This window comes from Oryzias latipes, chromosome 9 (genome assembly GCF_002234675.1).
Source record: "Oryzias latipes chromosome 9, ASM223467v1".
Classification (NCBI taxonomy): domain Eukaryota; kingdom Metazoa; phylum Chordata; class Actinopteri; order Beloniformes; family Adrianichthyidae; genus Oryzias; species Oryzias latipes.
In genome coordinates this window covers 21,619,107-21,691,195 of record NC_019867.2, presented here as the reverse complement: position 1 = coordinate 21,691,195, position 72,089 = coordinate 21,619,107, and the positions used below count along the sequence as shown (strand labels likewise).

Genomic DNA, 72,089 nt, shown 5'->3' with positions numbered 1-72,089 from the left:
TATGTACAATATGCACTCAAAAGTCAAAGTTCTCATTTGCAGTTGAAGAATGTGTTATTTCTTGTCACCTTGTAAGTTGAGAAGTCCAAACAGTGCTATTTGGAGCTGAAAACGCTTTTTTGACACTTTTGAATGAAAAAACTGATTTTTATGTACAATATGCACTCAAAAGTGAAGAAAGTGTTATTTCTGTCACCTTGTAAGTGGAGAAGTCCAAACAGTGCTATTTGGAGCTGAAAACGCGTTTTTGACACTTTTGAATGAAAAACAGTTTTTTGTGGCCAAAATGAACTCAAAAGTCAAAGTTCTCATTTGCAGTTGAAGAACGTGTTATTTCTTGTCACCTTGTAAGTGGAGAAGTCCAAACAGTACTGTTTGGAGCTGAAAACGCTTTCTTGACACTTTTGAATGAAAAACTGAATTTTATGTACAATATGCACTTAAAAGTCAAAGTTCTCATTTGCAGTGGAAGAATGTGTTATTTCTTGTCACCTTGTAAGTGGAGAAGTAAAACAGTGCTATTTGAAGCTGAAAACGCTTTTTTTGTAAACTTTGAATGAAAAACTGATTTTTATGTACAATATGCACTCAAAAGTGAAGAAAGTATTTTTTCTTGTCACCTTGTAAGTGGAGAAGTCCAAACAGTGCTGTTTAGAGCTTAAAACGCTTTTTTGACACTTTTGAATAAAAAACTGTTTTTTGTGGCCAAAATGAACTCAAAAGTCAAAGTTATCATTTGCAGTTGAAGAACGTGTTATTTCTTGTCACCTTGTAAGTGGAGAAGTCCAAACAGTGCTGTTTAGAGATTAAAACACTTTTTTGACACTTTTGAATGAAAAACAGTTTTTTGTGGCCAAAATGAACTCAAAAGTCAAAGTTCTCATTTGCAGTTGAAGAACGTGTTATTTCTTGTCACCTTGTAAGTGGAGAAGTCCAAACAGTGCTGTTTGGAGCTGAAAACGCTTTCTTGACACTTTTGAATGAAAAACTGATTTTTATGTACAATATGCACTTAAAAGTCAAAGTTCTCATTTGCAGTGGAAGAATGTGTTATTTCTTGTCACCTTGTAAGTGGAGAAGTAAAAACAGTGCTATTTGAAGCTGAAAACGTTTTTTTGAAACTTTGAATGAAAAACTGATATTTATGTACAATATGCACTCAAAAGTGAAGAAAGTATTTTTTCTTGTCACCTTGTAAGTGGAGAAGTCCAAACAGTGCTGTTTAGAGATTAAAACGCTTTTTTGACACTTTTGAATAAAAAACTGTTTTTTGTGGCCAAAATGAACTCAAAAGTCAAAGTTATCATTTGCAGTTGAAGAACGTGTTATTTCTTGTCACCTTGTAAGTGGAGAAGTCCAAACAGTACTGTTTGGAGCTGAAAACACTTTTTTGACACTTTTGAATGAAAAACTGATTTTTATGTACAATATGCACTCAAACGTGAAGAAAGTGTTATTTCTTGTCACATTGTAAGTTGAGAAGTCAAAACAATGCTTTTTAGAGCTGAAAACGCTTTTTTAACACTTTTGAATGAAAAACGGATTTTTGTGCACATAATGCACTTAAAAGTCAAAGTCCTCATTTTCAGCTAAAGAAAGTGTTATTTGTCACATTGTAAGTGGAGAAGTCCAAACAGTACTGTTTGGAGCTGAAAACGCTTTTTTGACACTTTTGAATGAAAAACTGATTTTTATGTCCAATATGCACTCAAAAGTGAAGAAAGTGTTATTTCCTGTCGCCTTGTAAGTGGAGAAGTCCAAACAGTGCTATATGGAGTTGAAAACGCTTTTTTGACACTTTTGAATGAAAAACTGATTTTTGTGGCCAAAATGAACTCAAAAGTCAAAGTTCTCATTTGCAGTTGAAGAACGTGTTATTTCTTGTCACCTTGTAAGTGGAGAAGTCCAAACAGTGCTGTGTGGAGTTTGAAACGCTTTTTTGACACTTTTGAATAAAGAACTGATTTTTATGTACAATATGCACTCAAAAGTCAAAATTTTCATTTGCAGTTGAAGAACGTGTTATTTCTTGTCACCTTGTAAGTGGAGAAGTCCAAACAGTGCTGTTTGGAGCTGAAAACGCTTTTTTGAAACTTTTGAATGAAAAACTGATTTTTATGTACAATATGCACTCAAAAGTGAGCCAGTTTAGCTCGTGCTGGTTTGCGGTGCCTTCCGTCCATGAAACCCAGGTTCAACTCCAGGCTGCTCCCTGTTCCCTTCTCTACTTCTATGCCGGTCCCAAGCCCAGTTGCTTTGAGAGGGCTGCGTCAGGAAGGGCATCCGGCGTAAAACATTGCCAAGTTTACCATGCAACTCGTTCACTGTGGCGACCCCAGATGGGAAAAGACGAAAGAGAACCAACCATGCACTCAAAAGTGAAGAAAGTGTTAATTCTTGTCACCTTGTAAGTGGAGAAGTTTAAACAGTGCTATTTGGAGCTGAAAACACTTTTTTGACACTTTTGAATGAAAAACTGATTTTTATGTACAATATGCACTCAAAAGTGAAGAAAGTGTTATTTCTTGTCACCATGTAAGTGGAGAAGTCTAAACAGTGCTATTTGGAGCTGAAAACGCTTTTTTGACACTTTTGAATGAAAAACTGATTTTTGTGCACAAAATGCACTCAAAAGTCAAAGTTCTCATTTGCAGTTGAAAAAAGTGTTATTTCTTGTCACACTGTAAGTTGAATAATCAAAACAGTCATATTCAGAACCGAAAAAGCTTTTTTCACACTTTTGACTGACAAAATGGTTTTTGAGTTCAAAACACACTGAAAAGTCAAAGTTCTTATTTTCAGTAGAAGAAAGTATTATTTCTTGTCACACTGTAAGTTCAGAAGTCAAAACAGTGCTATTTAGAGCTGAAAACGCTTTTTTGACAATTTTGACACTTTTGACTGACAGAATGTTTTTTTTCAAAACGCAATCAAAAGTCAAAGTTCTTACTTACAGTTCAAGAAAGTTTTATTTTTTGTCACATTGTCAGTTGAAAAGTCAAAACAGTCTAATTTGGAGCCAAAAACGCTTTTTTGACACTTTTGACTAACAAAATGGTTTTCGAGTTCAAAACGCAATCAAAAGACAAAGTTCTTACTTACAGTTCAAGAAAGTTTTATTTTTTGTCACATTGTCAGTTGAAAAGTCAAAACAGTCTAATTTGGAGCCGAAAACGCTTTTTTGACACTTTTGACTAACAAAATGGTTTTTGACTTCAAAACGCAATCAAAAGACAAAGTTCTTACTTACAGTTCAAGAAAGTTTTATTTTTTGTCACATTGTCAGTTGAAAAGTCAAAACAGTCTAATTTGGAGCCGAAAACGCTTTTTTGACACTTTTGACTAACATAATGGTTTTTGACTTCAAAACGCAATCAAAAGACAAAGTTCTTACTTACAGTTCAAGAAATTTTTATTTTTTGTCACATTGTCAGTTTAAAAGTCAAAACAGTCTAATTTGGAGCTGAAAACGCTTTTTTGACACTTTTGAATGAAAAACTGATTTTTGTGCACAAAATGCACTCAAAAGTCAAAGTTCTCATTTGCAGTTGAAGAAAGTGTTATTTCTTGTCACATTGTAAGTTGAGAAGTCAAAACAGTGCTATTTAGAGCTGAAAATGCTTTTTTGACACTTTTGAATTAAGAACTGATTTTTGTGCACACAATCCACTCAAAACTCTCATGTCCAATGTCATTGCTGTGTTCTTGTGTGAACTGATGGATGAGATCATTATCGGAGGAAACATCAGGTGAAGAATTATGGGGGCATCAAGACAGCTCATCTACATCAAGGTTTGGTTTGCCAACATGATTCTGGAGTGTAAAATTGTAGTTGGAAAGTACAGCAAGCCAGCGATGACTGGCCATGTCCAATTTAGCTGATGTATGTATGTTAATTTGTTGTTTTCAGTGATAACAACAAAACTGGCTCCATATCAAGAAATGTTTCTGTTATGGACCATTTCAATGCCAGAAACTCCAGTTTGTGTGCTGGATACCTTACTTTGCTTGATGAGAGCCCACGGCTTGCACAGGCGATGACCTTCATATGAGCGTCCTGCTCCTGGTACAGAGCAGCAGAGGTTCTGCAGAACTTCGGCCCGCTTTGCCGATAGCATTTTAGCCGGTGCAAAATGCATGAGCCTATTGGCCGCTGAGGCTGCTGTGCTTCACTCGTTTTTGTCTAAGCCGCTAAAAAGGCACAGAGTTTCTTTTTGGTATCCATCCCAAGTAAAAACGAAGTCGTATGGTTTAGATAACACCACAGATAAAGCCTTCTTATCTTTGGATGCCGAAAAAGCGTTTGACAAGGTTGAATGGCCTTATCTTTTTAACGTCTTACATCGATTTGGGTATGGCAAAAACTTCCTAAAATGGGTGCGCTTGCTGTACTTAAATGCTACTGCTGAGGGGGTGACAAACAAAAATGTCTCGCAGCCGATTACGATAAAGAGAGGATGTAGACAAGGTTGCCCTTTGTCGACCCTCCTTTTTACATTGGGAAGGAAAAAAGGAAAAATAAGGATGTAGCAGGAATAACAATCGGGCACGAAGAACACAAAATTGCATTGTATGCAGATGATGTTATCCTATTCATCTCAAACATGAGTAAAACAATTCCAATTATCTTAAAATTAATAGAAAACTTTGGCAAGATCTCTGGTTATACAGTCAATAATACAAAATCATCCATTCTAGTACTTGATGAAAAACAAGCTAGCAATCCTAACTCGCAGGCTTTATCATTTAAACTCGTGGATCATTTTACATATTTAGGTATAGAAATCAGACGTAAACTAAACGATGTTGTTAGGGTTAACTATGAATCTTTGATAAATGAAACTACAGTGTCTGTTGATAGGTGGATGTCCTTACCTCTGTCCTTGATGGGAAGAATTAATGTTATAAAAATGAATATTCTCCCCAAAATGTTGTACGCGTTTCAGAATTTGCCATTGCCCCCACCTGATGATTTCTTTTCAAAAATCAAAAAACAATTTCTTGCATTTATTTGGAAAAATGATAAAGCACGAATTTGGTTATCCATAATGCAACTGCCAGGGTGGGTTAAAATGTCCAAATATAATTTGGTATCATTGGGCTACACAATTAAGATCAATAACATTTTATTTTGAAATTATTGATGCCCCCCAGTGGAAAGAAATGGAATCTGTTGGTCTAGATTTAGCACTGCCATATTATCTTTATTCAGATACGATTTTTAACTTGATTAAGAAAACTACAAATCCAATTGTTAAATACATGATAAAAATCTGGTCTAGTGTATACAAGCATACAATTGATAGTAATAACTTATCTCTGTACACCCCAATTTGGGGAAACCAGTATTTTATCCCAGGGAGGGCAGATATTGTCTTTCAAGACTGGTCTTCGAGAGGATTAAAATCAATACAGGATCTATATTTACCAAATTCAGAATCACTAATGTCCTTTGACGAACTGACATGCAAGTATAACATTGATAGGAAATGTTTCTTTAAATTCCTTCAATTACGGAGTTTTATTAGAGAAAGGCAGGGTAATCAATTAACTAAGCCAAAAAAAAACATCACTTGAAAGAATGCTTTCTAAAAATAGTCGGAATAAAGGTGCCATATCAGAATTTTATGATCTTTTGTTGTCCAACTCTAAGGAAAACTAAGGAAAAAATTTAAGGCCTGGAATGAGGATCTCAAAACAACCTTGTCAAAGGAAGATTGGGAGTTAGCTTGTAGCAAAGTTCACAAACAGATAATCAGTACTCGGTTTAGGGTTCTGCTATAAAAGTGGCTTATGAGAACATATATAACACCAGCGCAACTGAACCGATATAACAGTAATATTCCCGATATCTGTTGTAAGTGTGCTGAAGCTAAAGGGACTCTCTTCCACTGCATGTGGCAATGCCCTGAGATAAGACTTTTTTGGGAGGAGGTTAGAAAAGCAGTGGAGATGATTGTTTCAAAAACTGTTCCAACAAATCCTATTATGTTTATTCTAGGTATATATCCTTCAAATCCCAAGTTTAGTAAAAACGAACAAATTATGATTGACATGTGTTTTTTACAAGCAAAAAGAACCATTGCAATGTTTTGGAGAAGAACCTGTAGGCCCAAATTGACTCAGTGGGTGAAACAGATGCTCGTAGTTTTTCCATTACAAAGGATTACCGTAAATTCCGGACTACAAAGCGCACCCGATTACAAGCCGCACCCACCCATATTCACGTGTTTGACTGCTTTTATACATACACAAGCCGCGTCAGAGTACAAGCCGCGCATGTGTTAGCCGGTATTGTCATCCTGACAGATCACGGCCAGAATCCCAGAGTGAGTGCAATTCATTAGCACATTGTGGGTGGTGCCAGTTTTGCCTCTGGGTCACGTATTTGAGTGTATCGACATCTGTCAAACAGCATGGACCTCTATTCTGTTCACAAGTCCCTCAGTTATGGTGTTTTTATTTCATTTTTTTTTTACTTATTGACAATCTAGGTATCTAACATAAAATTACAAACAGTAACCATATAATCAACATTACATCCCTCAGTTATAATGAGGAAATTTACATCCGCGATTCCACATTTCCCATGAGTCTTAGGGGCTAAAGGCGGGGCCAACGCCCGGCTCGCCATACTGCTGTACGTGTTTAAGAATGAGTATCAGCAGTGCATGGATGGGTGAACGGGAAAAGCTCTCCTTCCGCTTGTGTCGCAGCAGCGTTATGGGAGTAACAGGACTGGTTAGAAAACACACCGGTAAAATAAAGCAGCGGCGACTGAAAAGCGCGCGCCTCAGCGCGATACGCGCGCCTCAGTGCGGCGCGTGCGTCAGAATTCAGAAGCCTCTGCACTCCGCGGACGCCTCTGCGCTCCGCGCTCGCCCCGCGCGCTCCTTGTCTCCCCTTCCTATCTACTCCGACACCTCTGGCCAGGGCAGCTTCAAGGAGGAGCACTTCGTCCCCGTTGCGCCGGTGGATGGAGCAATTCGTTTCTGTGCAAAGCAATCGGACTTAATACTGTACGTTTTGTGTATGAGGGGCGGGTGCGTTGTTACGTGTGGGAGCCATCAGACTGCCATCGGCCCCGCAGCTCAATCAGCAGGAGAAGATGTCTCCAGCTCACACGGAGGCTGTGAGTTTTTCAAAGCAAAATTCCGCTTTTACGGTTTCCTTAGAAACCGTAAATGGAGTGTAAATTCACTCCATGCGCTGTTCTCTCCGTCACGCAGCAAACCGGCTTTTCCAAACCCGTTGGTGAAGGTGGACTTTTTTACGCTGCTTTTAACGATTGCTTTTAACTTGAAAGCTTCATCATAATGTAGCGGCGATCACGTGCACGTTGGGTCTAATGGCCCCAAAGGATTCTGGGATGCGGCCGGGCATGCGTGTTTCGTTTTGTTGAACCATGACTGAAGTGTCTAAGACCTGAAGTCAAGTCCATGCTGTTTGGCTGCTAAGAGGTGTGTTGAATAAAAATGCCTCGTGCTTGGTGTCAGATAGAAAATTCAAACTATTCACTGAGTTCGAAAGTACGTACATGGCGGCCGCCAATTAAATCCATAAATTAGCCGTGTCACTGAATAAGCCGCAAGGCTGTAAACGCAGGAAAAAAGTAGCGGCTTGTAGTCCGGAAATTACGGTACATGTATTAGGAAAGGAAAGTTGGAACTGTTTGGAGAAATGTGGGGTCCTCTAAAAAGTTTTGTGAGGAGTCTTAATTTGGAGAATGGATCTGTGGATGACCAAGACTAACTGAGAATACTCTGTAAACCCTCAGTATTTAAAATAAAAAAAAATGCATTTGTATTTGAAAAATGTATCAAAAGATGGCTTTTCTTTAATTTCCTGATTAGTAGAGGTTGATCTGTTTTTTGTTCTTCTTGTTATTGTTTAATTGTTTTTTCTGTGTTCTATTTTATTTATTCTATTTTAGTTCACATGTACAAATTGGATGTAAAGCTTGTGATTATGTTTGATAATGTACCAAAAATTAAAATAAAAACAATATTACAAAATAAAAAAATGAAGTAGTTCATTTCTCATAACAACGAAACAAGCTACCTATGGCTGCGGTGTAGAGCTGCTCAAAGAGGCTCCGTGTGCTCTTCTGCCAACTAGCGGTCGGAGGGTAAAGTGGAAAACAAGAGTCAGACGCTGAAGGACGCTCATAAATAATTAAATAAATATAGTCCTGACAGCATTTTGAATCGACACAAGTATCGCCAAATGAACTATCGCGATATTTTGCCGGATTGATTTTTTCTTACACCCCTATTATTTAGTGCTGTTACAGTCATTGGATAAAAACTTTTTCAGTGTTTTTGTACATCTAGTTAAATAAATTATTTATGTCTGTCTTAAACAAAATCCCTACAAACAAGCGTCTTTATTTTCTCTTCATGCTTAATGATACTGTAAATCTTGCTCAGTACAGCTGCAAGACACTTTTGTGACTATTTTACTTTAGTAGTTTTTACCTGAATATTTCCAAGCCTTTTTTTAACATTGCTATAGCGTACCTGCTGTCTCTCAACCATTTAGAGAAGATTCTCTTCATTCACACTACATTTTGTCCCTCTTGCGTTTTCTGTTTTGAGCCCCAGATTGTTTTTTCTTTTGCCTTTCCATTTAAAGCGCGCTGTCATCAGATGATCACACAATTCAAATAAATACAATCAGAAGCATGCGAGAGCCCGTTCCAGCACGTCCCCCACGTTCGTGCACGTGGGGGTGGAGATACATGCATGCTGCCGAAGTGAACCGTGTGTTTATAAGGGGAAACAGATCCTACCCAGACCAACCAGCCAGACCAGGGGAGGAGGGGCGAAACCCCCAGGCTGGGAGCGCCCCAGGTGACGGGACCCAAGCAGCCCAGGAGGGGGGAAGGAGGGGACTGCCCACCCACCTAGCCAGGCGCAGAGGCGGCGAGAGGCATACGCAAACCCAGCGTCTGGGCCCCCAGGACACAGGACAGGCGTGCTTGGCCATACCAGGCGGCAGCCATGGGGGCAGCCATGGGGGCAGCCATGGGGGCAGCCATGGGGGCAGCCATGGGGGCCACAGGGCGCCGGACACCAAGACACAGGCCAAAGACGAAGCAAGGGCCCCCCTGTCTCCACAAGCCAGCCCCGGCACCCGACCCAAGCAACCCAGAGATAACCGCACAACCCCCCCCCCCACTACTCTACCCTCTACAACCCTCCTCACCTGCCATATTATCCGACTCCTCCTCCCATTAACCCCTAATGCCCTCCCTACGCACACATGCTTACAATCTTTTTGATGCCCCCAACCCCCTTCGCCACACAAATCATCTGACTAGAAAACGTTTGACCTCCAGGCTTTTCACTAGTCAGAGCCAGTTCTTCTATTACATTAAACCCAATGTGGCGTTCAAGGTCACCCCGAGCTACCAAAATTAGAACCAGCACTGGTTTGTCACGACTTCCACACACAGCATTTTGCGACAGGGTGAAATCAATTCCAATCCATCCTTCATATGGAATTGTAGTTCCATTAGCAGCTGAGAGATCTAATGCTCCTTCTTCAAGCAATTCTTCCACTGGTCTCACTTCAGTGTCTGGAAGGTATGTTTTTTCCAGTGTGCTCCCACAATTGACACTTGTGACCCTGTATCCCACAGCACTGTGGTGTCAACGCCACCAAGGGAGGCTCGGACTAATCATCTCTTCCCTACTTGCTTGGCTGTTTGTTGCTGCTTACCAGTATGGGGTGTTCTCTGGTTGAGCTCCTCCACATGGCTCATCTTTACTTCAGCATGTGATTGAATTTCGATCTTGTTGGTGGAAGCTGCAACATTTTTGGTGCGACAATCAGCTGCCCAATGATCTGTGCTCCCATACTTAACAGTGGTTGCATCTTCCTTCTTGGTTGGTCACTTGGCACTGTTGACACTGTTTGTTTATCCTTGTTTGTGGACGGGGCTTCCAGCTTCGTTGATCGCTCATTTTTACTTTTTGTGGTCTTGGATACTGATTTAAACTTGCAATTTGCGAGGACAGATTCTGAATGGCTTCACATATCTTTGTTGCTTTGGTCAACCTTCTCCATCAGTGTGTCACGTTTCGTTGTTTCAATCTGTTTGCTCTTTTTCTTTGCCTCTTGTGGCAGAATATTTTCATCAAGATGGCTGTTCTCCTCACCCACAGCTGCCACCTTAACCATTCTTGGTTTAAATTTTGTTGAAAGCTTGTTCCTTCTTTCCATTTCCAGGCTATATGCAGCTGTCATTCTTTCCAGAAGTTCCTCATCCGTTACCAGTGGGTTTTGCAGATATGGTTTTAAATCAGCTCGGATGATGTCATCTTGAAGACCAGTAATGATTGTTTGAAGGAACTGATTTTGGATTAATTCTGAACTGTATTTCAATCCAGACTCAGCTCTTTCTGAAGCAAATAGAACTTGCTGTCTTAAATCCATGGCTTTTCTTTGAGTTTCTTTGGATTCTTGCACTGCACAAGTAAGTGAGTGGTAAAGTTCTGTGGCATCTTTTTCAATGTAATGTGTCCGCAATATTTGTCTGAGAGAGTGAAGGGTCAAATCCACTCTGCTCTCCAGGTAGCTTTTCAGTTTTGTTTTGAATGATGGCCTCCACAACTTCTCCTTCATCATATCCCTTTTTCAGAGCTCTTTGAACTTGTCTTTCCAGACTGGCATATCCTAATTTATCTTTTTGGTTTGGATCTCCAATCTGTCCTATAATTTTCAGATCCTTCCTGTAAAATGGGTGGACAAATGTTGTTTTGTTTTTTTTTTCAGTTATGGTAACTGTTTCAGGTATGTTTGACTCTGAGACTGACTCATTTTCTCTAAATGCACTTTTGGATGCAGCGCCATTTTCTGCCACGGGGTGGCGCTGAGACGCCGTTTTCTTTGAATGAAACTCAGAGCTCGTCTTTTTCTTGCAGCTCATCCAGTGGCGGTTCTACACTAACTTACTCCCTGGGCGAGTAACCCCACAGGCACCCCCCCCCCCCCCCGCACACATACAAAATTTGACAACATTCTGTTGTGTTCCCTATCTTCTATTTAGCCATTTTACACAAAAAATGCATGAATTTTCTAGACTCGTATTACAGGTGGGTCAAACTCAGTCACACAGTTAAAAACACGCTTAAGGTTTGGGCCGGTTCATTTACTGAACACACTAAAGCTAAACTTTTAACACAAGTTAAGGAACACAAGTTAAACCTTAAATAACTTGTAATATTTTGCTCTCCATAGAAACATATTCTGTCAAAATTATACAAATATGAACATGCTGCAGAACAAAACAAAGAAAGCCTGGAAATATTAATCAGAAATAACAAATCAAATATTTCCGTTTTTTTTGCTCTTTTATCGTTTTTTAGAGCATTTTTTTTAGAGCTGGACTCCTGCTTCATTTTTAGCAATAATTTCTTAATGTGTGACGTCCTGTGTGTATCTTTGTGAAACATATCAGAGGGATTAGATCTAAAAAAAAACTTATTGTGATTAATATGCTTAGGTCTTATAAAACATTAAAGACTAAATCATAGAACTCATCAGTGGGATTACTCCAAAAATATTTGGCATTTCCCTAAATTTGTGCAACACCAACAGTAGAAACCCTCCAAAAAAACTCAATCCATAAAAAATGGTCTGCGCCCACCACCCCTGTTACGGTTTCTGTTTCTCTGCCCTTGTAATTTGTTTCCTTTTTGTTCTGGCATGTTTTGAGTTTAACTTCCTGTCTTATTTTGTAGGGTTTCCTGTTTCGTTTTTGTTGTGAGTTTTACTTTGGTTCCCCATCCTTCCTGATTGTGTTCACCTGTGTCTCGGTTGTCTGTATGTATATAAGTCTTGTCATTCCCTTCCTCCTGGGCTGGTCCATAGTATGTTAGTCAGTATGTTAGTCTGCTCTCCCCGTTTCGAGTGTTTAGTGTTTCGAGTTTCTAGCCTGCCGTCTGCAGTGGTTTTGGTTTTGTGTCCTCTCTCGCTCTCTGCGCCTGGGTGCTTCCTCCCTTCTCCCCCCGTAACAACCCCTCCCCCTCCCCCTCCCCTTCCCTTTTACACACGCGGCTCCGTCTCTATGACGGGAGGCGCAGCTGCGGCCAGAGTTGATTGTCAGATAGAAAAAGACTCCCAATCACCTGTTAGTGTGATTCAGCCAGCTACCGGCGAGTTGCGCCCCCCTCTCGAGTTTTTTGACTTATGTTCCAAAGACTACCGCAAAGAGGTGTGGCCGCAAGCATCTTGCAGCGGGCGGTGGTCACGTGCGCAACAATTAGCATCTGTAAATCTTTTGGACTGCTGACATAGATTTACTCTCGCATTTTCTCTTTTCTCTTTTTTTTTTTTTTTGTTTCTTTTTATTTCTTATTCCCTTTTGTGTTTATTATTAATAATTAGTATTTTTTAAAGAATGCAACATGTTTGTTCTGTATTCAGAATTCTATTGTACATTATATGTGCATAATTGTTGTATTTTCTTGTTTTGTATGTTGCAATTGTTCAATAAAAAAAATAAATAAATAAATAAATAAATAAATTAAAAAAAAAAAAAAAAAAAACGTGCGCGTCGGGTCTGCTGTGTCGGAGCAAGTAATTGTGGGAAATAATCCCCATTGCCTGCTTTTGTCGAAATTTGGTTGAGCACGGGTGTTTGTTTTGCCTAATTCTTTTTCATGTGCCTGTTTTACGTTGTTTCACTCTGAGTTATTTCATCTTTTTTTTTGCACCATAAGTGTGAAGAGGAAACAGGATTAAGACATTCTTAATAGTCTGATGTGTCAAATTTAAAGTGTTAAGTGTCGGCAGCTGAAGCAATTTCAAATTAAAAACGCAAAGTTGCCTCTTTGAATATAGTAGTACATTGTAACGCATCGGGCACGGCATTTGCCCCCCTATGAAGTACCGCCCACATCGCCCATATCAAAAACCGCCACTGAGCTCATCAATCTTGTCATTAAATGCTTCTAGCAAAGACATTCCCTCATCTTCAAGTGATGTTACTTCTTCACTTTCTATGAACTGCAGGATTTGTCTCCTCAGCTTACGAGGTAAGTCTTTCTCACGCTCGCTGACAGGAACCCCAAGTGATTGACAGGCTTCGTTTAACTCCGGAACAGACGTCATGAGCTTTTCCTCTATTTCGTCATAGACACTCTCCCATGCAGCTGCTATCTTTACACTGGTAGACATGGTCGCAGAGTCTTTATTTTTGCCGTTTTCGTTTTTGCAAGACAACTTCAAACACTTTAGCAGGCTAAGCTAGTAAAGCTGGCATCATGGCGGTCACTCACGTGTCTTTTTGAATGGACCTCGTTGCAGAAAGCACTCCAACCGGGCGGAAACACCAAATTTATGTTGCACCCTTGAAAACAGACAGGACTTCGTCTTCTTTTTGGCAACTTTATTCACCCCGGACTTTGTGTATTTTTATATTTAGTGCTCTCTTCTGAGGCAGCCAGAGCAAGACAAGAAAATGTGATGGCATACACATCAAAGCGATCTCAATTTTGCACATGCGCACATTGCAAACATGGAGACACTGCTGTCTTTTCAAAATAAACGAATATAGTTAATAACTAAAATAAGAAATGTTTTCACATCTTTCATGGACCATGCCTTAATTTAAGTAAATGAATGTGGAATTTTCTGGCTGCAACACTTCCCTCTGAAAATGTTTGTTCAAATTTCTGTAACACATCCATTTTTGCACCTGATTCAGCGAGAGCAGCCTGTATTGCATGTAGCTCTATTCTAGCCTTTAGCTCAGTTTCCTTCCTTTTCTCTTGAACTTCGTGTTCTGCGTCTCTTATTTTTCTTTGGGTGTGCCATTCCGCTTCTTCTCTCTCTATGGCTAGTCTTTCCATAAAAGCAGCAGCCTTTGCCTTTAGTGATGCTTGCTCTTTTGCAGCTTGCAATCTTACAGAAGAAGATGAAGACGATGAAGTTCCACTCTCTGAAGGTGACTTGTGGTGATGCTTACTGCTCCTCTTTGAGGATGTAGATCTGCTATCTGAGGGTTTTATCTCCGTATTGCATTCTTCAGCCATTTGTGAGCGTTTTGTCACCTCTTTCATCCATTCTTCACATTTCCAAAAGAACTGGTTAAATGTTTGGTTTTTAGGTTCAAACCAACTTCTTTGATCTTTTAAATAATCCTTTTGATCCATATGCCTTTGCAAATCCTCATTTAAATCAACAAACTCTTGGTGCAAGTTATGAAAATCAATGCGCAACTTGTTGTTTACAATGTCCACATTTGCATCATCTTCCATTAATAGATCGATTTCCTTTGTCATGCTTGTTAATTGTGCAAGCTTACTTCTGCGTGCTTGAACTTTTCTAGATATATAATCTTCCAAGGCTCTCAGTCATTTTTATAGTCCGTTTTTCACTGTTTGATCCTCCATATTAGGAAAACATAAAAGGCATTTGGCTCTTTGATCCTTGATTGACGGTTCAGAGAAACTGTAGCAGTTACTTACTTCCAGCGATTTCCTGCTCCTTTTCTTGTCCAATGTCAGTATGGTTGTGCAGTACAGCAATAAAGAGCCAAGTTTTTTGACTGTATAGGATGTATAGTTCCAGTGTTAAGTCCTCAGTTTTGACGCTCCTGCAGCTCTCGTCCTTATCCAACGATCCAATAAAAATCCACATTCCAAAAGTAAAAGAGAAAAATCTTTAATTCCTTTTCTTCAGGTTGAAAAATGAACAATAATCCACAGTGAACTTAAGGGAAAAACTGAATAAATATTTATGCAAATTAACGAGAAGAACTTGGCAAAGTCAAAAAACTGTTTGACTCCATTCCAAAATTGAGACTGACATGCATCTGCTGCGTGACCACCAGTGAACCACAGAGTGAAACCCCGGCTCCCCCTACTGGCTGTAAACTGAATAACACACTGACTGCAAAATGGTCATCTCTGGCATTAAAACCCTTTTGCTATCTTAGATGACCCTATCCTTGCATTGACGTGTTATTCTTACCATGACAAAGGTGGATAAAGGTGGAAAGATTTCATGTAATCCATGGACACCGGTGAAGATCACAAATCATTGAAGAAAAAAGGTTCAGCGCACTGTCTAGATGACCCAACTCCCAATGTTAAAGTGCCTAGGATAGCACAAGGGTTATGGCGTCTACACTTGATTTGTGTTAGTTATGCCTGTAACACAATGCCTAAATAGATACCCTCCAGTGTTTTATTGCTTTCTATGTCTTCCAAGTCTGTGATAAAATAAATGAATTAATGTTGAGACTAATTTGTTTATATAAAAAAAGGTAATTTGTATTACTTTCCCCTACAAATGTCACATAGCTAAATATATTAATACTTTATTTTAAAATTTTACTTAATTTCCATGACGTGTAAAAGACAAAAAATGTTTTTGCTGCCCTTTTCCGACTTTGAGCTCCTGCCCCTTTAAAATCCTTTACACATCCATGCTGCTCTGCGTATTTTTTACGTTACAAAAACAATCTTTTTCAAACACCATTTTTTGTCTGCTTCTGATTCACAAGGATTTGAATAAAGAAATACTCAGAAATGCAATTTTGAGCTTACTATTCTTTATATATGTTCTTAATCAAAAAATACCACAAAGAATATGTTAAAAACATCAAAAACACTATTTTCATTGCCAATTTTCATTGTTGTAGCCTTTCCACTTATGAGTGGTGTCAGATAAATGCATCTAGACATTAAAGAAAAACACAATTATAAACAACAAACCACAACAAGAATCAAGTTTCTCATGCACGAGGGAGAGGAGCAAGAGTGACAGAAAACGAACGTCTACCACGCTTCTCTTCTCAAAGGTCTGCCTCTCCTCGTGCTGCTTTTATTAAGAACACAAGAAGGAGGTAACATTTTCAAGACAAAGAGAAAAAGTTCATTAGGGGGTGTCATACAATGACCCATTTGGTGGATTCTAACTTCAAACAGTATTCCTTATCAGCTGAGGACAGTGTGTCGTAAAACCCCCTCTTAGCTGGGGATGAGAAGCAGATGAACAAACACACAGAACTGTTTTCAGAAGAGGTAAAAAGGTCAATCTGAGTTAACATTTAAACATACATTTCACCAAATATATTTAAGCAATGATAATAATAAAACAAATTCCTTCACATACTCCCTCCTTTTTATCATTGATAAATGTCAAAATCTCACATCCAATATCACATCTCTTTTCAGTTTTCTGTGACATCTTCATTTTCATAACACTTTCAATTTACACTCAGATGAGAAGTTCTTTTTTTTCTCTCTCAAGTCATTTCAGTTTCAAAATCATTACAGTCATCTTGTTCTCCCTTTAATAACAAGTTGTATTCTTAAATCATAAGAACACTTTTTACTCCACCATTCACTGCTCTGGAAATCATAGATTGAATACAAGGAAAAATGCACATAGTGAACACACAACATGGGATCAGTACCATAAGAATAGGTGTCACTATTTTTAACAAAAGTTGCCACCAGGAACCAAAAGCAAACCAGGAGAAGAAATCCCAAGATTGGGGTTTCCTGTCATCCTGCATTGCCTGCTGAACCTTTTCAAGTTGATGTAATGCTTCAGTGATGCTGTGACCTTCATCTGTGTTGTCAGGAATAAATGTACAACAGGTATGATTTAACATTTTACAAACACCTCCCTCCTGAGCAACCAATAAGTCCAAAACCAATCTGTTCTGTGGAACCATAAGTCTCATGTTTGACATTTCTTCATTATAGCCTTTAAATGCTTTAGTTGTAGCGTTCAAAAATAAACCTAATCAATAATCAATGGTCTCAATTCTGAGAGCGTTTGTAGCATTTCCCACTCAGGGAAACAATGCCATAGTTACCTTTTCCCCAGTATTCCAGTGTTTATGGTCTTCAGGAACATCTGATCCCCAAATGGAATCATGTGGCTTGACATCAATAAGGTTACGTCTGTGACGCAGGTGAGGCTCATGGACTGCAGAAACTATGAAAGTGTGACCTGTGACCTTTACAGCAACACAAATCCCACTCCAGTCTCTAGGCAGACTGAGGTAGAGGGCCTGCCCACATAACCAAAACATTTGATCAACCACAAAAGTACCATTGTTACCTGGAATTAAATCTGGATTAGATTCAACACAACGTCCTCCAGGGCAGGGAACAGCATAACCATGGGAAACTCTGTCATTGATTATCTGGACTGTGAAGGGAACAAGAAGTTCACGACACATCTTTGTTGGCAAAGTTCCTAAAAACTTTGTGCCATTGTTAGTTATGCAATGTGAAAACACAGTTCCTGGTTCCACACTAGCATATGGAGCTAATGGTTTTTTCAATTTCAGTTTTTTAAACTGATACAAACTCTTACAACTCGGTCTTACAAGAGTACCATTTGAAGTGGTGACGGCTCCAGTACTACTATACCCTCTGGTACTATATTCAATAACACAGTCGCTTTTCCACTCAGAAAATTTCTTTGCCTGTAAATTAGGATGTAGTGATGAAGTTGGAATTACAGAACAAACATAACAATCAGATCTATCCCTTTCCTTAGCCAGTAACACAACATACCTATACCAAGAATTTGTCATATACAGGTGAGTTATGTTCATTTTTGGACTATTCAAAACATCATGTTCATCAATACTCAGCCATCGCCGAGAAATGTTTCTTTCCTCGTTGGTGGTTCTTCTTGCAGGTGGATAATGATTCCAAAAGAACCAAATCCTTGTGGTGGCTCCTGTCAGGAGTAGCAGGAACATTAAACAAAATAAACTGTCTCTTAGCCCAGTTTGACACGCCATGGTGGATATGTGCCTATCTTCGGGAGGGAGAGGTTACTAGCACATCACCTCCTCAAGTCCTCTAACAGTGTAGGATCCGTGTAGTGCAAAAGAGATCTGGTGTGCTTTCTTCCCTAAGACTAGGTGGATCTCCCGGTTTCACTGACGTTGAGACAAGCAGCTTCTATACGGCTGCCTCCCTTTGTAGTCAGACTTCCCCACCTAGCAGTTGGAATTAGCCTCACCCAGATGCTTTTTCTTGCAGTGTGATAGATGGATCCAAAACGTCCTTTCAGCAATCTTTACAGCTGTTGGTGTAGTCAGCAGGACTTGGAATGGCCCTTCCCCCCGTGGGCTGGACCAACACTTCCTTTTTATGGCCTCCACAAACACCCAGTCACCAACCTGCACTGGTGAGGTGTCCTGTGGAGATAAAAAGGAATCTGGCACTTGATTTGTCCTTTGCACATCTTTAGTGGTAAACATTTTCCTGAAATAATCCACTAAATTTGCATCATCATCTGGAGAATGTTGCTGTGTAGGATCAGGGTCTGGTAACCCATAAGAACGTCCATATAACATTTCAAAAGGCGTTAAAGGTTGACCTGCTGTGCGTGTGATACGCATGCTTAGCTGAACTAAGTCTATGCAGTCAGGCCACTGTCTGTTTGTCTCTTCCATGCATTTCTTTAACTTTGATTTGATAGTGCCATTAGTTCTCTCAACTAATCCTGCACTCTGTGGGTTATAACTACAATGTCTCTTTAAATCAATACAAAGATGTTGAGCCATTTTGTCTATCACTTGATTTACAAAAAGATTTTTGAATAGAGAATAAATCCATAAGTTGTATAATATTTCTCTAATAAGTTCACCATCCCCCCTGTTGAATCATGGCAAGGCCCATGACTCAAAATTGCTGCCCATTTGTACATGGATTTTGGTAAAATAGGTTTTCCTTCTGTGCTGACATAAAGACCTTGTTCTAACTTTGCTCCTTTTTTCAACCATAGATCTTTTCTTGTTGTGGTGCGCTGTGTTGCATTTCTTTTAAAACATCAGCGGGTGCATCTGCAGTCACATCCTCATTTGTGCATATTTCTACATCTTTTATTGCAGCTTGCTTTTCTGTTGCATCTGCAAAGGCACTTCCTTTAGAAATATGATCTGTTCTTCGTGTGTGTGTCTCACATTTACATCTTGCTACTTTAGATGGTAACATTATAGCAGTTAACAATTCTTTCAGTAAGTCTACATGCGTTACTGGTTTTCCTGTTGACGTTTTTAACCCTGAGTTCTTCCACTGTTGACAAAACAAATGCACTGTAGCAAACGCATATTGGCTATCAGTATAGATCGTAACTGGCTTATCTTTAAACAGTTTGCATGCTTCAGTTAAAGCTGTCAACTCTGCTGATTGTGCTGAGTAATTTCCACGCAGGGGTCCTACAGAACCTTATCTTGAGTTACAACAGCATAGCCTACTTTATTTCTGCCTGTTTCCACTTTCTTTGCTGACCCATCAACAAAAACTATTTCTCTTTCAGTGAGATCTAAAAATTCATCACCAATTGGTTGAATTTCTAGTTCTGATTCATCTTTTATCTTGTCATTTCTTTTACCATCTAGTCAATCTGATTTCTTCCTTTCAGGACAATCTCTCTCTCCCAATGATCTCTCTGTCCACAAATCCAACATCCATCATCAACTTGCTCTGACCCTCTGTTGCCACTTCCTCTAAACCTTCCTCTAAAACTTCCTTTAAAATTTCCTTTTCCACGACCACGATCTCTTCCTCTCTTCACATTCCTTCCAAAAAACACATCACTACTTTCCTCCTGCCAAAATGTAACTGCACTTTGATTCCTAAATTTCTTTTTATTCACCATCACTTTTTCTGCATGAACAGCAAAATTCATAAACTGTTGTAGCGCTCCTGTAGGTAGATCAATGTAATGCTTCCTTATCCAGTCTGCAATCTCTGGTCTCATAGCTTGCAGTAAAGCTTGTTTCAGCTGCTGTCTATAGGGACTTTCATCATTATCATTATCTCTGAGTCCACTGTTAGCTTTAAAACTTCTTCAAATCTGACTCTAAAATCAGACACTAACTCTCCATTTTTTTTTTTAGTTTGACCAATCTTTCCATAATCAGGTCTCATTGGAAATGCTTCTCTAATTCTTTGTCCTAAAAGTGTAAGACTTTGAACCAACTCTTAACTGTTATGCGGAAGAGGTCTGGGTGGATCGTCATCATTCATAGGATTCCTTTACTTTTGCCCAGTCTGCTTTCATAGCAGTCATACATGCTTTCTGACATTTAATGCCATTCAGATGATAAACTCTCTGAACTTCCATCATTTGCCCGTGAGAGATAACTCCCCTCACTGCCTTCCTAACATCCTCTAATGTCCTGGGGCCTCATTTATAAACGTTGCGTACGCACAAAAGAAGGCGTACGCCACTCTCTACGCAATAGTTGAGATTTATAAAAAGCAAACTTGACGGGAAAATGTGCGGTCCTCCACGCAAGCTCTGACCCAGGCGTACGCACAAAAACGGGTGAAATGAGAAATGGCGACACCGTCGGCAGATAGAAGAAACACGTGAAAGTGACAGTGTGTGCCAAATCGTGCTGGCATGTGCTGTGCTACACAATGTGGCACAGCTTAAAAACGTGCCTCTACCCCCTGGCGCTGATTGCTGTGTTGGCCCCGACCCTGAACCCCATCCCCACGCATTTGAGCCAAATGCTGCTGCTGTGCGCCAGCGTTTGGAAGTGATGCGTCGCTTATAAAGAAAAAGAGGTGTGGAAAATATTATTTATTTAAGAATTCCCTCATCGTGCAGTTTATTTCAGTCAGGGCGATCTTGATTTCGCCCAACTCCTTGGCCACCTCTCTGATTGAACTACTGACTTCCCTCTGCATTTCAAGGACTGCATTAGTGAGGAAACGTCCACTGCTGGAGGGTTGAGAGCCGCGTGCCGTGGAGACGCTGGGTCCAGATGGCTGCTCAGCTGCAGCATCGTAACCACTGGCCCCGCTGGAACACCCAGCAACTAAAATAAAATTGTTCTATATTAATAATCTGTAATTGTGTAGCCTGCATACATGTGACTTGACTGCATTCATTTTAATTACCTTAAATTCCGGGTTATAAAGCGCACCCAAGCCGCACCCACCTATTTTAACGTGCGCATCAGTATACAAGCCACTGCCTCGACAAAGCGCGTCCTGACTACCAGAGTGTGCATGGCTCATTACCACACTGTGGGCAGGTACTGGCCTTGTCTCAAGCTCATGTATCTAATTACACCCACATCTGAAACAGCATGGACCTCTATTCTGTTCACAAGTTCCTCAGTTATGGGTTTTTTTTTTGTTTTTTTTTTTTTTTTTTTTTAACTTATTGACAAACTAGGTATCATACATAAAATTACTAACAGTAACCATATAATCAACATTACATCCCTCAGTTATGATGAGGAAATTTACATCCGCGATCCCCCATTTCCCATGAGTCTTAGGGGCTAAAGGCGGGGCCAACGCCCGGCTCGCCACACTGTTGTTCGTGTTTAAGAATGAGCAAGGAGCAGCAGTGCATGGAGGGGTGAAAAGGAACAGCTCTCCTTCCACTTGTGTCGCGGCAGCATTATGGTACTAACGGGGCTGGTTAAAAAACATCAGTAAAATAGTGCGCGCCTCAGCGCGATACGCTCGCGCTGAGGCGCACGTAAATATGTGTTATTCACACATATTTACGTGCAGCCAGCCGAGTCACTATGACTCAGAGGTAAATACACTTCTGAGCATGCGCTGTTCTCTCCGTCACGCACCTGACCGGCATTTCCATTTACTGATGGGGGATTTTTTCACGCTGCTTTTAACGATTGCTTTTAACTTCAAAGCTTTATCATATTGTAGCGGCGATCAAGTGCACGTTGGGTCTAATGGCACCAAAGGATTCTGGGATGCGGCCGGGCATCCGTGTTTCTTTTTGTTGAACCATGACTGAAGTGTCTAAGGCTGTGTCCGAATTACCGCCCTAACCCCTATATAGTGCACTATATAGTGCGGTCGCCATTTTGTAGTGCTGTCCGAATCTACAGTTCAAAAATCACGTGCACTAGAAATTTCCCAGATTTCTCTACGAAAAACCAGTGTGGATCGATGCTCACTCGATCGGCGAATATTGCCCAGAATGCACTGCATTCATACCAGAATGCATTGCGTGTGACCCACAATACACCGCGCTTGAATTATTCCAAGATGGCGGACGGTTGCGCGAGAAAGATGACTTAAAAATGTAAGTATATTCAAAAGTATCAAGTATCTGTTGTAAAATATATTTGTAAATACGTAAGATGATGTGTTTAATATGTTATATTCCTCAATCGACAACCTACATTGTTTGGAAGCTTATCAATTTCGGTAATGCTAAAGCTAACGCTAGCGCGAATTAGCGCCGAATGCTAAAAACAAACGCTGTTGATATTACATAAAAAAATGAGTGAGTTCTAACCGTAGTAATAAGTTATTAACACATCTTTTAAATGTGTTTATATATGTAGGGACTGACGAGGATAAGGAAAATCTGATCCATCTGTGGATGGAGAAAGATAGCCTGTTTGTTTTCAGGCAAGCTCGTGCCGGATGGGAGTAAGACACACTTCATCAGATTTGTATTTATTTATCATTAAACTGTAATCGTTGTCATGTTGGGGTAAGGGTTGTTGTTGAAAGAGGAGAGGAGGAAAGAGCACGAAGGGACAAAGAGTGACAGGAGAGTCTGTTAAGCTTACCTGAGTTTAAAATATTGTTCACAAAATGTAACGTCGTCGTTGTTTTTGCAATTTGTTTAATAAATGCAGTAACAAAAATGAATTATTTACATGCATTATTTAAATCTGAGCCATTTTTAACAATCTCAAAAGAATTTTCATATAAATATCAAATGTACATATTTACATTTTCGTTTTATATGTTAACATTTATTTTTATACATCTTAACAATAATCCTGGTCTTCTAGAGTCATGTGTGTCACAGTTGGAGCTGAAAGGAAAGCAGAGATTTGTCCTCGCAGACGGACGCCACTTTACCCGTCCTACTGGTTCCTGCTGTGGCTCAACATCTGTGGCTCCAAGCAGTCCCCTTCGCTGATGCACAGATTGTGCAGAACTGGACTGCAGGCAATGATTTTCATTGCAAAGGTTGGTTTTACTTCCAGTGCCCCCAGAAATATTGCTCTCCTCCTCATCTTCATAATGCCAAATGCTCTCTCCACCACAGAGCATGCCTTGGCGTGGTGCTGGTTGTAACGGGCCTGAAGCGCATTCCTCATGGGTTCCCTGTAGGGTGTCAGCTGCGTGATGGGATGAAGAATGCAGGGATACCCACCATCACCCAAAAGGATCCTTCAGGTGGGTAATGTTTTATTTACATAAATTGGGCTTTTACGTAGAACCTGTGAACTGAGGACTGATCCTTGATTCCCAACAAAAATATCTCTAAATTTGGCATTAGTCACGTACAGCCTGCAGTTGAATGGAATAAAAAAGCTTCCTGTTAAAATAACAAGCTGCATTTTCTTTTAGGGCCTTTATTCTTATGTGGCAGCCATCAGTGTTCCCCACGACCTTTTGGAAGGTGGAAGACCAAGCGAGCTGCTAAAAAACCTGAGGTGACTAATGGCAATTCATTCCCACTGGATGCTGGGTGACCCTGCTCATCAGCTGGAGGATCCGGTCTGCCGTCCTGTGGACAACGTCGCTCACAGTGGACCGTGGCATGTCAAAGGCCCTGGTTACCACACCGTAAGATGTGCCACACGCCAGCCAGAAAAGAAACACCAGGACCTCAGTCTCCTGTACACCCCCCCAGCGTGTGAGGAACCCAAAGCTAATCCACCAGATGCTCAATGGTCCTGCAGGTCAACCGATCTGCGGGTCTGCCGGTCTGGTCTTGTGTGGGACTGACCGTCAGCGTGAAGGGCCACGACAGACACCTTTATGTTGGCAAAGCAGTAGAGACGTGGAAGACCCTGTAAAATAGAAAAATAATTATTTCATTGAGAAAATTAAATCTGATTTTTTTTTAATGTTTCATTTTATTCTGATGTCTTAAATTTTAGTTTATGACGTATTTATAAATGCTGGAAAATCTCGTGGGTTTTTTTGGCTGGGTTTTTGGATTTTTATATAAATATTTAAAAATTAAAGTATTTTTGTTTAAAACAAGTGATATGGTTTGACTCTGAATAAAAAATACTAAACTTTGATCTCACAAGTGTTTCATGTATTTAGACTATACAGTTCATAATCCAGTGTTGAAAAAGAATGTTAAACTCTTACCCAGCAGACTGTATAACCTTGAGCACCCAGAGGAAATCTTCTGAGACGTCTGTTCCTCCTCCTTGCTGTCCTGTGATTCTGCATATCTGCTCGTTTTTGGTTTGATCTCACGAAAAACGGTTGAATTATTGCCAGGAACACGGACAGATTCATATATAAAGCTATTTTCAGTAAGGTAGAAGATAAAACTACAGAAAAAAAATGCTTCCTCGCAAGAGCCCGTAAATCGTTCAGCGGCACAAAAATAAATATTGCCATGGACTAATGACTTGAGGGTTTATTTATCAACAAATACATAAAATCTACACCAATGTGTTTGTAATCTTATTTTTTATAAATCAGCCACGTTTTCACAGCAGATTCATAAATAGTCTTCATAATATGTTCATATTTATTATATTTTTACTTTGACAAATGGGTGTCATTCTCGGCGTTGAATAGAAGTAGTTCCCCTCCAGACCAGGTGGTGGCGGTAATGCGCCGCTTTGTTTTCGTGCCAAGCGCCATTTGAAAACACCCGAAAGAGAAAACTAGTGAGCACGGGTGTCCGAATTGCTTTGAAAATTCAGAGAACTATATAGAGAACTATATAGTGCCGCACTATATAGGGTTTTAGTAGTTAGGGGTTAGGGCGGTAATTCGGACACAGCTTCAGACCTGAAGTGACCTCCATGCTGTTTGGCTGCTCAGAGGTGTGTTAAAAAAAATGACTTGTGCTTGGTGGTGGATGGCGCATACAAAACCATTCACCGAGCCCGAATATACGTACATGGCGGCCGCCAATCAAATCCATAAATTAGCCGCGTCACAGAATAAGCCGCAGGGCTGTGAGCGCAGGAAAAAAGTAGCGGCTTGTAGTCCGGAAATTACGGTATTTCTCTTACCTGACCTTGGCGCGTCGGCGTCCCCTCCGTCTCAGTCAGGTGACTGAGGCGGAGGAGGACGCCGATAAGGGGGACTTAATAGGGATTCCCCAATAATAGCGGCCAGTTTCTCATCAAGAGGGGTCAGCTCCGGTCCCCCACCCCCACCCCCCCACGTGGCGGACACACTCTGCCGATGCAGCGCTAGACGTTTTTTTGCCTCGACTTTGATGTCCGATCATTTCTTTCATTTCTTTTTTATTTCGGCCACGGTCCGAGGTTGTGAGGCTACAGCATTTACGGCGTCTGCCACCGTTTGCCGCTCACGTGCCTTTTTGGCATTAGTAATGCCCACACTGTGCCCTCCAAAAAACGTTTTATCCTCTTTTCCACCTCGCCAACGATAACTTCTACTTCACATTGAGTGAAGTTACGTTTTTTTGATTTCCTCTCTGTGTTTGCCATGATTTAGCAAGCCATGAATATTAATTTGTGGGCGTTTCACGGACTATTTATGGGCAACTATGGGCGTGTCATGTAGCCGCAAAAGCTGCGCTGCATTTAGAATCGGTTGTGATTTATAAAGGGAAAGATGCGTAGGATGTGCGTGCGCACGGTTTAATAAATCCGAATATTTCTGTGCGTACGCACGTCCTATGTTTCATCCGTACGCCACAAAAAGTTTTATAAATGAGGCCCCAGGTCCTAAACACAAGAAGTGTAGGCCTCTGGCCATCTTCTCCAGCTCTGGGATTGGGCACTTCAATCATTGGGTTCAGATGACTCTCCAGCTTCTTCCAAACCAACCCCCAAAGTTTCTTTCCATTCATGTTTTTTCCCTTTTCCTCCTAACATTATTTTTCCTTTTTCTGGTGTATTTAAATCAGTCAGTGGTGGGTAAAAACCCGTCAACAGAGGAGCATTTGTCCCCTGGTAGGGAGGAGGTGAGAAATCAGCTGGTTTCTGCTCTCCCCCCCTTTTCATCCTGCCCCTGCTCGGTCTGCAGCCCGTGCAGCCTGCTGTTGCAGGGGTCTGAGTCTCACAACTGATTTATCCTCCTCTTTTTTAGGAATCAGACATGCTTCTCTAGTTTTACTTTTCTGAATGCCATTCTTTATTTTTCATTGCTTCATTTAAGCACAGTTTTGCAAAAATTAATTCTTCACTATTTCTTTGTTTCTTTTTTAGTTTTTATTCTGGTTTGAATTGGTAACCGTTGAACTAATTCAGTACATTCCCCTTAAAATTGTAGTTTTATCCCATTTTACCAAGAATGTAGTTGAACCTGGATGAACCTCTTTCCATATATTTATAATCTCATGTTAATTCAACTTTTTTATTTGAATTCCCTATGTTTTAATTTTCTTTTATTTACGTTAGTCACAGAGTGTGATCAGAACCAACAGAGAATTTCTCTCAGGACCGAATTTCACTCCCCGTGCAACAAGCTTCTAGGTCAGACCTATTGTCTGATCCGGTCACACGTTTAGGGTCCTCCCAGGAGCAAAACCCGTTTTAGACTCTGGGTTCTTTTCACCTAAAGCCTAATGAGATGAAATCTTGTTCTACTTCAACAAGCAGCCTTGTGTTAACACCGCAAGGTTTCCAGCTGCCCACTGTTTCGAAAAAGTTCACTCCATTTACACATGCACACACATTCCCAAAAAAAACTTTTTTATTTTATTTTTGTTGTTTTTCTAGGCCTTTTAGGGACTTGAACCCTCTTACGCGTTTTAGGCTGCAGGACTCGAACCTACACCTTTATACAGAATTCTGGACTTTTCCGGGACTCCAAACCCACACGTGTTTTAGGCAACAGGACTTGAACCTGTCCCTCAGAATTCTGGGCCACTTCGGGGACTTGAACCCCTGAATAAGCGCTTTACTTGCCTTGTCGTTGTGGTCTGACTGGTTAACGAATAACGTCAATCTGGACACAGGGATCAGACCAGTCGATTGGCCGGCGTAGAATTCACTACGACGGACTTTTCTCCGGAGAGCTAGTCTCACGGGCTGTGCACAGACTTCAATCGGCATGATCCTCCCCCAAGGACGCAGATATGTTGTCATCCGGCTCGAATGGACCAAAGAATGTCAGATAAATGCATCTAGACATTAAAGAAAAACACAATTATAAACAACAAACCACAACAAGAATCAAGTTTCTCATGCACGAGGGAGAGGAGCAAGAGTGACAGAAAACGAACGTCTACCACGCTTCTCTTCTCAAAGGTCTGCCTCTCCTCGTGCTGCTTTTATTAAGAACACAAGAAGGAGGTAACATTTTCAAGACAAAGAGAAAAAGTTCATTAGGGGGTGTCATACAATGACCCCTTTGGTGGATTCTAACTTCAAACAGTATTCCTTATCAGCTGAGGACAGTGTGTCGTAAAACCCCCTCTTAGCTGGGGATGAGAAGCAGATGAACAAACACACAGAACTGTTTTCAGAAGAGGTAAAAAGGTCAATCTGAGTTAACATTTAAAAATACATTTCACCAAATACATTTAAGCAATGATAATAATAAAACAAATTCCTTCACAAGTGGACAGTACAAGTTTAGTAGCAACAAGGCAAGCATAATTCATAGCTGATGTTGTCTGACCTGGCCTTGAAGGATGCCATCTGTGATCAGCCTGGACTGTTAATCAACAAGGAGGGCAATAATCTCATGGCCAATAAGAGGATTCAGATTGCAAATTAAGTTATGTATGTTCCATGTACACGTTTTTCCAGTTATTTCCTCTAACTCCCACCTCATTAGTGATTTTTCACAGCCAATGCTTTCACAGTTTTTTTTTACTGAACTGCAAAACTGTTTTTACAGTCATAATCAATTCAGACGGACCCCACACCCCTTCCCCATTAGGAAAAAGGCTAAAGCTTAAAGCTCTGATCCTCTTTATGCATCGACCAGCCCGCCATTGCCCCCCTCATCACACAAATGTTAACACAAAGAAAAGTTAAATAAAGCAAATCAATAATAGTCAATGATCAATACTCACAAGAGAAAAGCATAAATATAAAATTTAAAAAGCCAAATTTTGAAATCTAAATAAAAAATAGCTCCACTTTACTCTAGAAACAAGATGAAAGCACTAAAAGACACCAAGAAGTGTTTCTAATCATAACCTTCCACTTGTCAAGTAATCCGTAGGGATTTTAGACATGTAAGCATGTCATACTTCCCATGATTTCTGAAAAGGTATTTAGGAGTTTTCTAAAATAAATAATATTTGTGATTGGTTTATTGGTCAAAGTAATAAAGTTTGGATCATAAATCTTTATTTTTTTATTGGACTAATTCTTCAGAGCTGTTTGTTGAGGTATGCTTTAGAGCCAATGTAATGTCAGCCAAGCAGCTCAGCAGAGGATAATGGTATTTAGATGTTCTGCAAACACCCAGATCTTCTCAGTCAGCAACATTAATGGGGGCATGAGGCATCCTGCTCATGTGCTCCATGCTTAGGCAAAGGAGGTATTAGAAACAACTAACCCTGGACAGGCAGAGCTACAGAGTAAACCCAGGGGGATCACTATGGGGAGCACTAAAAAGGTGGGAAACATTTGGAACAGAAGGCAGAGTCTTTTTTCCAACTACAAAGTAACAGACTCAGATGCAAGCAGAAGACCTTCAGAGATCGTTTATCCTTTAGCCAAGGAGAGCTGCGTGAAGACATGGAACTCTATGCAAGAGCTGAGCAGAGACATCTATGATATTTATGCAGAATATGAGGAAGAAGAGGATGAATGTCCTTCAATAGGCTTCCCCAGACAGATCTCACCCTCTAAGAAGAACTATGTGATCAACATCAATGTAGGAGGGAAGCCTTACCAGATAGCCTACAAGATGGCAGCAAAGTACCCTAAGACCAGGATAGGACGACTGGCCACCTACACAGATCACAACATGAAGTTGGACCTCTGTGATGACTATATAGTGACTAACAATGAGTACTTCTTTGATCGGGATCCAGAGATCTTTCATTGCATTTTCAACTTCTACAGGACTGGGGTGTTGTGGATCAAAGACGAGCTGTGTCCTCGCAATTTCCTAGAGGAGATCAACTACTGGGGTGTTAGGATCAAAAACACTCACCGGTGCTGCCGCATTTCCTTTGAGGAGAGACAGGATGAGCTAAACGAGCAGCTGAAAATCCAGAGGGAGCTAGAAGCTGAGGTGGAGATTGAGGAAAACGAGGAGCTATTCCATGACATGTTCATGGGCCAAACACGGAGAGCTATCTGGAACCTTATGGAAAAGCCTTTTTCTTCTGTCAAAGCAAAGGTGATGGCTGTGGCCTCCAGTCTGTTTGTCCTGATCTCCCTGGTGGCCATGACTCTCAACACTGTTGAGGAGATGCAGTACAGAACCCATACAGGTCAGCTCAGTGGCAAGACATACTGGGAGTATGTGGAGTCCATGTGCATTGCCTTTTTCACCATGGAGTATCTGCTGCGACTGATTTCCACACCCGATCTCACAGCCTTCAGCAGGAGTGTGCTCAACACAGTGGACCTAATCGCCATCCTGCCTCAGTATCTGCAGGGCGTCCTGGAGTTCTTTGACAGTGAAAAAAACTACATAAAGCATGAAGCTGACATGCAGGCAGTGGGGCAGGTTGGAAAGCTGGGGCAAGTGCTAAGGATTATGAGATTGATGAGAATCTTTCGGATCTTAAAGCTGGCACGTCACTCCACAGGTCTGAGGGCGTTTGGGTTCACTCTGCGTCAGTGCTACCAGCAAGTAGGCTGCCTCTTTCTTTTCATCGCCATGGGCATTTTCAGCTTCTCTGCGATGGTTTACACCGTGGAGCATGACATGCCACAGACAAACTTTACCAGCATACCTCATGCGTGGTGGTGGGCAGCTGTAAGTGCAACTCTGTACAACAAACACTGTAGGATTTTGTTATCAGTAACACAATCAAAAAAGTAGAATATTTCAGACAAAATATTTAAACTACTCAAAAGCTGGCTTATTGCATGTAGAGCATGTATTGCAATGATTTCACTCAGAACAATGAGCCCAGCTCTGCTTAAGGTAGTGTCCCCTTGTGCTCCAAATGACGTGATCGGTAGCTGCATTTTCATTACACATGAGAAAAACTTTATTGAATTCCTAGAAATGTAAAAAAAACACACAATTTTGCAATTACATGGTTTCATAATTATGCGAATAAACACGAACCAATTCACACTATAAGTCATTCAAAAACACTGTGATGGATAATAATAAGTATTGTTTAAAGTTAATTCTATTAAAGAACATAAAGGGAGTATTTGGATGTCGTCACAGCAGTGTCAGACGTGCCGCGCAGCTAGACCATTGACAGTTTCTATATATGTCAATGAGCTAGACACAGAGACGCATGTGAGAAGCCTGGGGGGTATTCCAGAAAGCAGGTTATGCTAGCTCTCACGATAAGTTTGAGGCTAAGGAAGTTGATAACCTCAGCTTTCGGTTCCAGAAATGGAGGTATGTTTCAGGGTAGGTCAAGTTGCCCTAGCAACTCATGCTCTGAACATAACCTGGTCCGGAGCAGGTTTAGTTGAAGCTTAGTTTGTTTACAGAGAGGTGAGGCAGCATGGAGTGTCCATTTGAAGATGATTTAGTGGATGAAGAAGCTCAGATAATACTTTTTCCACAGTGAGATGGTGATAAGACCACATATGGATGTTGGAAAAATAATTCTTTTACTTTGATCTAACTTAATTATTTGTTTCAGTTAAGATAAATCTTTTTTTTGTAAGTCAGTTTAAAAATTACACGTAGTTTTCAGACAGTTATTTTATTTTCATTCAAATTAATTCAATTAAGTAGGTGTAACTTTAGTGCTGCTGTTAGATCGGCACTGCAAAGGATTGTGGGATATCATTCCCTATGCCTGTCTGGACGAATTTGGGTTTAAGTGTGGGTTTTTGACCAAATGTGTTTAGTTGTTTAGCTGTTTTACTGTGTTTTACCATGTTTTGCCGAGTTATTTTGCCCTACTGAGCTTACGTCTCTGCACCATGAGTGAGAGTGAAGGAGAGGATGATGAGTTTATATACCACCCCTACAGTACATTGGTGCAACAACAATGACGGTAAATTCCTTATTGAGAGTTTGCACTCCGTACATTTTTCCCCCCGTCTTTTTTATTGTTATAAAAATGAGAATATCTGCCGGCTCAAACTTAGACATTTGAGAGTTCAAGAAAAATAATTAATTAAGATGGAAAAAAGATTAATTGAATTGGAGTAATGTGACATTTAGTTAAACAAATATGTAAATTTGAGTTGTATAAACAATTATTGAGTTTTATAGACGTAAGAAATTAGGTTAAATAAATTTAACTCAATTGTTTGTTCCCAATAGAAGTAATTCATTTAAATTGGCAGAATTGGATACGTTATATATATATATATATATATATATATATATATATATATATATATATATATATATATATATAGATATATATGCGTCACAAGGAAAATGCAAACAAGATCAGAAACTCGTGCGTTTACTTTGTCTGCTCTTTTTCTACACGCAGAAACTCTTTCTTTTACTGATGATGCAGCCGTGTTACTTTTTTATGGACGTGTAATCTTCATACGCCGTCATTAAAATCTCAGACTCCGTCTCTCTGAAGTACAGCGTTTTCTTTTTTTTTCACCACGCGTTTCCATGGTGACTCCAGAAATCAGCGATCTATTGAGAATGTCTTTATGTACCTGGTGTGCACGCCCATTAACCCAGGGTTACCAAGTCGAGCGTAATTACGCCAACTCTTATCCGGTCTTTTGGAACCGACATACCCAGAGTAAGCAAGTTCAGGCGAATTTCAGCCAGAGTTCAGGCTCAAAGTCAGGCTAGTTTAAACATGCTTCCTGGAATACCCCCCTGTTCAGCAGTTAAACACTTTTTACTATTTGATAACATGACAAGATATAGTCAAATTGCTGCAATGCCACTAGCGCTGATCATCATCTATCAAAGGAGATGTCAGTGTCTAATTCTGGCCATGGAGTTGCTGGCTACGTGGAAGCAGCTACAGATGAACCGATTTTGGGAATTTGTTGATGGTGATTTTACAGAGGAGCTGTTGATCCAACAATTCCACATGACAAACGTTTGATAATCTGTGTGATCCAGTGGGACCTCTTGTGATCTAGAGGTTTTGTGGACCTCTAGTGTTTCCATTGCAGTTTTAAGAAATATGTCCGTTTCGATAAGCCTCAAAAACCATCACCTCCTACTGCAGAAACTTTTGTTTGATAAATGCGAGTTTTTTGAAAACTGTAGTTTCCATTGAGGAAATGTATTATTGCAAATCAAATTTGCTGGTAATGGAATTGCAGCTTCTGTTGTCAATGACAAGATTGAAAACATATTTAGCAATGTTGGCTTCAGATGGAACAAGTAGAATTCAAAGTGTTTTAATTTGGTAACTCAATAAAATTTATTAACAGTTATTGACAAAAACTCTCAAACTGGTGGTAGAGTCTTTTAAAAGTGTGGGGAGAACACAAAACTACAAAACTACAAAGAGTGATAATAATAATGAATGACGTTGCTATACTCTGATTATGTTAAAGGTGTTTTCGTGCAGTTGTGATTTGGGTGATCTAGAAAATTATTCAGAGATGAAAAATGACTCTTTTGTGGGGTTTGAAAGTAAAATATAGGGACAGACGGTTCAGTCTGTGCCAAACCTGCCAGTACAACGTTTCTTCCTTTTTAAGTTAGTCATCTGTTTTTCTCTCTCACCACTAATTGTCCTTTTTTAATGCTTTACAGGTCAGCATCTCCACTGTTGGTTATGGGGACGTGTACCCTGAGACCATGCTGGGTCGCGTGTTTGCGTTTATCTGCATCGCCTTTGGAATAATCCTTAATGGGCTGCCCATATCAATCCTCTTCAACAAGTTCTCTGACTATTACTCTAAACTTAAATCCAATCAGTACACCGCCTCAATGAAGAAACGGGGGAAGATGAGATTTGCCAAGAGGACGGTAAACAAGCTCGGCAGTATATTTGGTAACAAACAATAATTTCCCATCTCAGCAAAGATCTGACAGGATTTGATGTACTGTTGAACAGAAAAGCATAAGATGGGACAGAAGAGACTAAACAAAAGCAAGAAATTTGCTTATGTCACAATCACATGTGTGTATCTACAGCTGTTTCAAGCAAGTTAATAGAAAGATTTAAGTCAATTCCAAAAACGGGCATGAGTTAATTAAAGAATATCTGTAAACTGATCTCTTCTTAAATTTGACAACATTCTAGCAACAAAAATGTTCCAATTTAGGTTTTATGTTTTTGAGTCTTCTTTTTAAAGATATCTAAACTTAATTTGCATCTTAGGGTGGCTGTATAGCTCAGTTGGCTGGGTGGAAGACTGTCATGCAGGAAACCTGCGTTTGCTTCCTGGGGCGACAGTGGCTCAGGTGGTTGAGCGGGTCGTCCAATGATCGAAGGGTTGGCGGTTCGATCCCCACTCCCACCAGCCAAAATGTCGTTGTGTCCTTGGGCAAGACACTTCACCCTCCTTGCCTCCAGTGCAGCTCCACTGGTGTGTGGATGTGCATGAATGATCCCGGTGATGGTCAGAGGGGCCGTAGGCGCGAAATGGCAGCCACGTCTCTGTCAGTCTGCCCCAGGGCAGCTGTGGCTACAACCGTAGCTTACCATCACCAAGTATGAATGAGGAGTGAATGAATAATGGACATAATGTAAGCGCTTTGTGTGTCTTGAAAAGCGCAGATAAATCCAATCCATTATTATTATTATTATAATAATATTATAAATCCAGTGTGGGAAACCCCCTCCTGTTTCCCAAAAACCTATGTTGGTTTCCCTGTACCTTTAAAATACAGGGTTGTGTTAGGAAGGGCATCTGGCATAAAAACTCTGCCTAAGGGTCACCACAGTGGTACTAAAAAGGTGAACAACCTTTATAGGAAATCTCAAAATGTTGGACCGGCTTCTGATGTTTTTTGCATTTTTTTAACAGCTTGTAATCTTCAAACTATGCAATATAATTTACTTGCTGTAAAATGCAATATTATCACAGAGTGCAGTCTCAAATCTTTTTTGCAATAAACATTTTTTCTTGATTTTGTCGAAAAGGCTGTCTTTCTTACAACAATAGTAAATTGTGTACCTTCAGAGAAAGCCCACTACAATACCTTTACAATACAAACCGAGTCAGATACAGCGTCAAGAGACAGAAGATCAGGTCCAAATATAACACTCTGTAAGGAAGGCAGAGTGGCACAAACTTTTCACTGAGTGTGGCTCAAGTGCAGTGCTTAAGTAGACTGTGATTGATTGAGTGAATGAGAGTAAGGTGAGTGGCAACCAGGAACTGCACGCTGGGGTTGCTGGGAGGTGTAGTCCATTCAGTTCTCTGGAGGTGGAAAGGAAGGAAAAGGAGTGGTAGTTACCACTGGTGACCTGAGGAGTAGAAAGAGTACTTCTGACACTGTATTGTTATTGTTGTTAAAGCAGCTGGATAGCTCAGTTGATGATCCACAGCTGTCTTCAGTTCAGTTAATTACCCTCAGCCTATTTAAGTGTCTTGGTTTCTGTTCTTCCTTGTCAGGTCATCTGCTATGTTTTGTCACAGTTTTGTTTCTCCTCATAGTTTTGTCCTCCTCATAGTTTTGTCATGTCATGTTTAAGTTTGCCTATTAAATGTTTTAGTTCCTGTCACCAAGCTTGGTCTCCTGCATTTGGGTCCTCCACCACCAGTTCCGGACAGGTTGACCCAGCGTGTTAGATCGTCTTGTGTGCTTTTCAGTAATGGGGTGTTTAGCTGGTTTAGCTGCACCATTTCTGATAGTTTGGGGGAAAAATAGATACCTAGATATTTGATGTTGCCTGATTTGACTGGTATTGTGAGTCATTACTGAACAGTAATGCGGAACAGTAATTACGGAACAGACTTATTCCAATTGATGGAATAGTCTGATATGGAGGAGAATTCATTAATAATTGTTGCTGTTTCATTTACAGAACGTGAATTATATAAAAACAATATGTCATCTGCATAGAGACTAATTTTATGAAGGCTGTGTTTGGTTTTAATTCCTTTAATGCTCTCCTGCCGTCTTTATTGCTGTAGCTAGAGGCTCAATAAATATAGCAAAAAGAGAGGGGGAGAGTGGGCAACCCTGTCTGGTTCCTCTTCAGAGAAAAAACCTGTTTGAAGTCTGTTTATTAGTTCTGACTGATGCATTGGGGTTGTGATATAATATTTTAATCCAATTGTTGAATGATTCTCCAAAACCAAATTTATGGAGGGCAGCAATGAGGAACTTCCAATTTACTCTGTCCAAAGACTTTTTCAGCATTCAGCGATAGTATGGTCATTTCCTGGTTTTTAATGCTGGCAAAGTCAATTATATTAACGAGTCTGCAGACATTGTCATCCAAGTGTCTGCCTTTGATGAATCCTGTTTGATCAAGGTGAATTATGTGAGGAGTGATTTTTTTCTATTCTTGGTGCTTGTGCTTTGCTGATAATTTTTACATCTGCATTGATTAAAGAAATTGGGCAATAGCTTGAAGGGCTCGTTGTTAGAGTTCACGAGTCTGGACCCAGAAGCAGGACAGAACAGAGATGGTTGGTGAGAAAGAGTTTTTAATCAGTCCCACAGTGGTGGTGGGGAAGTTCCGGCTAAGACGGCTGGATCCTGGACGGCAGATGAGACCAGAGGTGTGGAGGATGCTGGAGGCAATGTCTGAAGGAAACAGATTAACAGTGGATTAGGATTCTTGGCATAGGCGTGGGCATAGGCATAGAAATGGCTTTGACAAGGTCTAGAGTTTAGCATAGGTCAATACTCTACCGCTGAGAGCAGACGGACTGAAATCGGCTGGAAGGTGAGGAGTCCATAAATAGGCTGAAGGTTGACTTGACGAGGAGACTGGAAACAGGTCAGGCGATTATTCCCCGGTAGGAGTGGGAGGAGCCCATAATCCTCACACTCGTGGGATCCTTGTTGGTTTTAGGAGAATTATATTGGCGGGGTTCATGTTAGGTGGCATTGATTGGCTTTCCTTGATAAATTTTACCAATTTTACCATGTTCCCAATTTTTTTTTTATAAAACTCAGCAGGAAAGCCGTCAGACCCTGGTGCTTTACCATTAGGCATACGAACCAGAGCTTCATGAAGCTCAGACATCGAGAGCAGTGAGTTTAAGTTTGCCGTCTGATCTTCATTTAATCTGGGTAGATTTATTTTATCAAGAAATGAGTTGATGCTTTGCTTTGATGGGTTAATCTGTGATGTGTATAAGTTTTTTTACAAGTCTTTAAACGCGACATTGATTTTGATCGGATCATGAGTGACATTTCCTGTTTGGTCAATGATGGAAGTGATTGTTGATTTTTCTTTATTAATTTTAAGGTGATTAGCAAGAAATTTGCCAGATTTGTTTGAGTTTTCAAATCTTTCAAGTCATAGCCTTTGTATTTGCATTTGTGTTTGTTTATTAATGATGTCATTTAACTGAAGCTTTAATGTTTTCAGATCTCCCAGAATGTGTTCCTGTGCAGAATCAGCATAAGCAGTCTCCAGAGTTTTGATTTTATTTTCTAGTTCTAATAAATCTGCTTTCTCTTTGTGTTTTTAATGTGTTGAGTGAGCAGTCATGATTTTCCCTCTCATGACTGCTTTTGCTGTTTCCCAAAGAAGACATGGTGAGATATCCGGAGTCAAGACTTCAATCATTTTTTGGTATTTCAAAAGAGATGTTTTAAACCTCCAGGTCTTACCTAAGGGTGTGGAAATTTCCTTAATTTCTTTTATAGAAACTGGTGCAAATTACTGGGTGTTTTTGAAATGGTGACCTTCAAAGACACCAGTAATTCAATCCCAGCTGAAGTCGTCTAAGATTTAGATGCACTCAACCTGGAGTGCTGCTGTTGGTGTTTTTTGAAAGCTCATGTCATAATCCGTAACACTAAGAAATAAAAGCAATTTGGCGGATTGATTTTTCATTTTATTTTTGAGTAATCAAACGCAGCTTTATTGTGAAACTGAAAAAGCATTTTGGGTATTGTAGCACCATTGCGTTCTTCCATTGTGTCCACCAGGTGTCAGTAGTTAGCTTACAGAGAGCTGTGGCTTAGGTCAAAACCACAGAAGTCGTTTACTTATTGCAGATCTCAGCGGTGCTTGACCTTTGTTGCTTCTAGCAAACAAACTGTAAAGCCATGGCGCCTCCTGTTGCAGTGTCTCCTTTAATTAAGGTCTGTGTTCTCAATTATAGCCAAAAATGGTTTACTTGTTGGTTTTATCATAAAATGAACGTATTAAATGTAATTAGCTCTTCAACCTAACATAAGATTATGCTAACGTGCTATAAGTTAACTGTCGGGAAGAAGATAGCTTCTACTTTTTGTGATGTCATTTCAATTCGATAGGTTAAATTAAATAAACTACGTTGTTTCGATTTATTTAATATTAAGCCTTTATAAATGAATTTAATATTAAACTTTTATTGCGTTGGCGTCGGGTTTATTTCACACATGCCTCACTTTTACTAGGTAGTAATTTAGCAACTACACATTCCTCGTATGAAGAAAAAGGTACTGACTGCATGGACGACCGACTACCTCACCAACAGACCACAGTATGTGAGGCTACACAACTGTGTGTCGGAGGTGGTGGTTTCCAGCACTGGTGCTCCTCAGGGGACGGTGCTCTCACCGTTCCTGTTCACCCTTTATACCTCGGACTTTACCTACAACACCGGCACTTGTCACCTCCAGAAGTTCTCTGACGACTCGGCCATTGTTGGCTGTGTGTCGGGGGGGAACGAGCTGGAGTACAGGTCAGTCATCAAGGACTTTGTGGACTGGTGTCAGCGTAATCACCTGTGCTTGAACACCAGTAAAACAAAGGAGATGGTGATTGATTTCCGGAGGAGAACACCACAATTCACACCGGTGAGCATCCAGGGCTCGGACGTTGAGGTAGTGGACAGTTTTAAGTACCTGGGTGTTCACCTCAACAAGAAACTGGACTGGACTCAAAACACTGATGCCCTGTATAAGAAAGGCCAATGTCGCCTCCACCTTCTGAGGAGACTGAGGTCCTTTGTAGTGTGCAGGCCTCTCTTAAGGACATTTTATGACTCTGTGGTGGCCTCTGTTGTCCACTACGCCGTGGCCTGTTGGGGAGCAGGCAGCACAGACCGGGACAGGAAGAGACTTAACAAGCTCTCTCTTTCCTTTTCCGTCCGTCCAACACCAAAGATTTTCAAACATGATTGAAATTAATAAAGTTTGGCCTCAATTACAAAAGGGGTTTATTCAGACATACCTTTGGTTTGTCTGAAGATTAATAACCCCTCTTGTTAAAGTAAAATATGTCCAACACAAGAGGCCCTCAGCTCTCATCTGTCTGCCTAGCTGTTGGACAGGACAAGTTAAAAAAAAAAAAAAAAGAAAGTTAGAAGATTTAGAAACTGTTTAATGTGTGTTCGTTGTTGTTTCAAGACTTTAAGAGGAGAGACTCGTGCGCCGAGAAGCTGTCTCTTTAACCCAATGCATCATGGGAGATGTAGTGCAAAAATGTTAAGACACTTTTCTGACCAAAAGCTTTTAACTGTGCTGATGCTCAAATCTGCATCCCATTTTGTTATCGGGATTTAAATAAATTTTGAAACAGCGACATTTTTTGCTCGGTAAATATAATTTTACCCAATCTCCCTTATAGTTACGTTGACAGTAACTTAAGCATCTTCAGAGCTATAGAGGATTTTTGACTAAATAAGATCCATATTTCAATATGGAAAATTCCTAAAAAAATAAATAGAGTAAATTCTGACCAAATCTTTGTTGTTGTGGGACAATAAAGTAATGATTAGTCCGTACTTAAAGTTTGGTGACAGAAGCTTTAGTATCTTCAGAGCTATTAAACATTTATGACCAAAAATGATCCATATTTCAATATGAAAAATTCCTAAAAATAAACTAAGTGAAATTCTGTCCAAATCTCTGTTATTGTATGACAATTAGGTCATGATTAGTCAGTACAAGAGGTTTGGTGTCATAAACTTAAGCATCTTCAGAGCTTTTGGGGATTTTTGTTATCATTCATACCTCCATCAATTTTTATATGCAATAAAATCCTATATTTTTCTGATTTTTATTGAGATAATAATAGATCGATCATTCTTGTTTTTTTATTTTTACCCCTTTTGAATGCTCAGAGACACGGAAGTAGCGGCAGAAAGCGGCTTTTGCAGCAAGATCATGGACGGAGAGTGCAGGATCATGATGATGTAAATGAACGTAATTTACCGATTGATGCTTTTGAGCTTTTTAAAATAAATAAATCTGATCTTTAAACATCCTCTGTGCCTTCAATCATATTTAATGAGACACACACAGACAGAAATGTGAAAGTATCTGGAAATCCAACTATATGAATGCCTATGATGTGAATAACAGGATAAAAGCTTCTATATTTAAATTTATTATGTCATGACATGGGCGATGTAGAAAAGCACACCTCTATATGACCAACTCGATGGGCAGATCAGTCAACCAAATGGCAACATAAAATGTGAAAATACAGGTAAAAAAATAGATAATATGACATTTATACGTTAAAAAAATAATAAGAATAAGACTAATAATAATTAAGAAGTTAGAATATTTTAAACTATAAACTATGGGGACGAGATGCTGGAATACGAGGAGGCCTCAGGTAGAATCCTGAGTTTGCCAAAGTAATCTAAAACCGAACCCCAGACTGAGAAAAATTTGTCCCTCGATCCCCGAGCTGAAGATTTTATTTTCTCAAGTTGTAATAGTTGCATAAGATCAGTCAGCCACAGGGACACCCTTTGTGTCTTTTTCTTAGCGTATCTGGGTATTGGTGTGTAACACCAAATATGGCTGCTTCTGCACTAGGCTGGAAAGTGATATAGAGTCCATCTGATAAGGTTTTAAAAATTGTAGACCAATAGTTCACCAAAGCAGCACATGACCAGAAGATGTGGGTTAGATTGGCTGGACTTTTTTGACATCTGTCACGATTTGCACTCCGATGAGGATAAATTCTTGACAGTCTTCCTTTAGAGAAGTGAGCCCTATATAGAATTTTAAACTGTATTATATTTAACTTGGCACAAGAGGTACTGTGGCGAACTCTTTGTAAGACGCTGTTCCACACATTATCATCCAAACTCCACTCAAGCTCTTCCTCCCAGCTACTTCTTATTTTCAGAAGAGCTGTGCTGTCATGAAGTGATATGCAGTCTGAAATTGATCTTTTTGGATTAAGTGGCAACTCACAGACCTCATCTAACGCAGAGACTGGGGGTATGTTAGGGAAGTTAGGGTCATGTTGCTGAAGGAAGTGAAAAAAGTGAGAGTGAGGCAGATTAAATTTGGATGCAAGATCAGTGAAGCTTGCAAATATACCACTTAGCTACATGTCCTCATAGTTGACAATACCTTTTTCCCAAAGTGGTAAGAACCTGAGTGAGTCCATACGTCTGTCTGAATTGAAACATAATTTTTAAGGTATTTGTAACTACTGGATTGTATGTAATATAGTGTGAAATGACACAGGGGAGACTAAATTCAATCAGGAATGCCAAAGTTGTTGTTTTACAGGAGGCTTCATATCGACACCAGTTGATGTCAGGAGCCTGGAGGCCCAGTAGTAGTGGTACAGATTTGGTAGGGCTAAGCCACCTTGATGTTTAGGTCTTGTTTAGTAATAATTTTAAACGGACTCTTGGGTTCTTACCGCTCCAGATGAATGAAAAAAAGCTTTTGTCGACTGATTTAAAAAAATATTTTGGGATGTACAGGGGGACACACCGAAACAGGTAAAGGAATCTGGGAAGTATATTCATTATTATATAGTTTACTTTATATATAAAAAAAAAAAATTTAACTGTGGGGCAGTGGGTTCTGTACTCACAGACTTAAAATACTTAGATTGTTTGCCATTCGTGATCACAGAAGCTACAGGAAAAGTATACAAAAGAGCCAGATCCAGGAGATAAAATTTAGACCATATCGAAATGTTACTAGACATTCAAATAGATAGTACCATTCAGTACCATTCAGTCCTGTCAAAGGCTTTCTCTGCTTCCAATGAGACAACCACCTCGGGTATCTCAGTGGACGCAGGAGAATAAACAGCGTTCAAGATAGCACGTATGTTAGTAAAAGACTGGCGTCCAGAGATGAAACCAGTTTGGTCAACTGAAATAACATTGTGTATTGTTGGGTCTAAACGCCAGGCTAGAATTTTGGCTAAAATTTTTACATCACTATTTAAAAGAGAAATAGGATGGAATGAGCCACATTCAGAGGTATCCGTTCCCAGTTCAGAAGGAGGGTGGTGATATTTTCTGTAAGTGTTCTTGGAAGTGAACCATGGGAAAAAGAGTTGTTGAACATAGAGTAAAATTTAAAGAACTCCAGAGGGTAGCCATCTTGGCCAAGTGCCTTTCCACTCTGCATTTCAGTTATTGCATCAGTTACTTCCACAAGTTGCAGTGGGCGTTCAGTCTCATTCCTGTGGTGAGGGGTTATGCATGGGGCATTGAGATTATTAAGGAACTGTTTCATTTCACTGTGAGCATTTTTGGATTCAGATTTATAAATATTTGAGTAAAATGAGGAGAATGTACTATTTATTTCATCTGGATCTATTGCTAAGAAACCATTGGGTTTCCTTATTTGAAGAATTTGTCGATTGGCTGTTCGTCGTTTAAGTTGGTGTGCAAGAAAACGACCTGCCTTTTCCCCATGCTCATAGTGATGTCCTCGTGACGTAAGCAATAAACATTCTGTTTTAGCTGTGGATAAGAGATTATATTTAGTCTGGAGGTCGAAACTGCTTCTATACAGTTCTGGAGAAGCGGCAGTAGCATATAATGAATTAACTTCGTTCAATGCTGACTTGAGCTGGTCTTGTTCAAGCTTCTTCGACTCATTGAGTCGAACTGTGTATGAACTGTAATTACTGTTTTAAGTGTTTCCCAAAGTAATGATGGAGTGGCATCTTTATTTAATTCTACATATTCGTCTATTTTTTTAGCAATGAATTTACAGAACTCGCTGTCCGCTAGTAACGTTTTATCTAGTTTCCAGGGGAGGGCGACATTTGCATCGCAGAGAAATTTTTAGGTCTAAGAGCACGGGGCGTGATCTGTATAGTTGAGTAATTAACTTTAGAAACCAGCAGGATGAGGCTTTTATCAATAAAAAAAACAATCTATTCTGCTAAATGAATGATGTACAGGTGAGAAGAAGAAGAAGAAGGAACGACCTTGTGGGTAAAGAGTGCGCCAAGGGTCAACACACCCTATTAGTTCCATAAAAACTGCTGTAGATCTAGCCATTCTTGATTGTTTTGTGGGTTTGGGATTTGACCGGTCAAATGTAGGATCAATTACGCAGTTTAAGTCACCTCCAAAGATTAGTTGGTTGGAATTTATGTTAGGTATTAGTAAGGTACTTTTCATGATGAAATCCCCATCATCCCAGTTGGGAGCATAAACATTAACCAAAACAACAGGTTCATTGTAAAGAACCCTGGAGACCATGACAAAGCGACCTTGTGGGTCTGATATGATCCTGGTAGGTCTGAATGGTACTTTTTTGTTTACCAGAATGGCAGAGCCCCTGGATATGGAATTATAATTTGAATGGAAATCTGCCCAATCCAAGATTTTCTAAGGTCTGATCTGATCTTTGTTCTGTAGGTGGGTTTCTTGGAAAAAAGCGAGTTCACATTTTAAAGATTTGAGATGATTAAAGATTCATGCTGATTTTACAGGTCAATTCGGCCCTCTCACATTCCAGCTAACAAATTTCACACCAGCTTGTCTCTTATAAGCGCTCATTTATAGAAAAAAAAATGTTAAGACAAAAAGGGGGAAATATAAGGAAGGTATACTATATGGCCTTGCAGAGAGTTTAAAAGTTTGTTGAATCACCCAAAACCAGGAGAGTTCCCACCCAAATTCCCATCCCAAAACCCATGCACAAACTGTCCCTGAACAAAAACACCTATACTTGCTTCTGTAACTGAGACAAGCAACAGGCCAAACACCATTCCACAAATCTTCTGGTGAAATATCTTTTTATCAGAAGGGCTTCCTATAATTATTTTTAAATTTTTAAAAAATAATGTGTTTACATTTATATGTACATACATGTACTCACCTAAATGCATATATATACACACACCCACACATACATACACCCATATACAGAGAAAAAAAAAACCCCAGTAGAGCCGCAGTTCACCATGGAAAACATCAAATAAATTAGAAGGACAGAAATGAAATAATTGATTAATAATTCATTAATTAATTAGAAGGAAAGAAAAGAAAATTACTCAGAAATTATAAATTAAACTTCAAAAAGAAAGAAAATGCAACACAATTCGCAGGGTGGATGTGAAAATGAAAATGCAATCCCCCCTTTGCATTTTCGCTGTAACCCTTGTGCTATCCTACGCACTTTAGCTTTGGGAGGTTGGTCATATAGACCCCACAAGACAGTGCGCTGAACCTTTCTCCTTCAATGATTTGTGATCTTCACTGGTGTCCATGGATTACATGTAATCTTCTTCACCTTTATCCACCTTTGTCACGGTAGGTATAACACGTCAATGTAAGGGTGGGGTCATAGGATAGTACAAAGGGTTAATTATGTAACAAGATAGGTGATTTCTAAGTAGAAAATGAGAAAGCTTTTTGAAGGATTGATTTTTTTTTGAGTCATTTAATGCAGTTACATTTTGAAAATGATAACACATTTCTGTTAATCCATTTTAATGGTCAAATTAGACATTTCTAAATGAATTTTGCGGTGAGGCAAGCCTCACCAGCAGCTTTTTCTCCGCCCTAACAATCAGTGCTCTGACAACACGTCAGTGTTAAAATTGAGACATGTCAGACATGAGGGGAGGCGCTCCGGAGCATCACCTGGACTTCCGCTCCGAATGTGACTGCACAACTATCGCGTAACTACGAAATAGTATTTCGTGGGAACGGAATATTATCTTGTGGGAATGGAATTATATTTCATGCGAACAAGATGTTAATTGTTGGGAACAAATTATCTGCTTGCTGGCAGTGATGTCCAAGCACCCTCCCCTACCAAGGGTCCTACTTGTCTAAGGTGCAATTAAAACCGAGAGGGGAAGGGCCCGTTTCCATTCGCCAACCGTGGGAGGATGGGAGGGAGACCACTACCAAGTAGCTCCTCCCCCAAAATCACCACGAAAAGTGATCATATGAGGAAAAGGGTAAGTCGGGACAACTGTTAGACTGGCCTCCAGTTGGTGAAACAACTGCCCCCAGACCCACCGCAGCATTGGACCTTGGTCTCTGGTCAGGTCTCAATGGGACAGAGGTAGCCAACTAGCTGGGGCAACCACCGATTGCCTCAGTAGAGACCCAAACTTGCCAAACCTCCAAGGTCTCGTACTGATAGTGGACCCACCTCTTCCCCCAGGCACCCCCCCCCCCCCCCATTTGGGAATTGGCCAGGTTTTAAGGGCCTCCACTTTTACCCAAGTGCTTAACTGACATTCTAGAAAACTTTCATTTTTCAGAGACAACTTCCACCTATATTCTCACAGGTGATTTAACCAATTTAGGAATCACATCTCAAGCGGTTTTTAAAACACAATGAGATCCTCAAAGACTAAAACTTCCTTGAGGTTTGCCGCCCATGCATTTCTCCAAAAGCCTCTAGAAAGTGCTAGGACGTTAGTTATGCCTTGAGGCATTCTGTTGAACTCCCGGAAGCCGAATGGACAACCAAAAGCAGTTTTCTGCTTGTCAACTTCCTCAATTTGGTAATAACCTGACTGAGAGTAGAGAAAACCATTTGGAACCTGTAAAAGTTGAGGTTTCTTCCATGTTAGGGAGTGCATATGCATCTTTAACTTCCTATAGTTTATGCATAGTCTGCCAACCCCATTTTTCTTCCAATAGGTGAAGAGAAGGAAGATTCAGACTAATTACTCCTGCTTGACTGAGTTCTTGCAAATGCCGAACAGCATCCAGATCTTGTAGACATATCAGGCAAGACTTGTGTAAAAGCTGACTCATCATCTAAGTTGATGCTTGATGCAGTCTGTATGACAATAGTCTAGATCATGCTGAGCAAAGACATCGAGCATGGTACTTAGTTTTTCCACTATCTTCTCATTCCACTTTAAGGAAACATGAGAATCACCAAAATGTAGTCAGTTTTGTAGATTAACTTTGCTTATGTGGCAAGTGGTGTAGCAGAAAGATGAAACAACGCCACCCCGGGCACAGCGTCCGGGGAACCCAAAGGCGCGCAGATTACTATTCAAAATGAGGCCAAGACGTGGTAACCGGTCTAAACACAATTTTATTAATGCTAAAATGTATTAAAAACAAGGGACTCAATCACGCTGGGGAGGGGGAAAAAAATGGGGGGGGGGCCCTTCGAGGGCCGAGGCTTACCAACGGAACGCTGGGCCGACCCACAGAGGAGATTGCCACTGTTGTCGCCCGACACGCTTCGTCGCTACACTCTGCCCTAAAAAAGACGAGGGGGGGGGGGAATAATAATTAAAGGGTCGGTAATAGTGTTTGAGCATTTAAAAATAAATAAATAAACAATGCCCACCCTCACTCACGCACCAACACACACACCATGAAACCAAAAGGTAAAAACAGGATAAAACCAGCACAGGTCCTTGGGAAGGGCGTGGCACCTCTCAGCAGGTTCTCTGACCATGGAGAAGAGGGGTGGACGCCGCTCTCTGTTAGCTGCAGTAGAGGCCAAGAAGATGGGTGTCTGGGCTCAGAGTGCAGCCTGAAGCCCACTGGCAGGAGCTGGAACACCAAGGGCTGGAGTTGGCAGCCACAAGCTGCAGTTGTACCCACCACACTCAGGTTCTTCAGACACTCTGCCCTGCTGCAGAGAGGAGTGTATCCTATGGGTAGAAAGGTCGAGCTGCTAGCCCACTGGCTGAAGCAAGCTGTAACTGCTGTGCGATGAAATACAGGGAAGCCAAACAAAAAAGCAGTGGCGCCTCAGCTGCCCCTAAATACAAACAAATCTGTCAAAACCCCAATTCATGAACATTAAAACTAAACAGGCAGAGACCAAACAAAGTGATCACCTGAGCAGGGAGGAGAAACTCATCCACGCCTCAAGCTCACTTGGGCATAGAGGGGAGCTCCAGATGCCAGAGCACTTTTTTTTCCAGCTAAAAATGAAATTTGTTTAAAACCCAAAGCAGATTCACAGGGAGACAGCGTCACCACACTTACCAGGAAGCACAGTGGGTTAGCCACCAGGAAATTGGCAGTGTAAGAGCACCACACTCCAAGTGCTGCAAGTGTTGGGCAAAACGATTTTTATACTGCTCCCAGGTAGTCAGGGGGATTGCCTGCAGCTTTGCAGCATCACCCTGCTACTCTTACTTGCTACAATTTCTTCCAGTGCCTGAATCTCAGCGATGACAGTTCATGGAGAAATGACATGCTTGTTTTCATTGCGCAAAGCAACTGGTACTTTCCGTGGGAAAGAGTCAGACAGAATAATCGAACAGTTACTGACTAACACAGCTCCTGGCAAAGAAGCTTTTGAAGGAGGTTTAATGACAACCCATTTGCCAGTGGTTTCAGTTTTAACACATGCAAAACCCTCTCAAACACAGTGTTGACCAGTGGGAGTAATCTGTGGCTCACTTCCAGACAACCTTACTATTCCTAGGCAACTGTTCTCTTTCTGCTTATATCTGTGATGCATAACTTTTAGAACAACTTTTAGAGCACTTATGAAACCTAAATAAGGCACTGCTTGTCTGTTTGCAGCTTTTTTCAAAAGCTCATTAAAAGGCTAAAAGGCTAAATGTGAAAGTTGTAGTGGTACTCTTCATGGCTTTATTCTGTACCCCGTTTGCAGTCTGTCCAGCAACTGTTATTCGAAACGCGAGTGAGACCTGTTCTTCTTTCAACTTTTTATTCCAAAACTGAAAATTACACAAACACTTGTTCAAAAAAACTATGTCACTTCCAACTTTCTCAGACTTCAATCTCACAATGCAGTCTTGTTAACAGCATCTCTGTGACGTAGCGGTATTTAATTGGAAGCTCAAACAGGGATTATTTAACTTCATAACCATTAAATGGAAGCAGTGAATTTGGCTCCAACATAATCCGGCCCCTAATTGGTTAGCAGGATGACTAAGCAATTTCAAACTCAAACATAGAGAGGCAAATACTTCAAACATCCATAATACACATCCTCTTTCCTTTTTCTTCAGATACTGCTTTTTCCAGCAGACGCAGTTTATTCACACGCCTTTTTAGCAGACAAGTCTTGGTCTTTATCCTTACTCTACTCACTGTCCCACTGGAATCTGGTATCGTTTCTAGCACCTTCCCCAGAACCCAAGAGTTGCGTGGGGAAGAACTGTCCACAAGGAGGACATCTCCAGCCATAAAATTTCTTCTACAGTGTTCCTGTTGTTGTGAAAGATATTCACAGTCCATCTGGTCCAGAATAAATCCACAAGAAACTGGACCTGTCTCCATCTTCTTCTTGAGTAAAAGTCATTTTTGGTAAAGATTCCAGGGGGCAGGCTGGGCAGGGCTGGGATTTTAGCAACAGCAAGTGGTTTGGTGTCAAATGCTCAACATCATTCACATCATCTGACACAGTGGTGAGCGGTCTACCTTTGATGATACTTTCAACTTCACACATTATTGTGTGTAGGCAGTCATCATTAACTGTCTGCTCCTTCAGTAGACAATTTAGTATTCTGCGTACAGTCTGTCTTTCCCACACCCCACCTTGGTGGGAGGCAGCTGGGCTGGGTTGAATATCCACTTTACTCCTTTTAGTTGCAACGCTGGTTCAACTATGTCATTGTCCATCTGTTGGATAGCTTCTGTTGGATAGCTTCCCTGAGCTCCTTTTAAGCAGACATTAAGTTTGTGCCATTATCTGACATCATCCATCTCATAATGGAAACTGTGTGAACTGTGTGAAAAACTGTGTTTTTTCAGCTAGAAGCTGAAAAAAGTCCGCCCCTCCAATGGCAGATGGTCATCTCGAACATTTTTCTGGTTCATATCTTACCGGGGGTCTCCCCAAGTTTGACCTTTTCAGACCGACATAGGTTCAAGGCCGACATAGGTTCAAAGCATCAAAGCCCACAAGTGCTTCTGGAGGGTCAGGTGGAGCAGCTGGTGGTTGTCTTTCAGGGCATGTTGGTTTTGTCCCATTATTAGTCTTAGCAACCACAACGTTGGAGGTGGAAGTCTGGGCCTGAGGTCAGCTGATTGCCTATTGGTGTCCACTAGAGTACTAGAGTAGCCTCAAACGGAACAAGGGGACACGTTCGCAGGTTTTTTCGGTGTACAGTGCGGGTTAGTGCTTCCTTACCCTCTGGCTGCAAGATATACACTGGACTACCTTCTGAGAGCTTGGAGACCACTGCAAAAGGTGCAGGAGAAATCTTGCAGCAGGCTTCCCTTTTACCCTTCTGCAAAAATTACAAACCAGTACCCTCTCTTCAGGCAACAGGGGTGTTGGGTGGGTACGGTTGTTGTAAAGCCTCTGATCCAGTGCCTGTTCTGAGTTTGTTGTCTCACAAATTTATAAGCATTCTGTAGTGCCTTATGATGAGAGTTCACCCAACCTTGCAATGTCTGTAGCTTGCTCCTTAGGTCCAAGTCCTGTCAACCAGTCTACTGACCTCTACTGGTTTTAGGCCAATATGCCGTAGAGCAACTTTTCTTGCAGCCATATAAGAGACACAGTTCTTTGAATAGTAAGGATTCTAGGGCAGCACCGCGATCAGTTAGAATCCATTCTGGACAACCAAACTTCTGAATCCAACCATTGTACACCGTTCAAGCAGTATATATATATATATATATATATATATATATATATATATATATATATATATATATTGCATACTGGAACGGCTTGGGCATACTTTAAAAAAAGTCGGTCATGGCCAGGATATAAGGTCACCAGTCTTCAGGTCGACCCAGGGACAAATGATCCAACCCCACCACCTCGAAAGGGTATGATGTCGTGATGGACACCAGTGGTGCTCTCACCTCAGGGCCACGTTTTGCACAGACACACTGAAGGCAGGTGCTGGTCCAGTCCTTTACTTCTCTAGCCATTTGTGGCCAGTAGCAGCGTTGACGCAGGGTCGCTTGTGTCCTATCACTGTTTGGATTACCCATCTCTTAATGTTGGTTGCCCCACAGGTCCTTAGCTTCACTTCTGGGAATAAGAACTTTGAAAACCTCTTGCCCTGAACCGGCCACCAAATACACCTCCCTAACACCCCATTGCAGAGCTCAATCTTGTCCCACTGTCTGAGAAGCAGTTTCAAATTTTCAGAGGCAATCTCACATACCTCAGGTTGATTTATATGCTGAAGCTTCTACTGGCGCAGCTGTCTGCTCTCTCAGTCCTCAACTGTAGTCTCCACTTGGGTTATATTATGGCAAACTGGCTTTTCCTCTGAATACAGCCATGACAGTGCATCTGCATTTTTGTTTTGCGTCCGTGGCCTGTAGTTGATTGTGCACTTGTGTACTTGCTAACCGCGCCACCAAACATTGCTCCACAGCACCCAACCAAGCTGAGTCCAAGTGCACCAGGGGGGTATTGTCCAAGTACACAGTAAACTCAACCCCATACAGATAGTCTTTGAATTTTTTCAGTAACCGCCCATTTCAAAGCTAGCAACTCCAACTTTGCTCAGTTGGATACGAGCTGTGACTGGCGTACGCTATGACCCGCTCTTTCCCATTGTCTGGGTTATGACTTTTTCCTTGATAAAGAGAAGAACCACACAGGAGATGAGAGGTTTTGCTTGACTTTCTGCAGAAGGAGAATCGGTCTGTCACAGTGCGAAATGTTATAGAGGAGTTCTGCCTTCGTAGTGCATGGAGCCTCTTTTTATTGAAAACTGAAGGTTGCAGACATGAATGTGGGTAATTTAATCAGGAACAACAGGAACATCATATTCTTGTATAATCAGAACTTTTCAGATCACTGTTTTCTGAAAGACAGAACTGAGACAATCAAATTATGGTGAAAATGTAAGCAAATGGTGATTACGTAACTCTAACACCCATTCTCCACATGGGCAAGAATAGCTCCCAAACCTTCAAAATTATAGGGGTACACAATGGGCGAATTCCTATCTGCGCAGCCGACCCATAGATAAGGGCATTTAATGGCAGGGCTATCTTGGAAAACCCAGAGATTAACCTGCAGTAATACCCCGCAAAGCCCAGGAAGGACTGAACCTACTTCACTATTTGAGGAACAGACCAGTCTCTCACGACCGCAGTCTTTTGCGACACCCTGCTCACTAATAATGTGCCAAAGGTACGTTACCTCTTTCTGGAATAGAAGACACTTCTTTGGTTGTAGCTTCAATGAAAATACAATCACATCTTCAAGGTAGATTAGCAATGAGTCATTCACCATTCCCCCTAACCAGCGCAGCATTAGTCGCTGAGAAGTAGCTGAGGCATTACAAAGTCCAAAGTACATTTGATCAAATTCCCACTATCACAACCCTGGAGTCCCCCTCTGCTACCTGGATCCAGAGCACCATCTCCAACTGAGGTGGGATCACAACAGGCAACTGATGAGTCATTTTACATAGTGGAGCTGATCCTGCAACAACGCCAAAAGTTACAGGTGTCACACCTCTGTGATTCAATCAGCTCAATAAACACTGTGCAAAAATATAATAAAAAAAGAACATAAAACATGATTAAAGGTCACAGCTGAAAATAAGTCCATCTAGTCTTTTTACTATCTCATTGGTTAATAAACACTCTGCATACGACGGTGCCCCGTTACTGAATCATTCCCTTTTATATCACATAACCATTGTGCTATCCTAGGCACTTTAACATTGGGAGTTGGGTCACCTAGACCCACTAGCCCTTGTGCTTTCTTAGATGACCCCACTCTTGCATTGACGTGTTCTCCCTACCATGACAAAGGTGGATAAAGGCGGAAAGATTTCATGTAATTCATGGACACCAGTGAGGTTCACAAATCATTGAAGAGAAAAAAGGTTCAGCAGACTGTCTAGTGGGTCTAGATGACCCAAATCCCAATGTTAAAGTGCTTAGGATAGCACAAGGGTTAGACAGTGCACTGAACCTTTTTTCTTTAATGATTTGTGATCTTCACTGGTGTCCATTGATTATATGAAATCTTTCCACCTTTATCCACCTTTATCATGGTAGGAATAACACGTCAATGCAAGGGTGGGGTCATCTAAGATAGCACAAGGGTTAAAACAATAACTTACCATCTTACTCACCTGTGTTTTCCTTCCGGGTTCCAAGGCCTGGGTCTGCCTCGCTTAGCGTGCCATGAAATTTTACTTGCACATTTTAACTTTTATTCTGGATTGTGGTTCCAGTGTTTTGTGTTGATTCACTTTAAATGTATTTAAAAGGAGAAGGATAAAAATATTAAAGGAGAAGAAATCAGGTTGAACAGCTGAAGATTCTGTGGAATATTTATGAAATTTTAGGAAATAGTGACTCTTTTGTGTATTTGTTTCAGTTTTTATGGAAGACGCAACTGATGGGGAGAATATGGGTTGCATAGACTCTGGTACAGGGGTCTCAAACTCACGGCCCCCAAGATGATATTTTGCGGTCCCCGCCTTATTATGAAAGTTTAATGTTAATGCGTCCCGCCAGTTTGTATGAAGGACACTTTTTCAGTGTTGTGCGCAGAGCTGACGAACCAACCACTCACAGTATATGACTCTTGGGGGTGGGAGATTAACCGGGCTTGAAAGCAGGAGAACATTTAGGGAAACCTGACAGCCCCCTCCCCGGACCACATTTAGGACTTTCTTACTTTCCTTTTCATAACGTATTTATTTGGCATGTAATTTTCTAAATACATGCAGTCAGTGCTGAACTTGTTTCTGGGTCGCACGGATCCGGAGGAAGGTTGAGGATATGGTTACGGTTTTGCGTAGCGGCGTCTTAACCCCAACCAAACGGTTCTTGTGCGCGGCTGTGACTGCAGCTCACCGCTCCCCCATGAGATGGGTCAGCTGAGGAGAATAAATGTCACACATGACAGCTAACGGGACTTTAACATTCAACACGTGCGAGCAACAACAACATTTAGTCTTAAAAACACTAAAAATAATATGGGGAAAATGCAACGAGAGGCGTGTTTGAGATGAACAGCGCCAGCGAGACTGAAGGAGAACAGGAAGTTGGAGCTGTCCTTAACTTTCATTCAATTTAGTTTTAATATGCCTCTCCCCCTTAGTATGATCAGTGTTATTATATCTTTTATATTTATTTTAATGTTTTGTGATGTCAACTAAAAAAACCTTCAGGACACGTTTCCCATAATGCATTGTTTTGTGGTCATTTTTGGCTTTCAGTCAGTGCAGTACTAAATTTCCAGCTGCGTTCGCTTAGGTTGGCGCCTTGTTCCCGCCCCTTTCTCCTCTCGTGATATTTTTGTGATGATTGACAAGTGATGTTGGAGCAAAAACAAAAAATACATGTCACACACCAGGGGCCTGTTTCAGAAAGGAGGTTAAAGGCCCGTACACACCGGGACGAATTTCGCGCGTGATTTTCGCCGACGTTTAACGCCTCGTGACTAAACAAAGGGAACCAATGAGAGTGTGCACACCGACGCAAAAAAACGTCAAAGCGTCAAAAAAGAAAAACGCCTCGGGTTCGTTTTTTTCTTTTGACGCGTCGCGTCGAAATCTATTCGACCAATGATAACGGCGCTTTTGCACACGTGTCTGGAGCCTCTGAAGTTACAGTAAAACACAACTTGGGGGCGCTCAAACACAAAACTGAAAAAAAACCCTGAAATTAGGGAAACACTGGGTTTTCCGTTTCAGAATGGGAGGTTTGTTAAACCAGAGAAAGCAGAGTAAGTCAAACCCGTTTCTGTAAGAGAGGTAACTTATACTCAGAGTCAGTGTCCATGGTTACTTACACTGTGAACCTAACCTGGTCGGGAGCAGGTTTTATTCTCTAAACTCAAGGTTTCTGCCGGTCCCCTCCCCTATTTAAAGACGAAGCGGTATTTTTCGCTTTTACCTTGATTGCCCACATTTCCGTCACACAGAGACGGTCTAAGTGACAAGAATGGCTTATCCTTTTTTGTAGGACCCAATAGACGAGGAAGCTGCATTAATTCGTAGAGAATTACATTTACGTCGTGCGAGGATTTTGAGACCTAGACTCGATTTTTTTGTCATTTGCCCAAACGTTTTTGTTTACCGTTTTTCGTTGCAGTCAATTACAGTGAATGAAAACAACATTAGATATGTATTGCTATGTAGATGTTTCATATGTCAAATATTGTCAACAAAGCCTACATCCATGACATGCTCAAATTTTACCTGATTAAATTATGTTTTTATACTTAATTTTTAGCTGCTGCCATGTTCTTTTAATTCCTGCAGGATTGCATCTACATGAAAATGAAATCAGGGACATTTAATTAGATTAATGTAACAATTACTTTTTGGAAACACAATTTGCTAGTACTGCTCACTTTCTTAATCCCGTATAAACCTATACCACTTGATCAATACAAGGGTAGACAAAAGTTCACTTTTAAAAACACAATTGCATGTATTAATATTAAACAGACCAACGTTTGCAAGAGGGGAAGGTTAACAAAAAAAGTCCTCCAAACATTACCGACGTTAAATGCATTTTTCCCCCGATTGGTTCTGTACACTATGCAGCATTTCATGCAATTACACCAGGAAAAACACTTCAAAAGTACACCTAAATATCGCCATTTTTTATTTCACACCTTACGCTATTTAAAAAGTTATTACAGCCAATATTTCATAACAATGATTTAAATGCAAACTTGCGCATCAACTTGAGCAGCTGTTTTCCCACGCTAACTGTCTCTGTTTTGCAGATGCAGCGGTGTTGCATTTCTTCCGGAATATGTGCTCATATTCACTGTAACTCTGCAGCAGCACGTCAAGTTAAGCTATCGAAAAATATGCAGACCTCTTTTTTTTCCACGGTTGCCATGGTGACTCGTAATATCTCGTAATATATGTGGGAATCAGTCTTTATTTTGTTCTGGACACCACTGGAAACACAAATTCATATGATGGTTTCTCAGATCGCAGCAGCATTTCCGCCTTCAGCGATCGTCGGGAGCTTCGCGCTCCGCTGTGCGAAGGCAGCTGGCGGTCCGAAGAACAAAGCTTGTCCGCGGTGCGTCAGGAGGAGGACCACAGCAGGCGGACATGCTGCTATAGTCCTGAGAAGCTGTGGAAACTCATCAGAAGTTCACAACCATCACAAAACCCTCGTCTCTGCCGCTAACACAGTCTGCTCCTGGTGCGTGTGTGTGCGTCCAGTGTTGCCAGATCTGAGTGACAGTTTCCAGCCCAAACTCATCGTAAAACCCGCCCACGTCAATAAAAACCAGCCCAAATCTCAACCTAGCAAAAACCTAATGTTGAACGTAAAAGTATAGCCGTAGCCTAATAAAAAATGACGCAATAATAATAAATTATTATATAATAAGTCTGTTATAATAATTTTTTTTATAAAATAAGTACAGAAAATCCAGTTATAGGTTTCTCGTATCGTGTACTCTAGATGGCTTTTGATGGCGCCCCCCTCTTTCTGCCACTGCCAGTTGCTGGACCACAGCGTATGTCAATCAGCGGTGGGCTGGTGACTGGTGGATTAGAGGGGGCGGGGCCTACCTGGGTGCGTGTTGGCTGAACGTTCTCCTCCGGCTGAGTGTATAAGCAGGCTGCGCTATTTTTGTTCGAGCTGTAACCATTCTGACAAGGTTAATAAAAGCCAATAAAAGCCCTGCATCATCTCCATCTTTTGGAAATGAACCCAAACGGCAGAATAGGGTTCTGACTCTGCAGAGGCTCTGGGAGTTTTAAAACAGCGTCAATTATTCGCTGATTTTTGTTATTCACGGGGAGGGGGGGGACTAAACAGGGGGATTACTGTAATGTTTCATATATTCACAATGCTTTTTTTAGGCTATATATTAATTAGTATACTTTTACTTAATATTTTAAATAATAAGAAAAATAATAATAATGACAATAAAACCGCTAAATATTTTGAAAAGCAGCCCAAATTTTATAGACCCGCCCAATGCCAATTTTACCCGCCCAACATAACCAAAAGAAGCCCAATTGGGCGGAAACCCGCCCAATCTGGCAACACTGTGTGCGTCAGTCAGCAGCCGGACACACGGAGAAAGCAGTGACGTCATTGCCCCGCCTCCCCTCTGCTAATGCTTATTCGAAATGAATATTTTTTTTTTTTTTTTTTTTTTTTTTATTCGAAATGAATATTGTGACAAGGTGCGCGGGGTGGATGTTAAAATGCAAATGCAATCCCCTCTTTGCATTTTCGTTTTAATTATGACACAGAATAAGCGGTTTTAGGTATAAAATGAAAAAGAATTTTGAAATATTGTTTTTTCTTTTTAATTTTGAGTCAAAAAATGCAGCTACATTTTGAAAATTAAAAAGCATTTCTGTTAATCCATTTTAATTGTCAAATTAGACATTTCTAAATGAATTATGCTACACATTTACCAGGAACCTTTTTGAAAATGAAATGTCAAATACCATTTTATTTATCATTTTAATTAAGTGACAGAAAAAGCTGGGTTGAGGAAGGAAATGAAAAAGCATTTTGAAGTATTGCTTTTTCTTTTTAATTTTGAGTCAAAAAATGCAGCTTCATTTTGAAAATTAAAAAGCATTTCAATTAATCCATTTTGAATGTCAAATTAGACATTTCTAAATGAATTATGCTACACATTTACCATGGAACGTCTTGAAATGTCAAATACCATTTTAATTTTAATTTTAATTAAGTGCCAGAATAAGCTGTGTTGAGGAAGGAAATGAAAAAGCATTTTGGTGGTTTGCTTTTTCATTATATTTTTGAGTCAAAAAATGCTTTTTCATTTTGAAAATGAAAAAGCATTTCTGGTTTTGACTTTGCTTTTTATTTATGCTACATAATCGCTTCCATAGCGGTGTGGGCACCGGATCTAGACCCTGCTTTCAGCGGCTCCCTGGTAAATTGAGTTTGAGACCTATGAGTCTACATGGTCTACATGTTGTGACATAGCCCTCCACCCACACTCCAGACCAGGTGGTGGCGGTAATGCACCATTCTGCTGTTTGCATCTGCTATTAAAAAAATAAGTTAAAGAAGAAAAAAACACGGCTGTTGAGCTCTGTGGCGGCCATAGCAGGTGGAAGGTAGGTGAAAGCTCATCTTTGTGCATACGCTTCTCACGTGTCACAGGTATACTTGCTGTCCAAATGTATTTTAGCAGCAGTTTTCGAGTAGGTTTGCAAAAATCAATACGCCACCAAGAGTCACGTCAAGGGAACTGGCAAAGTGCAAGCCAACTAGCTTGCTAGCTTTAACTGCTATTGACGCTAACGATAGATGGAGCCAGTTTAGCTCGTGCTGGTTTGCAGCGCCTTCCGTCCGTGAAACCCGGGTTCGACTCCAGGCTGCTCCCTGTTCACTTCTCTACCTCTGCCGGTTCCAAGCCCGGTTAGAGAAGGTTGCGTCAGGAAGGGCATCCGGCGTAAAACATTTTACAAAACAATTTACCATGCGACTTGTTCGCTGTGGCGACCCCTGATGGGAGAAGCCGAAAGTGGAAGACGCTAACGATAGATATGTTTCAGTTGTGAGTCTCGTTTGTGGCTGTATTTTTGTTCAAAATACTACTTGCAGGGAGGAATTTTAGTTTACCAAAGCGTTTTTTGACATTAAGATGCATCCCCTAGTCTGTAAACTAAAACAAAACAAAAATTATAAAATTAAGATTGTAGTTTCAACTTGATGATCTCGACTTTTAATGTTGTTTAATGTTTTGAAGTCCACAGAGTCATTCAAATTTACTTGTGCTATATACCACAGTTTCTGATAGTTTTTAAAAATTGCTAACGCTCTTCTTAGCTAAACTTTTTTTTGATGAATTGAAAATGTTTAATTCAGAATCTTTTTATGATTAAGTTTTTTGTCAGACTACATATTTAATTTAGAAAGGTGTGATATATATATATATATATATATATATATATATATATATATATATATATATATATATATATATATATATATATATATATATATAATTATTAAAAAATTAAATTGTTGGTAAAGTGATCTCTTTGGAAATCAGGAGTAGTCTCATTGCTGTGGGTTTTTTCCCCCTTCTTTTTAACCTGCTGTTCACTGTCTTTGAGTTACCAAGGGCATACCATGTTTGTTACGGTAGGCTGTGTAAACTGATATGGCTGTTGTCCCATTGCTTCCCTTCACCATACTCATGACCTTGGTTAAGCTGAGGTCCTTTAAAACACACTGTTCTCTCGAAGCTCTTTCTTATGCTTCAGAAGTGTTGTTAATTATTTGTTAACCAACATGTTTTTTTAAGGTGTTCTTTTTAGTTTTCTTGGATCAAATGATCTGAATACCTAAGAAAAACAGCGCCTCACACACTTATGCTATTTATCCAAATTTTAACTTAAAAATGCAGAAGTAATGCTTTACCCATTAATTAAATTGTTGAGCAACAGGGATGAAAAATGAATGCAAAATGCAGAAAAGCACTCTGTGGTTAAAAAGGTATCACATTTCTAACTAATTTTCAGAAAATGTAGATTGAAAAAGGAATGTTTTTATTTTGTCTGGGTGAAAAATTGCATTGCAAGACTGGTTTTTAGGTAAATGCCACATACTTAATGCTAAACTTTACAAGGCCTTTTTACAAGCTTTGCGGTCATTCATTCATGCATAGCTTTTTAACATTTTACCTTCCATGACTCCTAACTTTTTATTTTCTGACATTTTGTTGTTGTCTTGGGTGTTTTAAGTTTAGGTTGTATTTACTTTATTTATACACAATATTTTAATTTCGGCGGAGTAAAGGGTGAATAATGGTTTATTTATTGTACAGTGGGGTAAAAAGATATTTAGTCAGCCACCAATTGTGAAAGTTCTCTCACTTAAAAAGATGAGAGAGGCTTGTAATTTTCATCAGGTGTCTCAACTGTGAGATAAAAAATTAGGGAAAATATTTATATTATTAAGTTATGGTGGAAAATAAGTATTTGGTCACCTACAAACAGGCAATATTTCTGGCTCTCACAGACATGTAACTTAATCTGTAAGAGGATCCTCTGTCCACAACTTCAAACAGTCATACTCCAAACTCCACTATGGCCAAGACCAAAGAGCAGTCTAAAGGCCTGTTCACACCGGGACGAATTTCGCCGGCGATTTTCGCCGACGTTTAACGCCTCGTGACTAAACAAAGGGCACCAACGAGAGTGTGCACACCGACGCGAAAAAACGCCACGCGTTAAAGCGTCAAAAAAAAAAGACGCCTCGGGTTCGTTTTTTTCTTCCGACGCGTGCGCTTCGAAATCTACTCGACCAATGAGAATGGCGCTTTTGCTCACGTGTCTGGAGCTTCTGAAGTTACAGTAAAACACAACTTGGGGGCGCTCAAACACAAAACTGCCTTGCTGAGCACACATACCAGCGAAGAAGATAGACGCCAAGTAGCGTCTACACAGCCGCGAAGCAATAATGACGGACATTCTAAAATATCCCCGAACTAAGCACCAGTTGGAGCTACTGGTGCTTGAAATATTCATGTTTTCTTTGTTTGATTCTGACAAGCGTGTAAATACTTGCTCTCTTCTTCTGAGTGAAAAGCGACTTTAAGAAGCGTAAAGTTGCGCAGCGCCACCTTGTGTACAGGAGTATTTCTGTTTTACATTAAGCGCCATCTAATGTCAGGGAATGAAATTGCATGTTCACTCCACTCATCGTCAGCGAAAATCGCCTGGGTGTGAACACAAAAAACGTGGCGAAAAACGCTGGCGAATAACGCCTGGCGAATATTCGTCCCGGTGTGTACGGGCCTTAAAGGGCCGTACACACCGGGACGAAGATCGGCGCATGTTATTCGCCAGAGTTTTTCAACACGTTTTTTGTGTTCACACCCAAGCAATTTTCGCTGACGATGAGCCGAGTGAAGATAGAAATTCATTCCCTGACATTAGATGGCGCTTAATGTAAAACAGAAATACCCCTGTACACAAGGTGGCGCTGCGCAACCTTACGCTTTTCACTCAGAAGAAGAGAGCAAGTATTTTCGCGCTTGTCAGAATCATACAAAGAAAACATGAGTATTTCACGCACCAGTAGCTCCAGCTCCAGTTCCAGCGATGAAGAAATTATTGTTCTGTTGAATGATGAAAGACGCCGATTTTGGGTACATCCCATTTCCACTGGTACAAGAGCTGAAAATGTATCATGAGCGTTTTCGGGAATATTTTAGAATGTCCGTCAGTGAGTTTGAAAATTTACTTCAACAACTGACGAAAGAACTCATTGTCTTATTTCTTCGCGGTGTAGACGTTACCTGGCGTATATCTTCTTCGACGTTATGCATGTGTGTTCAGCAAGACAGTTTTGTGTTTGAGCGCCCCCAAGTTGTGGTTTACTGTAACTTCAGAGGCTCCAGACACGTGTGCAAAAGCGCCATTCTCATTGGTCGTATAGTTTTTGACGCGGTGCGTCAAACCAAAAAAACGAACACAAGGCGTTTTTAAAAAATGATGCTATTAAGCGTGGCGTTTTTCGCGTCGTTGTGCACACTCACATTGGTGCCCTTTGTTTAGTCACGAGGCGTTAAACATCTGCGAATATCCCGCGTGAAATTAGTCCCGGTGTGAACAGGCCTTAAGGACACCAGAAACCAAATTCTTAACCTGCACCAGGCCAGGAAGACTGAATCTGCAATAGAAAAGCAGCTTGGTGTGAAGAAATCACCTGTGGGAGCAATTATTAAGAAATGGAAGACATACAAGACAACTGATAATATTCCTCCATCTGAGGCTCCCCACAAGTTCTCACCCCATCGGGTCAAAATGATACAAGAATGGTGAGCAAAAATCCTAGAACTACACGGCGGGACCTAGTGAATGACCTGCAGCGAGCTGGGACTAGGGATGGGTATCGTTAAGGTTTTAACGGTACTACTACTCTTATTGATGCTGCTTATCAATCCGGTATTTTAACGGTACTCTTATCGATACTTTTTGAGGACGAAAAATATACAAATAAATAAATAAAATAACAAATAAGGAACATAAAGTGTCTTCTTTCCTCATTATGCAACAGCATTGTTTTTTTAACAAAACATTTGACTTTATACATGATAATGTCACAATACAAACCTGGAATGTACGTGGATGTGCTAGACCAGAGGTCGCTAACCTGAACCTCTCAAAGAGCCATTTGGATCAATTTCCCACTGAGATGAAAGAACAGGGAGCTGCAACACTAGAAAAAATGTTTTTTCCGATATATCGTGATAGTTCATTTGGCCATACTTATATTGATTGAAAATGCTGTCAGGATATTTATTTAATTATTTAACTATTTGTATTCTTTATGAGAGTGATGTTTCCTTTGATCTTTTGCCCATTTTCCACAAACCTTGAATAGACACCCAGAGTTAAGATGAGTGAAATGATGGAAAGAAACTCACTTTGATGCAGACTCCTTAATTTTTATTTATTTTCTTTAAATCCATTAAACCCAATACATTATATTAATTTTATGGATGACAACTAGTTTTTATTAGGAAGGAGCTCTTAGTTTGTTGCGAGTCTGGAATCATAAGCGGTGAGTCTAAGCCACGCCCCCGCCTCTCTCCCGCATCATATGGTCATTGTAGCAGCAAAATGACAGGATAGTGGGGGCATCCTGACACAAAGTTAATTCATTTTACGCGGAAATGGGTGGTCTTATTCTACGGGGATAAAATGATTTTCTTTTTACTTTTTTGGGCGCTCACGTGTCCCCTAGGAGATCGGCACTGACTCTGCCGGCGATCACAGCTGCAGACACGCCCCTCTGTCAGTCCGTGTGCTTATGCTGCTCTTTTCGTTCTACCTGCTCGGTACTACCTGACGGTGTTAAAGGCACCACGACACTCTGAGAACATGATAGTTATTTTACAATAACACAGAGAGCCGCAGCATTTTGGACCGTTAAGCTCTTTCTGCCATCGTATATCTTTGGTAGCGTTCCTGTGTGTGCTTCCTTGTCGTGTCTTGTGTGCGCGCTCGCCGCATGCTGTCTGAACAACCCCCCCCCGTGCACACAAATAACCAGAGAGACCTCTCCTCTTCAGCGAGAATAGCGAAATTAATATCACCATTGACTAACGGAAAATTGACTGACTTGTAGAGTTACATATGGCAGATAAAGTTTATATCTTGTGGGACACAAAAAAAGCGATGTCTCCAGTACCGATAGCAGAACCGTTGAGGTCAGATCTTAACGATATTGCGGTCTTGAAGTATGTTGCCCCGGGGCCCGTTCAATACCGGCGCTGGGTACCCATCCCTAGCTGGGACCAAAGTAATAAAGGTTACCATCAGTAACACACTACGCCACCAGGGACTCTGTGTCATACGTGTCACCTTGCTAAAGCCAGCACATGTGCAAGCCTGTCTAAAGTTTGCTAGAGAGCATTTGGATGATCCAGTAGAGGATTGGGAGAATGTCCTATGGTCAGATGAAACCAAAATAGAACTTTTTGGTAAGAACTCTTCTCGTCCTGTTTGGAGGAGAAAAAAATGCTCCTCCAAAGGCTACTTTAGCATACCCATGGTAAAGTATGGAGGTGGTAACATCATGCTTTGTGACTGCTGTTTTTCAGCAAAGGGACCAGGACGACTGATCCATGTAAAGGAAAGAATGAATAGGCCCATGCATCGTCTGATATTGAGTGAAAACCTTCCATCAGCAAGGGCATTGAAGATGAAACGTGGCTAGGTCTTTCAACGTGACAACGATCCCAAACAGGAAAGAGCCAAAATACTAGGGATGTAACGATACACGTAGTTGAACCGAACCGTTTTGGTATGGCAGTTTCAGTTCGGTTCACGTCTGTACCATTTCGGTACGTTTTTTCTTTTTTTTCCCCCCGCATATACATTGTAACGACCCAGCAGCTTTGTCACTCGTAGCAGCAAAACGAGAGCCGAGCTGGTAATTAACTAGCTGCGATTACTGTCTTTGCCCCATGCTCCTCAAGCCCTCAAACAGTCAGAGTGAGAGTAGACAGGAAAATAGATTGGTCCATCTCCTTTCCGGCATTAAAACCCATTTATTATAAATATACACGAACAGCGTAATGACATGAACCTCACTTCACTTCATAGCTCTCTCAGTGATGGTGAAGGATTCAACACACAATACTTCACAATTCCCATGAGTCTTAGTGGCTATAGGCGGGGCTACCCAGGTTGCCACTGTATTAACTTTGCGCCAAGGCGGAACTAATGTACCTTCGAGACGCAATTAGGTGACGGACAGTAAGCATGTCAACATATGGCTAATGCAGACGCAAGGGCAGAGATGAGGACCCCCCCCCCCCCCAATATCCTTACGCTCTCCTGTCTGGGAACACTTTGGCTTTGTTGTCAGCATCCACGGAGGAAAAAGAAAATTGGATAAGTCGAATGCTGTGTGTTGGCATTGTTACACAAAGATAGTGTATGCCACAAGTGACGCATCCAATCTGTTAACAAACTTAAAACGGCATCACCAGACTGTAACAATCGCGTCTACAAGAAAATGTGCAAGTTAAAATGTTTTTCTTCAGGCCAGTGTTAAGTATCCAAAGTTTTTGGTTCCTGGCACCTAATAGTTTTTCTTACTTTATTAAGCAGATCACCTACATAACATTTGGTTCGGTACTACTGTTAAACAGCAGTATCGAACCAAAATTTACCAAACCGAGCCCTATGAAATTCTGGATTGAACCGAATTGAGATTTTAACGTATTATTACACCCCTACAAAATACCAGAAAACGTTTATGAAAACCTTGTGGAGACTTACAGTAAACGTTTGACAGCTGTCATTGCCAACAAAGGATATATAACAAAGTATTGAGTTGACCTTTTGTTATGACCAAATATTTTTTGTCCACCATAATTTACAAATTCATTCTTTAAAAATCAGACAATGTCATTTTCTAGATTGTTTTCCTTCCTTTTTGTCTCTCATAAGCTGCGGGTACATTGATAAAAGTAATCCTAATGAACGAAATAAAAATGTGTCATGTAATTGGAATACTCTGCCCCGATTATACTCATTCAGATCAAAATTGCTTTCAGATTGAGATAGGTGGGTGCCTATTGTTGATTCGATCGTGGTGCACATAAACCGTTTATTCCGATCGTGGGTCACTACTGTGCTGGCTTTGCGTCATGCATAGACGGTGTGGCGCTCCAGAGAAAGCAAGTTTATGAGCAGATCAGCCGGACTCGTAACTTCATGTTTGCAGGCAGGGGAGGGTGCTTTGTTACGGTGTGTGCTCTGAAGGAGGCTTTGGACCGCAGTCCGTCCGGGCGCTCTGCGGGAGCGAGCTGCTGGGAGGATAATAGAAGAGGAGCGGCTTTAAGACAGTGTGTGAGCTAATGGAGGCGCCTTTTGAATGGAGAAAAACCTGCACAGTCCTGAGAAACCGTGTAAACAATCATGTGAATTCATGTTTCCAATCTTGTCTAGACAAAATAAAGGCTGATGTTATTCCCACATATTTACGCTCAGTCAAGATGCACATTGCGGCATTGCACGGCATTTTAAATTCATCCACGGCTAAATGTTGTTGTTGGCACGTATTAGCCCAACCATTCTTCTGGCTCCGTTTTGCCAAGAAAGCACGAATTAAAAAGAATTATGAGCGAACAAACACTTAATAATTATCAAAACAATAATAAAAGCATGTTTAGAAGATCGTTTTGCTCTATGCTGCAGGTTTTTTTGTTTACAACAGAACTTGACGTTTCTTCTACGGTCGTTTCCGCTATTTTAGATAGTTCTACACATGTCAAAATGATTTATTCCAACCGAAAGTGTGGGGTATGTAAACGTTTGTTATAGTCAAATAAGGTATATCTGGGCCCATGTGCACAGTTCAATTCTAATCCGATCTTTGATCCAATCAAAGATATTTTGCACATGTAACCTCAGCTATGAGTGAGGTAAACCTTTGATTAAAATTGCAGGCCTCTCTCATCTTTTTAAGTGGGAAAACTTACTCAATTGGTGGCTGACTAAATAATTTTTTGCCCCGCTGTATCACAAGTTTTATAGCCTTAATATGAAATCAAAAGTAGTTAGGCATCTTGTTTATGATTACTGCTGGTCTAAAGGCCTGTTCACACCGGGACGAATTTCGCCGGCGATTTTCGCCGACGTTTAACGCCTCGTGACTAAACAAAGGGCACCAATGAGAGTGTGCACACCGACGCAAAAAACGCCACGCGCCAAAGCGTCAAAAAAAAAAACGCCTCGGGTTCGTTTTTTTTATTCGACCAATGAGAATGGCACTTTTGCACACGTGTCTGGAGCTTCTGAAGTTACAGTAAAACACAACTTGGGGGCGCTCAAACACAAAACTGCCTTGCTGAGCACACATACCAGCGAAGAAGATAGACGCCAAGTAGCGTCTACACTGCAGCGAAGAAATAATGACGGACATTCTAAAATATCCCCGAACCAAGCACCAGTTGGAGCTACTGGTGCTTGAAATATTCATGTTTTCTTTGTATTATTCTGACAAGTGCGTAAATACTTGCTCTCTTCTTCTGAGTGAAAAGCGACTTTAAGAATCGTAAAGTTGCACAGCGCCACCTTGTGTACAGGAGTATTTCTGTTTACATTAAGCGCCATCTAATGTCAGGGAATGAAATTGCATGTTCGCTCGGCTCATCGTCAGCGAAAATCGCCTGGGTGTGAACACAAAAAACGTGGCGAAAAACGCTGGCGAATAACGCCTGGCGAATATTCGTCCCGGTGTGTACGGGCCTTAAGGTTGCGAAACATGATGCACTTTCTTTGGTTTTTGAGTTTGCTTTTGTATACAAACGAAGAGAATTTCCCTCTGAAAAAGAGGAACACTGGCAAATGCAACTGAAAGAAACAAATAGACTGGGAAAAAAAAAGCAGAAATTAATGTATTGTATAATACTACAGCTGTATAGAGGCTGTTTTATTTCTTAACAAAGTTTATTGGTTACAGCTTTTATTCTTTTTTTTACTGAAACCTGCCTGTCTGTCCTCCTGCTGTAGGTTGTATGTAGTTGCTGGATCCTGTGGAGGAGGAGGAGTGGTGCCATATTCCCCTTTTGTCCTCTCATGTCCCCTCGTGTGTTACCCTGTGTATTAGTGACCCCAAACCCCCACCCACCTCCTTTCCTGAGCTCTCCTGTTGTGTTGCCACTCAAGTCCTAAGCCCCCCTCATACCCCATGCTTGGGACAAAGCTGGCTCACTGCAACACCAATGACTGCCTGGATTGTCCTGCCTGTCAGCCTGGCTGCCTTCTCCATCACAGGAATATGGATAGTGTGAGTCTGATTGTCTCTAGTTGTTCTGTCAACACATAAACACTGTTCTTATTGTGTACATAATAACGAGAGAGAAAAGAATCAGCAAAAACAACTGGTGTAGTGATTATACCTTATTTACTTCTAAATGTTAATAAATAAATGCAAACTCTTTAAATCAAGGTTTATTTTTGTTCTACAGATATTACATGGCTGTGATGAATCACCATGTGTGTCCCGTGGAGAACTGGTTGGTGATATTTCTCCTGTTGCATTCATTTGCTGCTGGATTAAACAAACTGAGCTCAGTGTTTTTTGTTGTTGCAGGACCTACAATGCTACGTGCACAGAAGACTTGCCCCGACCAGGCTTCCCGAAGGCATGCTGCACCATCCAGGACATTCCTCTCATCAGGTCTTTGGTTTTTTTTTTATAACTTGAACTTTGGCTTTGTCTCAGAAAACAGAAGTTACTGTGTTGGAATGAATTCCTTGTAGCATCTTGTGTTGCTGCTCTGTGCCACGGTTTGCATAACTTTCATGTGTGAAACCTTAAAAAAAAAAAGCTTTTCAAGATTGCGAAGTTCAAAAGCCCTTTTGTCAGAAATGACTATGGCTATGGCTATGGTATATGAATAAGTGTAATTTCACACAGTTGTCCCACCTCGAGTTCTTAGCTTTTCCCATGGCTTTTTGCTCTCCAGTAAGATCCTGTAGGGCAGGTGTCGGGAACCTTTTTGGCCAAGAAGGCATTTATGTATGGCCACATAAAGAGCCATACAATAATGTAGTGTCCCTTTCCCACACTGAGGCACGGAGACTTAACCTCTTTTAAGGTTATTTATTCTGGTTACTGCAGACCACAACAAACGCCGTACAATTAATTCAGCAACTCCTCAGTCTCTCCCGCCGGGACGACAGCGCTTCTCCCAACTTTATATTCAACTGCTCCCGCTCCAGCCATCCAATTACCCTTATTCGGCCCATAGCTGAACCCCATTGGTCCAAATTACCTAACAACAGGCTGAGCGACAGAACTGAGAGCCAATCAGATCTCTGCTTGATGCGTTCAATGAACTCCAGAACTTCTAACGCGGCCCAACAGCCAACCAGTCAAAGTCAGTCCACGACAATATGTGTATCACTAAATATTCAAGTGAATGTGTGGATTTGATATAATTTCAACATTTTTAAAGTACAATAAGTCTGTGGATTATTTTTAATAACATTGTTATGCTGTTGCTAATAAATGATGAGTATTTCTTGTGGTAGTTTTGCTGATTGTCTAGTCTGGTTGATACGTGGTGAGTTTCTGCTTCATGCAGGCGTTGAGACTTTAAACGTGATCGTAGGTCTGAATGTTCTGTAGATGTGACAAAGACTGCTCACATGCAGACGCGGATCCAAACACACACTCACACGCTGCAGTGAAGGGCAGCGGGTTTTAATTGTTTACAATCCCTGCGCGATTCCCTTTGCTGACCGTCACCACAACCCCCCCCCCCCAAACCCTCTGCTTTCTTCCTCACACATCCCGTCCCCGCAACTGCGCGCTCTTTCTCAGAGACGGGAGCGCGCAGTTTTAGGCACGGCAATTCACAGGTTTCCAGTTGGTACAAACTCTGTGAAATAATAGATAATATTAAACTTATAGTGCTGGCGCAGATCCTTCTCTCCAAGCACCGCTACTACTGCGCGCCTCTGGCATCGCATCGCGCCCGGGAAGGACCGGTCTAATGAAAAAAAAAGTATAATTAAAAATTTGTCTGCGAGCCACAGGTGACCATCAAAAGAGCCATATATGGCTCGCGAGCCATAGGTTCCCGACCCCTGCTGTAGGGGTTCAAGTCCAGTTTAAAAACAAAGTTGTATAGGGATTTAGCAGAATTTCTGCTTTGATTGTTGTTAGCATGTCAACAGTCCTGTACTGTCTGCAGTGTTCAGTTGTGGCAGTCCTGTATCACTGACTTTACAGTTTGAGTCCCAGAGAACATACAAGCTAAATGTCAGCACAGTTGCAATTAGTTTTATATTAACTACTAGTTAATTTCAATTAATAAAAAAACTATTACATCAGTTCCAACTGCTTTAGTGCAGCTAATTATCTTCGTCTCCCTAACATTTGTATTTTTAGGGAGAAACTTAGATGTTGATCTGTGTGCTAAACAACAATGGCGGTAAACCATACTCTCTGCTTTATGACATGGGCAGATTCTGGAGGAGAAAAAAGACAAAAAAATAGTTTGTTAATGCAAACTCCAGGATAACATGCATTGTCTAAGCTGGTAGCTGGGAAGATGAATATGTTTTTAAAGTAAAACAAATGTGATCAGGAAAATGCTTGTTTCTCTTAAAGAACCAGAAATCACACACCACATTCTCTGAACAGTTCTTGTAATTTAGCATACTATGCATTTAAAGCTGTCATTTGTCATGTACACTGATAAACAGTAGGGCTGCAAGGGGTCACGGATGATCCGTACAAAACAGAACAGATAAACCCAGCATAACGGAACAGAATGTTTATGTCAAATTTCTGCTTTTAAATGTCAGATTTATTGAGGCTACACAGTGGCGAAGTGGTTAGCGCTCTCGCCTCACAGCAAGAAAGCCCCGGTTCAAGTCCCGGCTGGGGGACATGAAAAACACAACATCAATGGGGGACCTTTCTGTGTGGAGTTTGCATGTTCTCCCCGTGCATGCGTGGGTTTTCTCCGGGATCTCCGGCTTCCTCCCACCATCCAAAAACATAGGTTGATTGGCAACTCTAAATTGTCCATAGGTGTGAGAGCGAATGGATGTGTGATTGAGGATATTCTACCCTGCAACAGACTGCAACTGCCACCCTTTCTACCGCAATCGGGTCCTTTTGTTTCTTCTGCAAGTTGGTTTTTGTCCTCAAGCGAAGATTTTCCTTTCAAGCTTGTATAAATGAGGGGTGCTGGTTTATTTATAACTTTCGCTCATGCCACTGTATTATTTTAAAACATAAAAAATGAGGCCAAATATTGAGTCAGCAAGTGAACAGGTATACTAATGTGTATTCAAATTTGTGTTTTTATCCTGTTGTCTGCAGTAAATGTGGCTCTTACCCTCCTGAAAGCTGTCTCTTCAGCCTGATAGGGAACGTTGGAGCCTTCATGGGTAAGAGGGACTTAAGGAGAAGCATGTCTCTGTTCTATAGTCAAATATTGCTGCATCACACTATAATAACTCTATTGCTACATATTGTTTTATCAACTCTAATTGAAAGCTGCTGCTGTTACCCGTTTAAAAGGGTGAAAGAGGCAATTCTCTCACTGCTAATACGTAAAAAGATCCAATTATCGGGAGTTGACATTTATATTTAGATTTTTTTAATGTTGTAGTGGTTGATGAATATCTAATATACCTGTGTCAACTTTTCTTTAATTAAAGGTTCATTTAACAAACAGTTTTGCTTGTATTAAACATTTTACAGCACTGTCTCATGTTTCAAGAAGCTCTAGTCTAGTTTTTTGAGGTTAAAGGTTAGCAAAACACAGTAATTCCAGAATATCTCAAATAAATATTTGCAATAATTATGGAGTTAGTTCATGTTTATTTTAAAGCGTTTATTACCGGTATTTACAAAATTTACAGAATCTTCAATTCCCGTAAGCTTCTGCTGATTCTGCAAAAACATTCAAACATTGCTCTAGCTAACTTTATATATACTTGTGGAAGGTACAAATATGTTCACATTAATCACATCGATTTTAGTTGCCTTTCTATTCCAATATTTTTTGACAGTCGTCCCAGTTACTCTGGCTTCGATCTAACTTTAACTTGAAGTCGAAAATAAGCTTCTCTTCTCTCTTAAGCTTTTCCACTTTACTAATCTGACATTATTTTAAAGTATTTCTGTTTTTCTAATGTTTGGTTTCTGCACAAATAATTTTTTGAAATAATTGAGTTTGTGTCGGGTTTTCTGAGCATCTCCTTAGCGGATCAATCAAAACAAATGTGAAAAACATGAGGGATTCTTCCATAAGTCTTTTATTTCATGTTTCACTGTAGTTTGGAGTCTGGATGCTGTTGCTGTAGGCACAAACTGCAGCACTAGTGTCAGACTCTGCCGTCTGTAGAAAACTGCATCTTTGTTTGAACATATTCGAGCAGCCATGTTTGTTCTCCCACAGTGGTGATGGTGTGCTTCCTGCGCTATGCTCAGATGATAGAACACAGTCACCAAGGTTTGGTTAACACCAGTGCGCTGGTCTCTGGCTGCATCAACGCCATCGGTTTGGTCATGGTGGGAAACTTTCAGGTAAAAATGACAATAAATGAGCTGAAGTGAACAACCCTGATCTTTAACCCTTGTGCTATCATAGATGACCCCACCCTTGCATTGACGTGTTCTCCCTACCATGACAAAGGTGGAAAGACTTCATGTAATCCATGGACACCAGTGAGGTTCACAAATCATTGAAGAAAAAAGGTTCAGTGAACTGTCTAGTGGGTCTAGATGACCCAACTCCCAATGTTAAAGTACCTGGGGTAGCACAAGGGTTACACTCAGTAGGTACACATAAAGAAACAGGAGCACAAGTCTCATCATGATGTCCTGTGTCTGTCTGGCAGGTCGATCATGCCAAATCTCTTCATTACGTTGGTGCTGGCGTTGCGTTTCCAGCAGGACTGCTGTTTGTGTGCCTGCAATGTGTGCTCACCTACAGGGTGGCCATGACCACTCTGGACTACTGGATGGCTCACTTCAGGGTGGCTTTGTCGTTGGGAGCCATGATATCGCTTGTCCTCAGTATCCTTTAGAAAAGACTTTTATTAAGCTTATTCATCAGCAGAAACACTTGGTTTCCTTAACTTGCTCTTCCTCCAGGTGGCATCTTCTTCATCCATGAGAGTTTCCTCCTCCAGCATGCTGCAGCCATCTGCGAGTGGATCTTCACTGTGGACATCCTGATCTTCTATGGTACTTTCACCTACGAGTTTGGCACCGTCACCAGAGAGACCATGATGGCGGGCCTGCAGATGAGCCAGCACACCTCAGGGGTCATGATGGGCCCCGGCTCCCACAGCTCTACACTGGCCAGCGCCACCAAGGGCCTCAAGTCTCCTGGTGGAAGCAGCACATCAACGCATCTCAACTGTACTCCAGAGAGCGTAGCTATGTTGTAGCTCCACAGAAGGAATGTGGACAGTCCCTCAATGGACTTCCACTGAAAAGATGCAACGGTAGAAGAAGCATGGGGAAGAAGAGGGAGAGTTCCTGTATGTTAACCTTCTAACCAACACCAGGTATCTCCATTGATATTGCTGTACAATCTTTTCTTTTCATCCCTGCTGCAAAGAAAGTGTTTGAAGAAGCTCAGAATGTCTAAAGAGAGCTTGAGCACTGCAGCCATGAATGTTTGGGGTAAATTAAGTATGGAAAAAGAGTGCTGCCTGGATGGATTTCTCTCTATTTTTCCCAATTATATTTCAAACCATTGTCTTCATAAAAAGACAAATCTCCCATTTTTAATCCTGCCCACCTGCTTTGCATTTTATATTTTTTGCACGGCACACCTGCTGAGAGGAAAACTACATTTTTTGTTGGAATTTTGTAAAGGAAATAGAAAATAGTGAATGTCTGAGAAGTAAATAAAGTACACTTCACTGGCTGCAAGTTCACGGTCAGTCTAATCAGTGCTGCATCAACTGTCCCATTCACTTCAATCTTTATAAGTTGCACTAAAAATTTTGACTCAAATGATAACATTTTTGCAAGATCTTACAAAACGTGAGATTGGATAAGTGCATTTAATGCCAGTAGAGGTAAATTGATGTTTTGTGTGTGTGTGTAATGACTCCTGTGGTTACGGATTAATTCACGTGCTGCATGATCCGAGTTCCTTTGTAACATTGACATTTCACATTAACCATTTTTACGTCACAATGCAATAATTGTCCTCAATGATCTACTATTTGATGCTTCACAGGAACAAGTTATGCCTTTTTTTCCCGTGTGTTCGAGGAGAGCACAGGGCTCTTGTTGTTTGATAGATATTTGAAGTGACCTCTTCTGATAGGTTGTAAAGGTGAAATGATAATGTAAGTGTTGCATATGTTTAGTCCGAACACTGCTCCGACTCCAGGCTGGAACCTTGGAAGCCTTATTTGATGCAAAAGAAAATCTTTTCTATTAAGTATGACATCATGTGACACTTTTGTAAAAGTTGCACAGAGGATTTTCTTTACAAAGGTGTGCCCAATCAAGATACTGCCATACAGTGTGTAAACAGTGCTTACATTTCCTGTTCAACTTTTATTTTCATAAAGAATTTTCTGCGGAGACTGCACGGTGGCGCAGTGGTTAGCGCTCTTGTCTCAAAGCAAGAAGGCCCCGGTTCAAGTCCCGGCTGAGGGACCTGAACCAGAACATCAATGGGGGACCTTTCTGTGTGGAGTTTGCATGTTCTCCCCGTGTATGCATGGGTTTTCTCCGGGGACTCCGGCTTCCTCCCACTGTCCAAAAACATGCTACATAGGTGAATTGCTCAACCTAAATTGTCCCTAGGTGTGAATGTGAGAGTGCATTGGTGTGTGATTGCGGACACTCTACCCTGCGACAGACTGGTGAACTGTCC

General features: G+C 40.8%; 2 protein-coding genes and 1 long non-coding RNA gene across 4 annotated transcripts; 2 read left to right on the top strand and 1 right to left on the bottom strand.

The window, feature by feature from the left end:
• Positions 1-28,402: 28,402 nt before the first annotated feature.
• On the top strand, positions 28,403-33,441 carry LOC101172249 (potassium voltage-gated channel subfamily V member 2-like). Its single transcript, XM_011479498.3, has 2 exons — positions 28,403-29,849; positions 32,763-33,441. Exons 1-2 carry the CDS (start codon positions 28,515-28,517, stop codon positions 33,015-33,017), a joined length of 1,590 nt encoding a protein of 529 aa, XP_011477800.1. The 5' UTR covers positions 28,403-28,514; the 3' UTR covers positions 33,018-33,441.
• Positions 33,442-45,337: 11,896 nt separating this feature from the next.
• Positions 45,338-46,344, bottom strand: LOC110015576. Its single transcript, XR_002290788.2, has 3 exons — positions 46,283-46,344; positions 46,132-46,218; positions 45,338-46,052 (listed from the first exon to the last, which is right to left on the bottom strand). It is a non-coding gene; the product is annotated as an uncharacterized LOC110015576 (long non-coding RNA).
• Positions 46,345-56,173: 9,829 nt separating this feature from the next.
• tmem150a (transmembrane protein 150A) lies at positions 56,174-71,801 on the top strand. 2 transcript variants are annotated; one of them, XM_023958673.1, is made up of 8 exons: positions 56,174-56,298; positions 65,227-65,503; positions 65,685-65,732; positions 65,810-65,896; positions 68,558-68,625; positions 69,642-69,769; positions 70,084-70,261; positions 70,340-71,801. In XM_023958673.1, exons 2-8 carry the CDS (start codon positions 65,439-65,441, stop codon positions 70,636-70,638), a joined length of 873 nt encoding a protein of 290 aa, XP_023814441.1. In that variant the 5' UTR covers positions 56,174-56,298; positions 65,227-65,438; the 3' UTR covers positions 70,639-71,801. The 2 variants fall into 2 exon arrangements, with proteins under 2 accessions (XP_023814441.1, XP_023814442.1); XM_023958674.1 differs by lacking the exon at positions 56,174-56,298 and adding an exon at positions 56,323-56,344.
• The last annotated feature ends 288 nt before the right edge of the window (positions 71,802-72,089 follow it).

What these genes read in the sequence shown, in the direction of transcription:
- LOC101172249 (XM_011479498.3), top strand. Translation starts at nt 28,515, where the DNA reads ATGGGGAGCACTAAAAAGGTGGGAAACATTTGGAACAGAAGGCAGAGT. An exon ending in ATGCGTGGTGGTGGGCAGCT is followed by an intron (nt 29,850 to 32,762) that starts GTAAGTGCAACT and finishes AATGCTTTACAG; the next exon opens with GTCAGCATCTCCACTGTTGG.
- tmem150a (XM_023958673.1), top strand. Translation starts at nt 65,439, where the DNA reads ATGACTGCCTGGATTGTCCTGCCTGTCAGCCTGGCTGCCTTCTCCATC. An exon ending in ATCACAGGAATATGGATAGT is followed by an intron (nt 65,504 to 65,684) that starts GTGAGTCTGATT and finishes TTTGTTCTACAG; the next exon opens with ATATTACATGGCTGTGATGA. An exon ending in TCATGGTGGGAAACTTTCAG is followed by an intron (nt 69,770 to 70,083) that starts GTAAAAATGACA and finishes TCTGTCTGGCAG; the next exon opens with GTCGATCATGCCAAATCTCT.